General features: G+C 47.3%; 4 protein-coding genes across 4 annotated transcripts; 1 reads left to right on the top strand and 3 right to left on the bottom strand.

Moving 5' to 3' along the window:
• Positions 1-18,980: 18,980 nt before the first annotated feature.
• On the top strand, positions 18,981-23,841 carry LOC100146098 (probable V-type proton ATPase subunit d). Its single transcript, XM_044500998.1, has 10 exons — positions 18,981-19,367; positions 19,931-20,051; positions 20,174-20,281; positions 20,367-20,469; positions 20,562-20,642; positions 20,739-20,824; positions 20,926-20,985; positions 21,074-21,122; positions 22,367-22,501; positions 23,414-23,841. The coding sequence occupies exons 1-10, from the start codon at positions 19,187-19,189 to the stop codon at positions 23,543-23,545; spliced, it is 1,056 nt and encodes a 351-aa protein (XP_044356933.1). The 5' UTR covers positions 18,981-19,186; the 3' UTR covers positions 23,546-23,841.
• A 206-nt stretch (positions 23,842-24,047) lies between these two features.
• On the bottom strand, positions 24,048-25,108 carry LOC123078474 (21.9 kDa heat shock protein). The gene is made up of 2 exons (XM_044500999.1): positions 24,912-25,108; positions 24,048-24,792 (listed from the first exon to the last, which is right to left on the bottom strand). The coding sequence occupies exons 1-2, from the start codon at positions 25,012-25,014 to the stop codon at positions 24,176-24,178; spliced, it is 720 nt and encodes a 239-aa protein (XP_044356934.1). The 5' UTR covers positions 25,015-25,108; the 3' UTR covers positions 24,048-24,175.
• A 4,605-nt stretch (positions 25,109-29,713) lies between these two features.
• LOC123078475 (mitochondrial outer membrane protein porin 3) lies at positions 29,714-32,173 on the bottom strand. The gene is made up of 6 exons (XM_044501000.1): positions 31,952-32,173; positions 31,794-31,861; positions 31,086-31,196; positions 30,805-30,894; positions 30,498-30,706; positions 29,714-30,323 (listed from the first exon to the last, which is right to left on the bottom strand). The coding sequence occupies exons 1-6, from the start codon at positions 31,992-31,994 to the stop codon at positions 30,017-30,019; spliced, it is 828 nt and encodes a 275-aa protein (XP_044356935.1). The 5' UTR covers positions 31,995-32,173; the 3' UTR covers positions 29,714-30,016.
• An 8,339-nt stretch (positions 32,174-40,512) lies between these two features.
• LOC123076271 (uncharacterized) lies at positions 40,513-43,999 on the bottom strand. The gene is made up of 4 exons (XM_044498612.1): positions 43,773-43,999; positions 41,705-43,329; positions 41,402-41,616; positions 40,513-41,316 (listed from the first exon to the last, which is right to left on the bottom strand). The coding sequence occupies exons 1-4, from the start codon at positions 43,997-43,999 to the stop codon at positions 40,513-40,515; spliced, it is 2,871 nt and encodes a 956-aa protein (XP_044354547.1).
• Between the last annotated feature and the right edge of the window lie 27,458 nt (positions 44,000-71,457).

A 71,457-nucleotide genomic window follows, 5' to 3' on the forward strand; every position in this document is an offset into this window, starting at 1 on the left:
GAAAAGAGAAGGAAAACTTGATAAGATGAAAAGAAATTGAGGAGATGACACAACACTCCGGCTAAATGGATAAGCATGAAAAGAACACGATCTTCACAATTCGAGATGATAAGCGAAGAGAGCAACATCACCATGCCTCCGGAAGAAATAAGTAAAAGAAGATAGATCCTTGGAATAATGAATGGAGAAGAAAATTACAACTTCTGCCACAAATGAGCTTGGAAAGCACCCTTCCAAGAAGGTTATAACGGAGTTGTTGGAAAATCAACAACGAAAAGAACAAGCTTGTTGAGGGCTTATGGAACACATCTCAAAATTATGAGGTGACAACCCGCCACTAACGGAAACAGTTGATTGGATTGAGATCAACAAGGAGATGAAAACTTCTTCACCAAGATGAGAAGGAGAAAACTTGATCATTGATAAACACCACAAATAGCTACATTCCTTTGGGAAGGCTATAGGTGAAATATAACCCAATACAACTCCAACAAAAAGATTGATGTGTTGAAAGATCTCCTGAGCGAAGAGAAAAAATGGTGGGTTTAAATATCTCATTCCTTACAACTTGTGAATCATGAAACATGAAGGAAATTATCAAGAATGACATAACACCACCTCAAAAGATAAGAGATAAAGAATTGCACTTCGGAATGCAAGATGAAGAATACTTGAACTCCCCAAAACAAAACGTGTGTTGAACACCATGTTTATTTCAGAGTATAGCTAGGCGAATCATAACTTCAAGAGAAATCTTGAAGAACAATTGAAGAATGAAACGAATCCTTGATGAGCCACCATGTTGATCCTCCATGACGAACTCCGATAATAAAAGAATGATCAAACGAAAGGGAAAATTGAAAAGAACTCCGGGAGAAGCCTTGCAATGATTAGATGAAGCTTTGAAATGATATAATTGAAATAACTTGGAGCTCCGAAAAGAAAAAATGAACAAATGAGATCAAGAATTTTGATGAATCTCCGGAATAAGGAATTAATCACTTGGATGAAACAAGAATAAGAATTACATTATGCTTAGCCTTCACCAATTAAATTGATGACAAGCAATGGATTTGGCATACTAATTATTCTCGTAGAAAGGATTAAGATAGATATGGCGCAAACTTGGGAAGGTCTTCATCGAACCACCGGTAGGATTGGAAAGAACGAATGAATCTATATGATAATGAAGGAAGAGAACTCTTGAACGAACCACCATAAGAATTGGAAATGAAAGTAGCAAAGGCACAATTTACCGGGAAGAATTAGAAAAATGAATAAAGATACTTGACGGAATATAAATATATGAGAACGAAGAGATCACGAACTGACTAGGGAATACTTGAGCGGTGCACCGTAAGATTTGGAGAACGAGAGCTGAAAGCTGGAATGAATAATTATGACATGATGGCCTTTGGATGATCAAGAAACGAAAACAACTCATGAAATGCTCCGGATGGGTGAAAAGAATTCTCACAATCGAAAACAATTATGAGAGGACGGCATCAAGCTAGAACCATGAATCTTGAAGAGAATGGAGCAAGATTTAAGAGAAACTCTTCTTCGGTCTTCAAATGTTGAGAATGACGATGAGAAACACCACCATGAATTGTTGAGATACTCCGGGATGAAAATTAGAAAGATTGAACCAACAATGAAAAGAGTTTGAAAGATCTTGGAGAAAGACATTTGACTGATGATAATTCATTCTTACGTCAAACTTTGCAATGAATTTGAGAATAACTCCAGAAAAGAATTAGAAGAGTCAGGTAAGATCCTGGGAAAAAGACCTGTGGGTTAGGGCCCACTCAAAAGTTACACCGTTGAATGATTAAAAGAAAGATTGCGCCGGTTGAATTAAATGGCTTGAAATGTGATAACAACCTCGAAATAGCTTGAACGGATTGATAATGGAGACACAAATCTTCTGAGATATCTTCGGCACTCCAGAACAAATGAATGGCGAGAAGTGGATGATTAAGAGGTACACTGGCATGAGAAAGCATTTGAAACAAGGAAAGGAATGTGACCAACATTGAAGGCTTGAATTTAGTCCACCGAAGAAGAAAAAGAACGAAGAATAACAAACTTGAAGCTCCGTTAGTATCTTCCTGAGAATCACCGGATAAGAACATTGACGAAAAAGGATGGAGAGACTTCCCATCAATAAAAAGGATACTTGATTAAGAAATCTGAGTCAAAGGGTGGGAGGGCGGGAAAACAAGGGCAACTTGGGATGAATGAAACGGACATCATTGAGAAAACTTAGAATTGATCTTGCAGATGGGGAGAATGATGGGATCATCTTGAAGAGAAACGCACCGGTTGGAAACAGAATTAAGATGGCAATCTCGATGGTCAAGAATGATTAGTATCCACATAGGAATATGAGAACACCACTTAGAATAAGGTATGGAATCAACACTTGTCATTGAAGCAACTCGAATACCACAAAACAAAACAAAACAAAACAAAGGATTGGCTTGCAGAATAAGCCGGAACAAACATATGATAGAGATTTCGTCCGAAGTTTTCGTGGTGGGGCCCACATGGGCTCGGTCGTACAACACCATCATGTACAAGGCAGTGCACATGACATACGAAGCGTCCCCGAGTCGGCATAGCCAAGGACTCTTTAAGACACTACGAGACCACTGTAAAACCAACCATGGAAAGGCGGACCACTAGACGTCGAACCCCAATCTCATATCATGCATCTGTCGGAAAGATATCCTAGGAGCTACTTGAATTCCCACTTATAAACTCCCGAAACTTTCTGGTTATGCAATCTGGTGTTGGGGATACAGGGGACACAAAATATATCACCCAAACTAACAATACCTAGATCCAGCTGTATCCATCCTTCAACACATAACCAAGAAACCTTCGGAAATCATTTACCTCAACCTTCGAAAAGCATCCGTTATACGAGTTATGGCAATACTCCCGAACTCCCGCCCCAGTACTGGGTGGCGTCGAGGTGATCTCACCAACAACTGCATAAAAGAGATTTTCGATGTCGGCGAAACTCAGGTATTCCAGAACTGCAACGATAAAATTGTGACGACAACACCTCGGAGCTCAACTCCCCGGGACACTGCCACAACCCCTAAATGTCAGGAGGCACCAAGAACAATGTTCTCGTCACAAAACCATCGGAACGATTCCAAGATACCCGCGTGATCCTAAAAATTTTTAGTGAAATTTGAGGAGAGAAAAGTCAAAACTTCTACGTCAGGAGGCCTCACCAGAGCGACGAAGGGACTGAGGAGTAAAAAGAATCCTACTCTCTGATATATATAATCCTAAGACTCAAAACATTTTTGTTCTAGACTCAACAACGCCAGCGATTCGATCAAGCAGGGGGCTCCTAAGTCGGGGATGGCTCTGATTACCAACTTGTAACGCCCACGATGCGGCTATATCTCCCACGCGTCGAGGCACGACTTAGAGGCATAACCGCATTGTGGTTTGTCGCAAGAAGGGTCATCTTCACACAATCCCATGTAATGAACAAGAATGGGATAAAGAGTTGGCTTACAATCGCCACTTCACACAATACATAAATAAATCATACATCAGTCAGAGTACACACATAGACCGACTACGGTCAAAGCCAAAAGAAAAGAAGATAACCCAACTGCTAGATCCCCGATCGTCCTAACTGGGCTCCACTACTGATCAACATGAAAAGAAACATAGTAACGACCAAGGTCCTCATCGAACTCCCACTTGAGTTCGGTAGAATCGCCTGCACTGGTATCCTCGGCACCTGCAACTGTTTTGGAAGTATCTGTGAGTCACGAGGACTCAGCAATCTCACACCCGCGAGATCAAGACTATTTAAGCTTAAGGGTAGGAAAGGGGTAGTGAGGTGGAGCTGCAGCAAGCACTAGCATGTATGGTGGCTAACATACGCAAATAAGAGCGAGAAGAGGAGCAACGGAATGGTCATCAACTAGTAATGATCAAGAAATGATCCTGAACTCCTACTTACGTTCAAGCATAACACAAGAACCGTGTTCACTTCCCGGACTCCGCCGAAAAGAGACCATCACGGCTACACACGCGGTTGATGTATTTTAATTAAGTCGAGTGTCAAGTTCTCTACAACCGGATATTAACAAATTCCCATCTGCCACATAACCGCGGGCACGGCTCTCGAAAGTTTATACCCTGCAGGGGTGTCCCAACATAGCCCATTATAAGCTCTCACGGTCAACGAAGGATATTCCTTCTCCCAGGAAGACCCGATAAGTCTCGGAATCCCGGTTTACAAGACATCTCGACAATGGTAAAACAAGACCAGCAAGACCACCCGCTATGCCGACAAATCCCGATAGGAGCTGCACATATCTCGTTCTCAGGGCACACCGGATAAGCGAAGCGTACAGGTACCAACGTAACCCAAGTTGCCAAGGGGCGGTCCCGCACGGTGCTCTAGTTTGGACCAGCACTTAGAGGAACACTGGCCCGGGGGTTTAAATAAAGATGACCCTTGAGTCTGCAGAACCCAAGGGAAAAAGGCTTGGGTGACAAATGTTAAAACCAAGGTTGGGCCTTGCTGAAGGAGTTTTATTCAAGGCGAACTGTCAAGGGGGTCCCATAAATCACCCAACTGCGTAAGGAACGCAAAATCAAGGAACATAACACCGGTATGACGGAAACTAGGGCGGCAAGAGTGCAACAAAACACCAGGCATAAGGCCGAGTCTTCCACCCTTTACCAAGTATATAGATGCATTAATAATATAAGAGATATTGTGATATCCCAACATAACCATAAACCAACATGGAGCAATCTTCATCTTCACCTGCAACTAGCAACGCTATCAGAGGGGCTGAGCAAAAGCGGTAACATAGCCAAACAATGGTTTGCTAGGAAGGTGGGTTAGAGGCTTGACATGGCAATATGGGAGGCATGATATAACAAGTGGTAGGTGGCGCGGCATAGCAATAGAGCGAACAACTAGCAAGTAAATATAAAAGTGATTTCGAGGGTATGGTCATCTTGCCTGAGATCCCGCAAGGAAGAAGAACAAGTCCATGAAGAAGACAAACGGATGTAGTCGAACGAATCCTCACAACTCCGGAACGAAACCGAAGGTAACGAGAGAAGCAACCCGGAAAGAAACAAACAACATAGTAAACAACCATCACATAAACATGGCATGATACACAATCAAGTATGATGCATGTCCGGTTCAATGAGCATGGCATGGCAAAGTGCAACAAACAACACTACAAATTAAGTGGAGCTCAATATGCAACGAGTTGCATATTGACGAAGCACCACATCAATTATTTAGTTCTCTCTCGTTTATGTACCCAACAATATTAAATGTTATTAAACATGGCAAGAGGTGAAGCATAATTGAACTAACTATTTAGGCAAGTTTAAGTGAGGCCGGAAACAAGAAACAACAATTCCGGAAAATCCCCATATGCATATTTAGCAATTTAATGGAAACAACAAATATAAACATTTTAAATGTTGTTATCATGATGCAGATGACATTTACAAGTTTATGCAATTTATGAAAATGTTGACATGAGCATGTTTTGAAGCATGATAAGAGCATTTGTCGCCATGACGGAATGAAAGGGTGCCATGGCGACAATAACGGGAATGGTGCAACGACAACATTCCGATGATCCAGCAATTCGTGGAAATGCCGGTGCAAAAGAACAAGTGTTCGAAACATGCAAGAGTGACGGGGAGTGATCCCGGTAACCAGGCGTCCCACGAGTCGACGGCATGGCAAACAAGGAGGAACGATCAAGCAGCGATTCGAACATGGTGCAACCATGGGCATCTCATACAACACATCACATGCATTCGTTCATGGCGGTCACAACGGCGGTTATACCTTCGAAGCGTGCGTTTTGGGGCGGACGGGTTTGAAGTGGAAGTAGTTGTCCACGTTCCATAGATGTTCGGGTCGTCGATAGAGGTACTTGGTGAAATCCACGGGATCCGTAGTTGTACATGGTCTTCGCGTTGTAGTGTGACTTGGCGATTCCAAAACGTTCACCGGTAGTGGAACTGGGCGATCTCGACGGTCGTCGTGGTACTTGTCAGTCCGCGAAGTCGATCTCGGGGTCTTGGCGTATTCATCGTGGACAAAGTTGCGTCCAGCAACAACAGGATACGGAGGTGCAGAGGCAAGGAGGAGGCCAACGACAAGGCTCTCGGCAGCGAGGGCCAGCAGTCTGGCGACAGAGACGACAGGGACGGCGCGGAGCAGCGACCTGCTGCTGGTCACCGGCGTGGGCAAGACAAGGGGCGGCAGAGCTTGCCGGGGTAACGCGAAACAGAGGAGGCGGAGCTCCTGCAGGGTGTAGCCACGGCGAGGGGGGAGGTCGAGGCCGGTGGCGCTGCAGCATGACGGCATGGCGGCCGGACGTCACGGCGGACGAAGCAGGGAGGCAGAGGAGCGGGACTCCGGCGACGAGGTGCAGCGGCGGAGCTTCGAGCTCGGCCGGCAACGGCCATGGAGGACAGCGGCGGAGGCGACTGGCGAGCAGGAGGTGCGGGCGTCGGGGCCATGGGGATCGGACACGAGGAAGAGAGCGAGAGGAGGGAGAGATGGGGATCATGCGCGAGGAGGGTGTGGCGGCGGGCACGGGAACGAGAGGAAGAGATGGGGATCGGGAGAGAGTGTGGTGAGGGGCTAGGGTTAGAGCTGGTGGGGGCGCCGGCTGGGCTGCTGGGAGGAAGGATGGGCCGGCCTGGGCTGTCTCTCTCCTCTCTCCCTCTCCTACTTTCTTTAACAGAAAATAATTAGAGAGAAGAAAAGAAAGAGAGGGTTAGGGAAAGAAGTTGGACATGGGGATAATTTTCCCGGGCTCATAAAAATGTGCAGAATTTGACAAACATAGCCTGAGGATTTTTAGAGGAAGTAAAATCCACACGCGTTGGATTTAACTTGGCAAGTTTGAATTTCGAAACCCATTCAAATGAACTTCAAATGGGTTGAAATTATAGGAGATGACCCTACACAATAGATGTGATTTATGGGCAGATTTGGAACATTAATGGGTAGAGTAAAATTGCAACTCAATTTTACTAAAAGGCCCCAAAGGAAGAAAAGAAGTTGAGTAGGATAAAAGGAAATTTGAAGAACGGTGCATATGTGTTATGGGTGATTCCAAGCCAATGGAATGGTTTAATATAGCTCCCTAAATATTAGGAGGATATGTTTTAAAGAGAAACCACCATGTGAGTTCCCTCAATTTAAATGTACCAAAGATCCATACAATTTATTTATCTGAGTTTTTTAAAAATAGGTTGCATGATGACATGATGCAATGCAAGAGATGCAACAAACAAAACAAATCACACGACGAAACTCAGAGCATCTGGAAGTCTTCTGGAGCGTCGGTCTCGGGGCGTTACATATATTGACTCTTTCCAATGTTATGACAAATTGCAATTGCTTCAATGACTGGGATTATAGTTTGTTAGTTTTCAATGAAGTTTCTGGTTCATACTTTACATTGTGAATAGATTGTTACTTTAGCATAAGAAATCATATGACAATATATGTATATGTTGTTGTTATAAGAATGATCATGATGCCCTCATGTCCATATTTTATTTTATCGATACCTCTATCAATAAACATGTGGACATATTTTTCGTTATCGGCTTCCGCTTGAGGTCAAGCGAAGTCTAAGCTTGGGGGAGTTGATACGTCCATTTTGCATCATGCTTTATATCGATATTTATTGCATTATGGGCTGTTATTACACATTATGTCACAATACTTATGCCTTTTCTCTCTTATTTTACAAGGTTTACATGAAGAGGGAGAATGCCGACAGCTGGGATTCTGGGCTGGAAAAGGAGCAAATATTAGAGACCTATTCTGCACAACTCCAAAAGTCCTGAAATACCACAGAAGTCAGTTTTGGAATATATTAAAAATATTGGGCGAAGAAAGCACCAGAGGGGGGGCCACCCCCTGCCTCGTGGGCCCCCTGGCAGGCCTCCGGTGCCCATCTTTTGCTATATGAAGTCTTTCGCCCTGGAAAAAATCAGAAGGAAGTTTACGGGACGAAGCGCCGCCGTCTCGAGGCGGAACATGGCGAAACCAATCTAGGGCTCCGGCGGAGCTGTTCTACCGGGGAAACATCCCTCCAGGAGGGGGAAATCATCACCATCGATCCTCTCATCGGGAGGGGGTCAATCTCCATCAACATCTTCACCAGCACCATCTCCTCTCAAACCCTCATCTCTTGTATCCGATCTTTGTCTCAAAACCTCAGATTGGTACATGTGGGTTGCTAGTAGTGTTGATTACTCCTTGTATTGATGCTAGTTGGTTTATTTGGTGGAAGATCATATGTTCAGATCCTTTATGCATATTAATACCTCTCTGATTATGAACATGAATATGATTTGTGAGTAGTTACGCTTGTTCCTGAGGACATGGGAGAAGTCTTGCTATAAGTAGTCATGTGAATTTGGTATTCGTTCGATATTTTGATGAGATATATGTTGTCTTTCCTCTAGTGGTGTTATGTGAATGTCGACTACATGACACTTCACCATTGTTTGGGCCTAGGGGAAGGCATTGGGAAGTAATAAGTAGATGATGGGTTGCTAGAGTGACAGAAGCTTAAACCCTAGTTTATGCGTTGCTTCGTAAGGGGCTGATTTGGATCCATATGTTTCATGCTATGGTTAGGTTTACCTTAATACTTCTTTTGTAGTTGCGGATGCTTGCAAGAGGGGTTAATCATAAGTGGGATGCTTGTCCATGGAAGGGCAGTACCCAAGCACCAGTCCACCCACATATCAAATTATCAAAGTAACGAACGCGAATCATATGAGCATGATGAAAACTAGCTTGACGATAATTACCATGTGTCCTCGGGAGCGTTTTCCTTTATATAAGAGTTTGTCCAGGCTTGTCCTTTGCTACAAAAAGGATTGGGCCACCTTGCTGCACCTTGTTTACTTTTGTTACTTGTTACCCGTTACAAATTACTTTATCACAAAACTATCTGTTATGGATAATTTCAGTGCTTGCAGAGAATACCTTACTGAAAACCGCTTGTCATTTCCTTCTGCTCCTCGTTGGGTTTGACACTCTTACTTATCAAAAGGACTACGATAGATCCCCTATACTTGTGGGTCATCACCCACATCGTAGGGTAGGCACCCAGGGAACCCCGACGCAGGCTCATTCACAACTGTCCGTTCTCACGCGTCTGACCGGCGGTGTGGTTCCCAATGCTTCTTGATGGTAGTTCGAGCGTCCTCGGCACACCGATCGTTGATGACCTGGCATTGATCTTCGTGGCGATTCCGGTAGCCTGGCGGATCGGATGACGCCATAGACATGTCATCATGAGCGTTGACCCGCTGGCTCTATCGTACTTGTCGGGGAGGGGACTGCATCGTTGGTGCACCACCCCCTGTTTGTGAATCAGCCCCTCGTACTGGCTGTAACGCCCACAATGCGGCTATATCTCCCACGTGTCGAGGCACGACTTAGAGGCATAACCGCATTGTGGTTTTGTCGCATGAAGGGTCATCTTCACACAATCCCATGTAATGAACAAGAATGGGATAAAGAGTTGGCTTACAATCGCCACTTCACACAATACATAAATATAATTCATACATCATCCAAAATACACACATAGACCGACTACGGTCAAGATCCAAATGAAAATAAGATAACCCCAAATGCTAGATCCCCAATCGTCCCAACTGGGCTCCACTACTGATCATCAGGAAAAGACACATAGTAACGACCACGTTCCTCATCGAACTCCCACTTGAGATCGATCCCATCATCTGCACTGGCATCGTCGGCACCTGCAACTGTTTTGGTAGAATCTATGAGTCACGAGGACCCAGCAATCTCACACCCGCGAGATCAAGACTATTTAAGCTTATAGGAAAGGATGGTGTAATGAGGTGGAGCTGCAGCAGGCACTAAGCATATATGGTGGCTAACATACGCAAATGAGAGCGAGAAGAGAAGCAACGGAACGGTCGTCATCTAGAAATGACCAAGAAGTGATCCTGAACTCCTACTTACGTCATTCATAACTCAAACCGTGTTCACTTCCCGGACTCCGCCGAGAAGAGACCATCACGGCTACTCACACAGTTGATGTATTTTAACTGGGTCAAGTGACAAGTTCTCTACAACCGGACATTAACAAATTCCCATCTGCCTCATAACCGCGGGCATGGTTTTCGAATGATATTACCCTGCAGGGGTGTCCCAACTTAGCCCATCATAAGCTCTCACGGTCAGCGAAGGATAAACCTTCTCCCGGAAAGACCCGATTAGTCTCGGAATCCCGGTTTACAAGACATTTCGACAATGTTAAACAAGACCAGCAAAGCCACCCGAATGTGCCGACAAATCCCGATAGGAGCTGCACATATCTCGTTCTCAGGGCACAACGGATGAGCGAAACGTACAGGTACCAACATAACCCAAGTTGCCAAGGGACGGTCCCGCACGGTGCTCTAGTTTGGACCAGCACTCAGAGGAACACTGGCCCGGGGGTTAAAATAAGATGACCCTCGGGCTCGCGAAAACACGGGGGAAAGGCTTAGGTGGAAAATGGTAAAACCAAGGTTGGGCCTCGCTGGAGGAGTTTTATTCAAGGCGAACTGTCAAGGGGGTCCCATAAATCACCCAACCGCGTAAGGAACGCAAACTCAAGGAACATAATACCGGTATGACGGAAACTAGGGCAGCAAGAGTGGAACAAAACACCAGGCATAAGGCCGAGCCTTCCACCCTTTACCAAATATATAGATGCATTAATATAATAAGAGATATTGTGATATCCCAACATATCCATGTTCCGACATGGAACAATCTTCAACTTCACCTGCAACTAGCAACGCTATAAGAAGGGCTGAGCAAAAGCGGTAACTTAGCCAAACAACGGTTTGCTAGGAAAGGATGGTTAGAGGCTAACATGGCAATATGGGAGGCATGATATAGCAAGTGGTAGGTAGCGCAGCATGGCAATAGAACGAACAACTAGCAAAGCAAAGATAGAAGTGATTTCGAGGGGTGGTCATCTTGCCTGCAAGGTTCTCAGAGTTGTCGAAAGCTTGATCCTCGTAAGCGTACTCAACAGGTTCCTCGTTCACGAACTCGTCTCCCGGCTCTACCCAAGACAAGAACACAAGCAAAGGAACCACAATCAATCACGGGAAATGCACAAGCAACATGATGCAACACATGTATGATATGCGAGATATGATATGCGATGCATATGCGTGCTCCGGAAGGAAAATGATGAACAAGGCAGTAACTTGGCAAACCGAACATGCCACTGGAAAGATGAGATGATTTCGGTCAAAATCGATATAAAGATCATCGGAAACGGATGCACGGTTTGCAAATGGCAAGCAAAACAAGAATGACACGAATCTGCGATAAACAGCATGATAGCACTTAGAATGCAACAAGTAACAATGCTACAGCACTCCAACATAGCAACAAAGCATATGACAGTAATCTACAGGAGATTCTTGACAAAAGATGAACACTGAGCTATGGCTAGATCACAGCACAGCAGGTTCAAACAAGCATGGCAAAAGTGCAAAAGATAACAGGTTCACAGACTTGGTGAAATTACTGGACATGTCTGAAACAGCATCAGGTAGCAATGTTCAGAGCACAAAATCAACATGCTACAGGAACTTAACATAGCAAAACAAGGCATGGCAGTATTCTAATAAATGCATATGACAAAAGTCCCTTACTGAATTTAAGCCAAAAAGGACCATAAGATATGATGGCAACCATGTAAACATAGCAAGTTTCGTTAACAGGTTTCAGACTTAGCAGAAAACAGAGCATGGCAGAAACAATAATATGAAGGCATCTTGGTGAGCTTGATGCACTCACCACAAAGCAATGCATGACAAAACAAGCATACCTACAGCAAGATGGCATGTTTATGAAGCTAACCATGGCAAGAGAAAATACATAGCATGTATGAGACAACTAGAACAAGCTTGGCAAAATTGCATATCATGTTAAGAATCTGCCAGAAATATTTTATAGCAAAAGTAGAGCAAGATTGAGTCATGCTATGGAACTCCATAATTGCAAACAAGGGCAGGAATGGATCAACTACAACAATATCTACAAAACATCCTTACTGAACATCTCCAAAATATGCATGGATCTCTCTGTAGCATCAAGTTTACCTGGCAACAAAATAACAGCAGACAAAGACTTAGAGAAATCACTAAGTCCCTGAAATCAGAAACATTACTGAGCCTAGTTTGCATGATTGTTCTAGTCACCACAGAGATCACAAAAATACATGGCATACACCACTGGAAAGATGGCATGGCATACAACAAAACACATGTAGAGCTCATGCCCATAAGATGCACAGATTAAATGATACAAAAATAACAAATCCTCAAGTTCTGCTAAGTAACAGCAGACAACAGCAACTAGCACTCTTGCACCAGAGATTGGGGCATCAATATAGACTCTAATGAACATGGTGCAATGTAACAAAATTTAGAGCATCATGAGACGAACATTTCGATATATTACACACACGAAACGGAGCTATATGCAGAGAGTTATGCCATGATGAACAGGGGTATATAATGTGAAAATGCAAAAGACTTGGGGAAATTTCAGGATGCGGGGAAAAGTCAACCGTCGGTGCTCTCCAGATCCGATCGGGGCTCAGCTAGGGTTCGGCTCGCCGGAGCTCCTGTTCGCCGGAGATGGAGGAAGAGGAGGCGCCGGGGGAGACGCGGGATGGCGGCGGCGGCGGAGGGCGGCGATGTTGCCGCGGCGGCGGGAGGCGCCGGCGACGGCGTGGCGGCGCTGCGAAGAACGGCAAGGCGGCGGCGGCGGAGGTCGAGGACGGCGGTGGCCGGCGAGGCGACGGTGGCGTGGCACGGCGGCGGCGCGGAGGGAGGCGCGGGCGGCGTCGGCGCGCGGGCCGGGCGGGCCACGGCGGTGGGAGAGCCGGCGGGTGACGTGGCGCCGCAGGATTGGTCGGAGGGTGGCGGCGGGTTCGTCCGGCGGCGGTACGGACACGTCCGCCCGCGGAGAGGGGAAGGGAACTAGGGTTGGACTGCGAATGTAAATCGGGAGAGATGCAAATATATAGGTAGAGGGAGCTAGGAGAGTCCAAATGAGGTGCGGTTTTCGCCCACATGATCGTGATTGAACAACCTACAGCATGGAAGTGACTTAGAGGAGTTTTGGGCTGGTTTTGAGGGGGGGTTTTGCTGCACACACAAATGGACTTTGCGGATGCCCGGTTAACCGTTGGAGTACCAAACGACCTCCAAATGGAACAAAACTTGACCGGTGGCCTACCGGTGGTATACCAAAGCCACTTGACAAGCCTCGGTCCATTCCGAGAACGTTTGACACCCGCTCACGAAAGAAAACAAGAGGGGTGCGCCGGAGGAGATGGGAGCCCCGGATTGCAAAACGGACAACGGGGAAAATGCTCGGATGCATGAGAACGAACACGTATGCAAATGCAATGCACATGATGACATGATATGATATGCATGACATGAACAAAATGCAAAACGAAAGACAAAACCCGAGCACGGAGGGAATATCATAACACATAGCCGAAAATGGCAAGAGTTGGAGTTACAAATATGGAAAGTTACATCCGGAGTGTTACACTGGCGCTGTTGGCTGCCACCGGGAGGGCCACGCCGGCCGCGCCCCATTGTTGTTGGCGAAGCCGACGAGGCTTTGGATGGTGGCACACCACTCATCCATCTTCTCCGGAGCCGGAGGAAAATTCAGCAGTAGCTCCACCTGCGCCAGCGACGTGGGCACAAGGACTGAGAGGTGGATCGACTTCTGTGCGAGCAAGAAGGAGCTTCATCTCTATCTTGCTACCGCGGTCGATGCTCGCCAGCAGTTTGACGTGGCGGCAGGCCATGTGCACCATGGGATGGGTGCACATGCTCCTTGCCTGGGCACCGGCCAGCATCGGCGTCGCTGCGGGGAAGCGCTTCGTGTCCATCTTGCGATTGCCTCGCGTACGTCCTGCCGCTCTGTTAGTCTTGGATCCCGCGGCGTCGTCCTTCGACGTAATCACAACGACCTTGTGAGCCGCAGCGCCACCTTTCGACGTAGCAACGTGTGGATCTTGACTCCCGGCCGAGTGGCGACTCCTGTCACCAATACGGCATGGAGAGTGCTCGTAGCTTAGAGCCAGACGGTGCACCCACTGCCACACTCTTCTTGGGCGCCATGGATGAAGAAGATGGCGAAACTTGCACAAGCGATCCCCCTGCATGGCGCGCCAAAGATGTGAAGTAAATATGCCCTAGAGGCAATAATAAAGTTTTTATTTATATTTCCTTATATCATGATAATTATCATGCTAGAATTGTATTAACCGGAAAGTTAGTACATGTGTGAATACATAGACAAAACAGAGTGTCCCTAGTATGCCTCTACTTGACTAGCTCGTTAATCAAAGATGGTTATGTTTCTTGACCATAGACATGTGTTGTCATTTGATGAACGGGATCACATCATTAGAGAATGATGTGATGGACAAGACCCATCCGTTAGCTTAGCATTATGATCGTTGAGTTTTATTGCTATTACTTTCTTCATGACTTATACATGTTCCTCTGACTATGAGATTATGCAACTCCCGAATACCGGAGGAACAACTTGTGGGCTATCAAACGTCACAACGTAACTGGGTGATTATAAAGATGCTCTACAGGTGTCTCCGAATGTGTTTGTTGGGTTGGCATAGACCGAGATTAGAATTTGTCACTCCGTGTATCGGTGAGGTATCTCTAGGCCCTCTCGGTAATGCACATCACTATAAGCCTTGCCAGCAATGTGACTAATGAGTTAGTTGCGGGATGATGCATTACGGAACGAGTAAAGAGACTTGCCGGTAACGAGATTGAACTAGGTATGATGATACCGACGATCGAATCTGGGGCAAGTAACATACTAGTGACAAAGGGAACAACGTATGTTGTTATGCGATTTGACCGATAAAGATCTTCGTAGAATATGTAGGAACCAATATGAGCATCCAGGTTCCGCTATTGGTTATTGACCGGAGATGTGTCTCGGTCATGTCTACATAGTTCTCGAACCCGTAGGGTCCGCACGCTTAACGTTCGATGACGATTTGTATTATGAGTTATGTGATTTGATGTACCGAAGTTTGTTCGGAGTCCCGGATGAGATCATGGACATGATGAGGAGTCTCGAAATGGTCGAGAGGTAAAGATTTATATATTGGAAGGTTGCATTCGGATATCGGAATGGTTCCGAGTGATTCGGGCATTTTTCCGGAGTACCGGGAGGTTACCGGAACCCCCCGGGGAAAGATATGGGCCTTGTGGGCCATAGGAGGGAGGCTAACCAGCCCACAAGGGGCTAGTGCGCCCCCACATGGGAGGAGGCCGAATTGGACTTGGGAAGGGGGCGCCACCCCCTTTCCTTCTCCTACTCCCTCTCCTTCCACCCTTTTCCCCCTCCGGTAGAAGGAAAAAAGGGTGGGGCCGAATCCTACTAGGACTGGAGTCCTAGTAGGACTCCCCTCTCCCTGGCGCACCCCTTGTTGGCTGGCCTCCTCCTCCCCTCCTTTATATACAGGGGCAGGGGCACCCCAAAGGCACAACAGACAATCTCTTAGCCGTGTGCGGTGCCCCCCTCCACAGTTTTACACCTCGGTCATATCGTTGTAGTGCTTAGGCGAAGCCCTGCGCCGGTAACTTCATCATCACCGTCACCACACCGTCGTGCTGACGGAACTCTCCCTCGGCCTCAGCTAGATCTAGAGTTCGAGGGACGTCACCGAGCTGAACGTGCGCAGATTGCGGAGGTGCCGTGCGTTCGGTACTTGATCGGTTGGATGGCGAAGACGTTCAACTACATCAACCGCGTTACTAAACGCTTCCGCTTTTGGTCCACGAGGGTATGTGGACACACTCTTCCCGCTCGTTGCTATGCTTCTCCTAGATAGATCTTGTGTGATCGTAGGCAAATTTTTTGAAATACTACGTTCCCCAACAAGATGTCGGGGTACGACATCTATGGGACCAGCGTGGCCCCTTTGTAGTTTGGCTAGGGAGATAGACGAGCACGGAGAGCAAAAATCTAAGAGTTCACAAGCGAGGTCTTTCCCATGTTTGGGCCGCCGACTTGGGGCTCAAGTTACAAGCGCAGCTTGCCGGAAAGATGCATGCAAGGTGCAACTACTGTGTAAGAGTGAGCAAAGTGTCAACCCGTGCCCAGGTAGCCATGAGCCTCCTTTCATAGACAAAAAGGGTCACCACAGTGGCAACATGGTCATTACATCTTATGGAACAGTGGTCTTGATGCTATCCAACCTAATCCTACCAGACTAGGACAAGGACATTTAATGCACCGTGCGATGATAACGATCCTTTGGCAAAAGGCGTCTCTCCTTCTGTGGCGTCGGCCTGGACGAGCCTATCGTCTTGACACGTCCACTAGACGAGTGTCAATAAATTTGACCTACATGCGATGTGCCGACACGCGTCCTGATGATCCTCCCCAAGTCGCTTGCCCGCTCGACACCTAATCTTGGAAAGCCATCAGCTGGTCGATGAGGCGGAGCGGTTGAGAAGTGAGAAGGGGGAACTTCCCCGCAAGGAGCTTGTCGGGTCTTGGCTTGCTGGTGTGGAGCTTGCTGGCAACTTGAGTCTTGACCTTCAGTACTAACTTAGTACTTCTCGATGACCTGCCGGGAGGTCTTCTTCATGGTCTTGTATATTGGATCTTGAGTCTTGTATGCAGTAGTCCTCCAGCAAGCCTTGCCAGCGGGAAGGCTACAACTGCCTATGCACAAGTCAGGGTACTAAGGTACCCATATCTTAGTGCACCGACAAAAGTGCTTAATGATATTGCTCCAAAACCCTCAACTACTTCACCGCTTCACTCCTATCCAAAACCCTAAATATCCATCTCGGTCCCACCGTACTATTCCTATCCGAACCCACCAAGATGAACCATACACCGCCACATGCCAAACCCTAACGCTTCGGTACAACCAAAATGGATCTCGGTCTCACCGAGATGGCCTGACCAAGTTTCTGTAGTGAAGTTGCTTCATTTCGGAATCACTGAGCCCTAGCCATTGCACTTCGGTCCCACTGAGATGTTTTGTTCGGTCTCGGCGAAAAGCCTAATGGTCAAGTCTTTTATACTAGTCGGTCACCGAGATTTTAATGTCGGTGTCACCAAGTTGGGTCAAAGACTTGTAACAGTTGGATTTTTGTGCTGCCTATTTACACCCCTCCACCACCACTTACTCAGAGAGAGAGAGAGGCATCAGAACCAACCACTACGTGCACTACTCATTTTCTGAGAAGAGAACCAACTTCTCATGTGTTAAGATCAAGAGACTCCAATCCAACCATTTGAACCTTGATTTCTAGCCTTTTCCAAGTTGCTTTCCATTCATTCCTCTCATCCACCCAAGCCAAATCCATGAGAGAGTGTTTGAGTGTTGGGGATACTATCATTTGAAGCACACGAGCAAGGAGTTCATCATTAACAACACCATCTATTACCTTTTAAAAAGTGGTGTCTCCTAGATTGGTTAAGTGGCACTTAGGATCCTCCAAGAGATTGTAGAGTTGAACCAAGGAGTTTGCAAGGGCAAGGAGATCGCCTACTTCTTGCAGATCTACCGGAGTGAGCCTAGTCCTTCGTGGGCGTAAGCCATGATGGAATAGATAAGGTTGCTTCTTCGTGGACCCTTCATGGGTGGAGCCATCCATGGACTTGCGCAATCGTTACCCTCCGTGGGTTGAAGTCTCCATCAACGTGCATGTACGATAGCACCACCTATCGGAACTACGACAAAAATCATTGTGTCTTCATTGCGTTTGAAATCTCCAATCCCCCCTTTAAATTCATATGCAAAGTCTTTACTTTCTGCTGCACAACTCTTAGACTTGCATGTGTAGGGTGTACTTGACTTGGTAGAATTGCTAAAACTTGCCCACAACTAAAATTGAGAAAATGATACGTTTTTATTTGGTCAAGTAGTCTAAGTGATGCCCCGCTTCCAACAACCCCACAACCTGGATTTGCAACGCAACAGAGGGCGCAACGTCGTTGCCTCCGGCCGCCCCTTGTTGCAAAAATCGATGCGGACATGTCGGGCAAGAGGCAGACGACGACGGCTTGCAGCGAGTGGAGGAACAAAATCATGTGCGAGGTGGAGTCATGGAGGTAGGCGACGAAAGAAGGAGAAGGAAGAAGACGTTATGGATGAAACGGGGGGTTGTGAAGACACAAATAGGAAGGTTTGGATGTGGCCCCGATAGGACGTCGCGCGCGGTAGGCCGAAACTGTGGCCAGTCGACCATCAGGAATCGTTTACCATCAAGATGTGCCCTACTCAGACCCAAATCCGAATCGGTAGTGCATAAAAATAAGCGGTTTACTAAATTTTGTCTCATGTGTCTATAAAACCGTAGTAGTATAGATAGATGATATATAAAGGAAGGAAAGGGAGGATCCTACATGGCCACTGGTAAAGAGTTTGCTTCTAAGGCTGGTATCTTTGTTAGAGTTACTTTTGAAGAGAGTATCAATCAAATAGTGAAATTCATAACCATACCAAAACTTCCTCTATATTTGATGAGGGTCGCTATATATGGTTTACCAATCAGCATGACCCAGCTTGTATACCTCTAAATATTGACATTTGTTTTGAGAGATCTAAATATTGGACGAGGATCCTGTGCCGTGTGGCAGGGTGCCGTTCGTCACTGACTCGTGGGCCCCGACTGTATGTCAGAGGAGCTCCCTCCCTAAATATTCACATTGATCAACTAAAAAAAATATTCACATTTGATCAATAAAGTAGTGTTGGCAATCCTGAAAAAGAAAACACTAAATTTTGTCTCCTGGCTGGCCTTGTCTCGTGCGCACCAGCACCACAGGGCACCGCACAGGCGAGCGCGAGGCGACGTGCCTAGCCCGGATATCAGAAGCAAGCTGAGCCCGGCACGACCTTTGGCTTGTGAAGGCGAATTCTTTTCTGGCTGATAGATAAAAATCCCCACCACATCCGCAAGCGCGAACTCCCTCCCCGGATCTGCAACTAGCCGGCTTCCCTCCCGATCCGTCTCGCCGCGGCCGAGATCCTTCCTTCCTCCGGCGAGAGCCAAGATGTACTCGTGGGAGATGCTGTCGTTCAACATCCACGACGGGTTCCTGGAGGCGATCGTGCGGGGGAACCGCTCGGGCCTCCTCACCCAAGCCGATTACAACAACCTCTGCCAGTGCGAGACCCTCGACGACATCAAGATGCACCTCTCCGCCACCGAGTACGGTCCATACCTCCAGAACGGTATGCCGCGTGGATCTTTTCCTTCTCTCTTCTTTGGGTTGGATTGGGCTGCTTGGTCTGCGTTGATCGCGATCCCATCCATGCCAATTGAGATCTCGATTGGCCAATTGGAGATTTATTTTGTTAGTGATAATAGGGGAGACTGCACCGTGCTCGGCGAGTTGGGATTGTTTTGAGCTAGCCCTACCTTGTCCGAAATTTCTCTTGCTCTCTGGGAACCGTCGGGAGCAGGTTTGATGAGCAACGAAACGGGCGGTGTTAATCTACGCAGTGCCTGCAAGTTGGTTATACTGTATTTCCCACAGCCCACATGTCATGGCAACTCTGTAGCATCAGCCATCAAGATGAATTTTGCCGCAAGATCCCTTTCATCCTCATTCATCCACTCCCGCCTTACGGTTTCAGCCATCTGTGACGTGTTGCAAGCCGAATTCACCCAATTCATTACATCAGTTCCATTAATGTGCTCTTGTGCTATGATATACAGTATCCGCTGTGTATGTTTGTTCTATGCGTTTCTTCTGATACCTCTGTATTGTGATCGTATTTCTGATTAATTGCAGAACCTTCTCCCTTGCACACGACAACAATTGTGGAGAAGTGCACTCTCAAGCTGGTTGATGAATACAAACACATGTTGTGCCAGGCGAATGAACCTCTATCTACATTCCTACAGTACATAACGTAAATAATGAAGCACTGCTAGGATGCCATTTGTTTCTGCTTCGTTTGCACAAGCAAACAACATATCAAACCAGTGCAGGGAGGACTTCGGTTTGATCATAACGGGATAATGTTTTCTGCAGGTATGGACACATGATCGATAATGTTGTACTTATTGTTACTGGGACATTGCATGAAAGAGATGTTAACGAACTGTTGGAGAAATGCCATCCATTGGGCATGTTTGACAGGTATTGTTCTGGTTCCTTTCTCATTTCTGTTAAATGGAGATCTATCAAATACTGACTCTTCATTTTTTTTTCCTCCAATCAACAGCATTGCATCACTTGCGGTTGCTCAAAATATGCGTGAGCTTTACAGGCTGGTTCTAGTTGATACACCCTTAGCACCGTACTTCTCAGAGTGCATTACATCTGAGGTAAAAACTTTGCAACCATTGTGCTGTCCATTTTTGTTGAAATGGTTAAGTATACCTTGGTATGTCATGCGAGCTTCATGTTTATTGTGTAGGATCTGGATGACATGAATATTGAGATCATGAGGAACACACTCTACAAAGCGTATCTTGAGGATTTTTACAAATTTTGCGCGGTATGTACTAAAATATGGTGGCTTCTACAATTTTTCTGACTGAAAATGTTGTTTTGCCTAATTGTGTTTGGTTTCTAACTAACTTCTTCGCAACAGAAACTAGGTGGTGCGACGGCTGAGATTATGTGTAATCTCCTTTCATTTGAAGCCGACAGAAGAGCTGTAAACATTACAATAAACAGGTAAAAAACTAAACATTTCATCCTTATGTGTGACAGATCTCCATGTTTGCCATTACATTCACAGACATCTGACTGCTAATTTCCTTGTCATGTTTTTTCAGTATTGGTACTGAGCTGACTAGAGATGACCGCCGGAAGCTGTACTCCAACTTTGGTCTATTGTAGGTTTCCGTTGGAAGTAGCACTAGCATTACTTTTAGTTAAAATATGCCTATTTTGCATGTGGTTATAGTAATCTGATGTTTCCAGGTTTCCGTATGGTCATGAAGACTTGGCTGTCTGTGAAGATGTTGACCAGGTTTATCCCCTGTTCTGCTTTTAAGCTCAATGTTGGTCATTCTACTACATAAATATTTTCAGTTGTCTAAACACAGAGTTATAATGCCATGAACTGGTTCATTTTATTACCTAACTTTGTGCATATTGCTCAGTATTTCAGGCTTAAGTTCTGTTAATATGGTTATTTCATGATAAAATGTCTCTTTCAGATGTTTGTGATAGGGCCATTGATAATAATTAACTCCTCGTGAGGTCTTTTAAACATACCATGTGCCCTAGGCTGAACACTTCCTCCGTAAGAATGGAGAAGCTTCATACCTACCAGTCACCAGGGTCAAGGAATGGGGTTGCCTCTCCCGTGTGGCTTAAAAAAATGAGGGTAAAGAAAAAAAAAAGGGGGGGGGGGGGGGGGAGCTGTGGGTTAACACCTCGCTACGACAGTAGCAACAGTCTATTTTCTGTGTTGATAATTATTGCCAAAAACGTGTACCACTTTGTTGATGGTGCGGATGGCCAGGTAAGCCTCCATCAATTTGCCTGCAAGTTTCGTGTTCCTGAGCTTCCTTTAGGGCCAATTTATCCTGGGTTAGGGGACACATCATCGACCTGTGTGCCTGGCTTATCTGAGAAGAATGATATTCCATTGGAGATGCTTTTGTGGCATTTCATTTGATGGGCATAAGTCAAACTCGGCTTACTGGATGCTCTTTTATATCAGCTGCAGTATGAATGTTTTGTTTGGCCTACAGCAGTCATGGTCTCATTCTGTCATACGGCTCTTTTCTCGCACGAAGATTAACATCATGTGTTCTTTTTATTGAAAATTGCCCTATGTGGTATACTTATCCTGTAAGCATGTGCATCTATTTCTTTCTTTGTGTATCATCAGCATTTGGCAAGCTAGCATTTTAGCTAACAGTAACACACATTTATATATTGTCCTTTTTTTGGCGTCTTACCCTCTGGTCTCTCTTGTTAGGATGACTGTTTTCCTGTTCTGATTTATGCTCTCTAGGATGTATTGTGGTTTTGAGTGTGCTACTACATTTTGGAAGTTCTCACTTGAAAGTTAAATGTGTGTTTTGTTGTTGTGGAGATGATAATAAACAGAGCATAGGGAAATCTCAACAAGCATGTAGTATTTCAAGAGGGATTGCATCTAATTTATACTGGAATTCAGACCAGTGTCCTCTTCATAAAAGTGAGATCTGTGCCCACGCATGAATTGCTGACGTCAATACTTTTTTTGTGCTCATCCCGCAGGTGCGTGGTGTAATGGAAAAGTACCCCCCATACCAGTCTATTTTTGCCAAGATATCATATGGCGAAAGCCAGATGTTGGACAAGGCCTTTTATGAGGAGGAAGTAAAGAGGCTGTGCCTGTCATTTGAACAGCAGGTACAATTTTTTAGGTTTACCTTATATGTAGGTTTACACAAGTTACTTTATGTAAACTATCTGACAGGAATAACAACAGATGGTCAAAATGTAAGAGATCCGATATTGTACACTGGATGCATGCAAGTTCTCTAGGTCACTGGTTATACACTCAATAAAGATTAGCAGTAAAGCAGTAAACACCAACTATTGGTAGGCTGATTTAGTCAAAGCCTATAACACGCCCAGCCACATGAGAGAGGGATTGCAGCACCCGAGCTCCACTGCTCTCTATATCTAAACATTTTGAAATTTGTGTTTTTGAAGTTTCAAAAAAATATGAAATTTTTCCCAGGGATACGTATACATATTCCTAATATCTGTGGCAAGTTTCGGTAGAAATCTCATTTTGTTTTTGGCTATAAAAAAACAAATTTCTGACAGAATATAGGAGAAAAGGGATTTCTCTTTTTTATATTTCCCATAACACAAAGTATTTCTTTTTCAGATTTTTACCGGGCCTTAGGATTGTGTGTATGTATTCACGTATTTGATTTAAGATTTTTTTTAGCGACGGAAGTGTGTTTTTCAAAATTTTCAAATACCAGGAGCCATGGAGACCTGGAGCTGCAAGCAGTTTTCGCAGCCACATGCACTACTGATGCATACCAGCGTGGTGCATACATACATGCTTGTAAAATATGCGCTAACCAGCCACGACTTTGCACATGATTCTATAGATCCATCTTAAGTCATAACTCTATTTGAACAACTTGTGAGTGCCCGATAGTTCTAAAAAAATGCCATAAGTGCTAGTGCCTGTTGGTGAGTTTTATTGTCTCAGAAAACTTGTGAGCTTTGTGTGCCACTATTTCGGACCTCAACTCTAGAATTTAAGGTGGGAGCTCTGATATTCTCTTCTTGTTTGTGCAGTTCCACTATGCCGTTTTCTTCGCATACATGAGGCTACGAGAGCAGGAGATAAGGAACTTGATGTGGATCTCTGAATGCGTTGCTCAGAACCAGAAGAACAGGGTCCACGACAGCGTCGTGCCGATCTTTTAATCGCCCCCTATTACTGTGCATATGGTTGTACAAAAGGCCTGCTTTGATGATGGCACAATCGATTGCACACTTTACAAGCTCATGGTTTGTTATTACCCCTGTTCCTCTTTCTACGCGGCTGAAAAGCTAGACCTGGAGTAGTGTATCATTATTTGTTTTTGTAGTAAAAATAAAAGGCGCAGTTGTACGGTAAACTAAATAAATGATGTTTATTTTCGTAGTGGGTGGCACTATTTGTGCAGTTTGTTGGCAATGTAAAATGTACACCCAAGATATCAAATGGTTTGTTGGCAAAACAGACTCTTTTACTGCATTATCAAATGGAACTTGTGCAGCTTAGAAAAGACATGGAAATTGTTGGGCTTTGTTTACTATTGTGTATTTTCCCAAGCCTCCTAGCCTTGCACCTTATAAAAAAAAATAGATCATGAAAATGCAGGTCTACGAGTATGTGATAGTAAGTTTCATGTACTATAATTTAGTGATGTACGTACGCGTGATAGTATCATTAGAATTTATTCCTCACGTATATATCTCGGCAGCTAGGTCGTACATCCGCTCGTATTGTTAGGTGCACGCACACATCAGCACAACGGACGCTGCATTTACATTCAGTGATGATGATGATTTTCAGTTTCTGGAGAAGAGCCTATGGGAGACGAAGACGCCTAGCGTGAAGGCGGCGACGGCGGTGGCGGCGATCACCTCCTTGTTCTTACCTATGGTATCTGCCCACTTGAACCCCTCCTCCGCCGCCCGCTCCTTCCAGCAGCCTTTCTTCTCCCTCTGCGTCTCCGTCTCTGTCGCCGTCTCATACTCAAGCTTCTCCTTGTGGTCCTGACCATCATCTCCTTTCACCACCTTTTCTGTTGCCTTGGGCTCCTGTTTCCTGTCGTCCACTTTCGTGGCCGGGGGTTCCTTGGCCGTCTCCTCTCTGTGCCTCCCCAGCTGCAACCTTGCCCTCGCCGCCTCGATCAGCCGCTCCGCCTCCCGGATAACCTTGGATTTCTCATCCGTTGGTTTGTCGCCGACGTCCTTGGCCGGGGCGGAAGGCAGCTTGGGCACGGTGAGCGTGAGCAAGTTGGCGTCGTACCGGCCGGTGATTGCGTCGAGGTCGGATGTAGATGGCAGCTGAAACACCTTGTGCAGCCGCACGTTCCCAGCTCCGCCATCCGCCGTTTTGTGGCCGAGGATGTTGAGCCGGCCCGCGGGGTCCACGTGCACCCGGAAGTCCTCCTTCTTGAACCCTTGATCAACATAATGTCACACAACTCAGTAGGTACAACAGCAAAGCTTAATTCGGGTTCGGGGAGCACCATTTCATCCATCTCACTCAGCACGAGTCACGAACGGGCATCGCACGTACCTGGGAGGTTGAGGCGGAGGAGATAGCTGCCGTCGCCGTCGACCCACTCGTACACGGGGTCCAAGTCGGCCGCCACGGCTGACGATTCTTGCCCGCCCGCCATGTCGTTTCACTGGGTTTCCCGGGCCGGGCGATCAGACGGTACCTAGCTAGCTTCAGCCGCGTACTGATCGATCGGGCTGGAGGTGCCACCTAGAGTTACTGCCACGCGCCTCATATATAGCATCATGTACGCAGCTTGCCTCCTTGCGCTGGTAACGCTAAAACTATTCGAAGCTTTTCTTGAGGGGCTGGGCTGGCACAAGGAAAATTTATCGTGGGGGTCTAGCCAGGGGATCTCCATTTCCTCCTCCTAGACGTGTAACGTGTCTTGGGCTCACTATACTTTGGGCGTGCGCCAGGGTATCGTCTGTACTAAGAGCAACTTGAATGGCGCGCCCATTTTATCCGCCCATGTCCGTTTGAGTCTGCGCGACAAAAACGACGGCCCGACGCAGAAACCCATTTTTATTTTGCGTCCGCTTTGTGTCCGCGCGAAACCCATTTCCGTCCTAAATTTGAGTCACATTTGGGTCCGAGGCGGATACGAAGCGGACGTTTTCTCTGTCGCTCTCGTCCGTCTGCGTCCGGGCCTGGCCCGCTTGTCACCCACCCATCTCTCTCTCTTCGTATTTATATGAGCTGGCCCACTTCCCCACCGCTCGAGGCGCACTTTGCTCCGATGCGCCCCTGCTTCGCCCCGCTCGCCGCCGTGCTTGAGCGGCCGTGCTCCGCCCCGCTCCCCGCCCCTGCTCCGCCAGGCTCGCCGCTCTCAGGGTCCTCGCGTCGCTTCGTATCCCGGAGCAGGAGCTGGTCCGGTGGTGCTCTTCGAGCGGTGGTTGAAGGCCGCCGGTGGTGTCGGAGCCGCGAGCCTCCTCCTCCCCGCGCCGCGATGGCCGGTGCGCGCCCTCCCCCGTCCGCTACGACGCCTCTCCCCCCGCAGCATCCGCAGTCCGCACCCGCCGTAAATCTCGAGCTCCCGGCCGCCTCGCTCGCCGCCAATGCATTGCCACGGCGCGGCCACGCGAGTTGCGGGCGTGGCGGCGGGACGCAGGCGTGGGCAGGCGACGCGAGCTATGCGCAGGCGGGCTGCGGCAGGACGCGGGCGGCAGGCGACGCGAGCTACGCGCAGGCGGGCTGCGGCAGGACGCGAGCGGCAGGCGACGCGAGCTACGCGCAGGCGGGCTGCGGTGGCCGCGGCAGGAGCCGCAGGACGGGGGCGCGGCAGGAAGCGGGCGCGACGGCGGGCGTGGCAGACGCGGGCACGGCTGTCGCAGCGGGAAACGGGCGCGGCGGCCGCGGCCTGACGCGGGAGCGGGCGAGTGCGACCGCGGGACATGGGCGCGGGCGCGACGGCGGGAGGCCATGGCAAGACGCGGGCGCGATGCCGGGTGCGGCTGGAGCCCGGAGCTTGTGTCGACGAGCAGCTCAGGGCGGTGGCCCGTCAGGTGTTTGAAGAAATGCCTGGATGGACATGCCCAAAATGGGTCTGTTCCGTGTTGGGCACACCGGCTGACCCAATTAAAAAAGCGGACACGGATGTCCGCCCGGCCGACCCAAACGAACAAAATGCGGACAAAATCCGTGTCCGTTTGGATCACCCCATTAGAGTTGCTCTAACTCCATCTCACCTAAGCAACAAAAGAACTCGACATTTTTTAACTTTCTCTCCGCGTCTCATACCTCACACAAATAGTTTATCCCAAGTATTTTTTTTAAAAAGGGCAAAAGATTTCCCACGTATATTAATTAAGAGAGAATAGAGTTTGTGTTACAAACACCCCTTAACAATACACGGAAGAATCACTTTCCCGGCATAATGGACCCTAGTTTCTTAGCTCCGGCGGCGACCCAAAATGATGCCTCCCTTTTGATGTTGTCGAGAAGAACCGTAGGCGGATCGACCATGTTGCGAAATACACGGGCGTTTCGCTCGTTCCAGATCGTCCATGTAGTGAGCATGGTGAGCGAGGCCATGGCCTTCCGGTTGGGGACGGAAGCATCAGTTAACCCAAGCCACCAGTCTAAGGTGGAATGCCTCAGGGGCCAAGTAGAGGTGTCAATGTGAATGAGTTGCAGCCACGCCTTGACCAAGCCCCATAGGCGAATGGTGAAACGACATTTGAAGAAGAGATGGTCAACCGATTCATTCTCACGCATGCATAAGGGGCATGAGCCACAGTTAGGCCAACCGCGCTTGGCCAATCGATCCGCAGTCCAGACTCTATTTTGGATGGCCAGCCAAGCAAAGAACTTGACCTTGGGTGGAGCCCAGATTTTCCATACTGCATGCTCCAAGGGAGAGCGAATGAGGCCGAGAAACTGCGCTTTGTAGGCGGACTCCGCCGTGTAGAGGCCACTAGTAGAATGCTTCCAAACAATGTCGTCGTCAATATCCTCCTGTAGGTGAAAATCCCGGATGGTGGCCCAAAGCTCGAGAAATTGTCTGAAGTGCTCTATAGAAAAATCGGACGTCATCTTGATCTTTTTAACCCAAGCGCCATCCTTTAGTGCTTCCCGCACCTTCCAATTCTTCCTCGTTGACGCCGCATAGATGAGAGGGCCAAATCCATGGGTTTGCGGTTGTGCACCCACGGAGAGTCCCAAAAGGGGATGCGCGCGCCATTTCCCACGATAATAGTTGAGGAGGCATAGAAGAAGTTGTAGTCTGCGTTATCGCACAGGTTACCCATGCCGACCCACATCTTATTTGGCTCCTTCCACTCAAACCAAATCCAACGAAGCCTTAGTGCCCTAGCAAATTTCTCCGTGTTTAGCACTCCAAGACTCCCATTGGCAATTGGGCGGCAAATGGTGTCCCAGTTAACCTTGCATTTGGCCCCGGTGGTCTTGTCTGTTCCCTCCCAAAGGAACGCTCGCTCAAGCTTGTTGAGATTTTTGAGGGTGCTTGTGGGGACGACGAGCGTAGTGATGAAGTATATGGCTTGGGAGGGAAGCACCGACTTGACCAAGGCGGTGCGTCCCATAGACGTGATGTTTTGCCCGTCCCAAGGGACCAACTTTGCCGCCGCCTTATCCTCCAGGAACTGAAAGTCCACCTTCCTGAGCCGCCACACAGAGAGCGGGAGGCCTAAGTAATTCATGGGGAAGGATCCGCGCGCCGCCGGAAGGTTTTGAAGGATGTCCGACAGGTTGATGTGCCCACAACGGATTGGGGTGACCGAGCTCTTGTGAAAGTTGGTGGCTAGACCGGTGACATCGCCAAAAAGACAAAGGATGTTGGAGAGGTTGTCAATATCGTGCTTGATGGGTGCCATGAAGACCGCCGCGTCGTCCACATAAAGGGAGGTTCGTAAAAGAACCCCACGGCCACGGATTTTATGAAATAGCCCTCTAGTTGCCGCCATCTCTAGAATTCTTTGGAGTGGGTCGACCGCGACCACAAATAGCAAGGGGGATATAGGGTCCCCCTGCCGGAGACCCTGGCCATGGATGATGGGGCTGCCAGCGACGCCGTTAAGAAGAATCCGCGAGGATGAGGAGCAAAGTAGGGCGGTGATCCAATCTCGAAAAATGCTCGGGAACCCCCTACGGCGGAGGAGGTCAATGATATACTCCCACTTGACTGAATCAAATGCCTTCGAATGTCCAACTTGAAGAGAAGCGAAGGGGTTTTGCACTTGTGGAGCCTCCGCGCAAGATTCCTCACATACATGAAATTGTCATGGATGCTTCTTGTCTTGATGAAAGCACTCTGCGCGTTGGAGACAAGGTGGAGCATGTGGTGGCTAAGACGGATGGCGAGGACCTTTGCAATGATCTTGGGAATAGCATGAATCAGACTAATTGGACGGTAGTCGAAGATTTCTTCAGCTCCATCCTTCTTTGGGAGCAGTATAATGTTGGCGGAGTTGACCCAATGAAGGTTGGCCGTGCGGAGGTTACCGAAGCAAAAGATGGCCTTCATAATATCATGCCTGATGATGGCCCAACAACTCTTGAAGGAAAGCCCGGTGAAGCCATCCGGTCCGGGCGCCTTGTCACCAGGCATCTGGTTGATGGCCTCACGCACCTCCTCCTCGGAGAAAGGGTCCGCGAGGTTGCCCAAATCATCACGGGCCTAAATGTCCAACCCCTCCCAGTTGAAGTCTGTGGTCGCCGTGGATCCTTTTCCCATGGTCGAGGAGAAATAGTTGTGGACAATAGCCTCCTTTTGAGAGTGCTCAGTGACCCATCCACCGGTGTGCTTGATACGGTGTATGTGGTTCTTGCGTCTTCCGGCGGTGGAAAAATTTGGTGTTTGCATCCCCCTCTTTGAGGTTGGAAATCCTAGCACATTGCTTTTTTCTCGCCCTCTCAAGAATTGCGAAGGCAATAACTCTCCGCTTAAGCCTAGAGCGGAGCTCCAGCTCCTCAACAGAGAGGTGCCTCGAGTCTTGAGCCATGTCCAGGTGAAGAATTACTAGCAAGGCAGCATGATGCATGATCTTGGCCTTTCAGAATAGGCCCTTACTCCATCTCAAGAGTTTGGCTTGAAACTTGTGGTGCAATATCCGAAAGGGGTCGGTATGATGAGTGTGCTCATTCCATGCATTAGCAACCACATCGCTAAACCCCAGAAGAGAAGTCCAAAAATTCTCAAATTTGAATCGTTACCACATCCCAAGTATGACAGACTATTGTTCCAGGTTTTGTTATTTAGCTTCTTAATAAATCGTTACCACTATAGCACAACACGCAGCTCCTCAAACAATGTCAGTACTAAGCATGCATCCAAGAGGATTAATTACTCACACATCAAATGGATCAACTGGAACAAGGGCATCAAGGAATGAATTGAACACACTGTCTGTAACCGCCAATCTGTCACATTTGACAAGATTCACAGTAGGTCTTAACCACCAGAAATTATTGACAGGCGCTGATGATCAAATCAAAATAATGAGGTCGTCAAGGCTAACATTTGCCTAGGAAACAGATTATGTGGACAAAGGAGGAATTCAAGATCAAAATGAAAGCGCAAAGAGATGACCTGGGGCCATGTTATTCCAATCCAGCAGAACTTAACTTTTTTTTTTCAAAACATAGGGTCCCAGCTGTGCATCTCAAGGCTTTAGCACCAATGACAGACCAACTTTTGTGCTCTTCTCAATTGCCTTTGTGTCAACCTCGCCGGAGATGGTGACAAGTGACTTGGGTCGCCATTCATGCTGGACAAGGGCACTGGCCATGCCATAGTTGTTGAAGCGTGCCTTCACACTGGTGTGCGGGTCCAATGAGTGCTGCGATCCAAATATCAATGTGCTCTCGTTCCTTGGGAAGTTGTGGGACAGCTCTGCTCCAACAGCAGTGCTTGAATGTGACTTTACTAAGTGGTAGTAAGACGCAGTCAAGGTGTCACCGTGATTGTTCCTGGATGAGATTTGAAAGTTCATTACCAGAGCAAATGCTATTATAATAAAGCAATGAAGCACCGCACTTGACACCTTAGTATGGAATCAGATTGCTAATCAGCATTACCTATCAATCTTGAAAGAATTACATAGTAGTAATACATATGATAGCTGCACATATAGAGATACTTACAGGTGGAGTGAAGCAATAAGATCCGGATACGTGAGGCTTAAAGCAGCATTGTACTTGGTGAAATTGCTAGTTGCCGTGTCAAACGAAACGTCAACACCAACTGATAGTTCTTTGCTTCCGAATACACCAGAAAGGTTAACCATAGGGTTGGGGTTCAGCCCAACACTTGCATTGACACCGGCGAATCCATGGAGATACTGGAGTTCAAGCTGTCAAGGCAAAAAAATACAAATTAAATCTCCTATCGCAGTGATCACCATATTGCAGATTAGAAGTTTAAGCAAACGGAGTGGTAAGAAAATTATACCTTCCCTGACCTCTGGTCTGGAACAACCAAACTGAGAATTGATTTCAGCCCTGGAGTTGCAAACTCGTCAACTGTGAATGTTGTCAGAAGCTGGAAGACGTGAAATATTCATCAGCGAATAAAAAATCTCAAGAACTGTAACATTGCTGTGAATTAATATTATGAGGCATAAAAGAAAAGCCAAATATGTGAGAAATAATATCAAGGGAAAACAAGCAATCAGATGTTTATACATGATTCATGTGAGAGAAAAAGGGAGAGTCGGAGCAAAGGCGGCTTACATCTGACTCTGAGTTTGCTTTGATATCAACTGTCAAGTTCTTGTTCTTAAGCTGGGTCTGAAGCTCGCCAAAGATTGACTCGTTTTTCCTAGTTCCTGCAGCTGTGATTGCCTGTACGTAAACCAAAATCATTAATACGTAGTAGCGCACAAATACTAGACAGAGACACGGTTACCGAAACCATACAGGTAAACCAAAACCATCAATATGGAGTGCACAAATCATATCCAGAGACATGGTTACCTAAACCATATACTGATCATGAGTACATTTCCTCAAGAAATGCTTCGTGTCAAGGAATCAAAAGATGCACAATCCAGTCAAGGTGAAAGGGAAAAGGGTAAAGTTCTGGCAGCTCGTTGCGAAAGTGAAGAGACGGTCCCTAAACAAAGATTTAATATCCTTGTAACACATGAGGGTCCACAGTCTCCCTCCATGGCCAAAACTGAAAACTCTACATGCAGAACAGGCACACACGGAATGAGAACAGCTCGACACAGTGGCACGGCGGCGATCTGTGTCGGCAACGGCGGTACAGAGGCACAAAATAGAGATCGGCGGGCATCATTCTAACATGCATTTGTACCGTAAGTAGTCGATCAAGGTGGGGAATGCGTGGCGGACCGTAACTGGGACACTGCTACGGGACACAAATTTGCGAAATCGCTATGGAACAAGTGCGAGGGAGAGGATGGCACTGGTACTCACGACGCCCTCGGGGGTGCATGTGGTGAGGGTGAACTTCTGGTGCGTGCAGTAGTCCCTGTAGAGCAGATCTGCGTGCAAATCATCACATCACATCACAGCATCATCAAGATCGGCACCGGAGAGGCAATCAGAGGAGGGGAGAGAGGGACTGGCGGCACCTCTGGTCTTCTTGCCGATGTCGGTGTAGAGGCCCGGAGCCATGGCGGCCGGCGACGGAGACGACGACTTGGGTGGTGGTGGGGAGAAGAGAGCGGGAGAGAGATCGCGGGGAAGCGGCAGCGTCGGGCGGAGGCTGCGGCGACCAGTTAAAATGGAGTCGTGGCAGATCTTGCCCCTATCGTTTTCACTTTACAAAATGTTTGTTTTTCTGCGATTTTGGATGATTCGTGTGCTGGTGTCGAGTAAATTGCACAGAAGTACCACAATTGGGGCATTGGAAGCAGATTGATACCAAGATTGGTAATTTTTACGTGTCAGTACCAACTTTGAGGCGAGACGTTGCAAAAGAGGCTAAAAGTGATGTTTATACGTATTGACAGGGAAACTGACCGGTTGGGCCCGCCCGTCAGGCGCCACGCTGGCCAGTGCGCGCGTCGCCTGCGCTGACTCGGACGAGGCCGGCTCGGCCCGTTTATGTGCGACCGAGCCAGACCCCGACCCCGACCGCGCTCGCTTCTTCTTTCTTTCTTCCTGCCTCGCCGTCGCCTGCGCCCGCCACCGCCGGCCGCCACAGCACGCCGCCGCAGCCATGGTTCTGGAGGACGAGAGCAGCGACGACAACTCAAGCCTCCCGTACATGCACTCCGAAACCTCCACCGATGGGCTGAACCAGGTAAGTTACTCCATTAGAGCTAGGGTTAGGGTTAGGTTTAGGAAATTTGGGGATTTTTGTGTGTAGGTGGTCTTTGTTGTTAGGATTTCGTTTGATTTGATTTGTCATCGTCCTCTGCACATGATGGTAACTTGGATTTTGCTTGGGCAGGTGCCTTTCTCTCTTGAGGACCCGGATTACAAGGGTCTTGAGCTAGATCTGATAGTGTTGTGCGAGAAGCATGGGTCAGAGAGGCTTGTTGCGTTTGAAGGAACAATGACTGGGAGAAGGTTCTTAGCATGTGCAGAGCCGGTAATTTTCTTGCCTTGGTGATTAAGCACTGGATGTGTTCATTGAAAGTGGCAGAGTCTTGTTTGCCACCTGTGATTCAGTTATGTGCATGCTAAATTTGTTAGGAATGATCATTATTAAGTTCAGTGGAATGCATTTATTAGAAAATATATGCTCCTGTTGTGTGCACATGCTATTTATTTACACTTCTTTCCAAATGCAGTGTTGCTCAATATTAAGTTCAGTGGAGCCAGTTAGTAACAATTGCTTACTGCTGACAGTAGGTAGTCTCATTAGCTAGTTTGTTGCTGCAGGCTAGTGTAGTGTATTTAGGTGGGCAAAGTAGTTTTGGATGTTAACATATACCACTCCTCAACAGTAATAAACAGAGCCTGCGGATTTCATTATATTAATGGTCAATTCTTAGCAACTGCTGTTGCTTAGCACATGGCTGCTTAGCAACTTCTAAGTTGAATGGAGTGTTACTCTGGTGCCTGGTAAATATATGAGTTGATCATGCATTGTAGGATTACATTAATCTATTTTACAATGTGGTCCTGTTGCTTAGCAAATGGCTGTGCAAATCCAGTTAATGTCAGTGCCAACATTAGGTACTGCCATGAACTAACTATTGCTTAGTACTCTTAGTAGTTGTATTGTACTAAATTTTGCCCTTATAATTTTTCCAGGAAGGTCAGAATTGTGGGTTTGTTCAGTGGGTTGATGAGCAGTGGCCCCCAACAATGGAGAATGCATTGCTGAAGCTTTGGTCAATGGTTGAAGAGAGCAAGTCTGCTAGGGTGAATGATAATCTTCAAAGTGCTCTAACTATTCATCAGTTGATAGAAGAAAAGAACAAGCTGGATGCAGACTATGACAAGTTAGTGAAAGATGTGCATCAACTTGTGGACTTTCAGCAGGATAGGGTTGTGGATTTCAGTTATCTGCAGTCTGCTGTCACATATCAGCACCAATGCAGAGCTGAATTGGTGGCTGGTATGAATGCAGAAATGGCAAAGAAAGATGCAGCTGCACAGAAGCTTCAACAAAAGTATGAACTCCTGTGCAACCTGACAAGTGCTCAAGCAACTGTCATCCAAAACTTGAAGTTGAAGAATATGAAAGAGAAGGAATTGTTGAGTGAGGGTAGGATGAATTTGGAGTTGAAGAATGCAGAGTTCACAAAGTTTGAGGAGAAGCTCACCCAAGAGAAGCTAGAGTTGAAGCTCCAGGTTGCTGATCTGCTGAAACTCAAGGAAAACCATAATGAAGAGAAGCAGATGCAAGAGTTCAAGATTACTGAGCTCATCAAGGCAGAGGAGAAGCTGAAGGAGAAGATCAAGGGGATCCAGGCCATCTTGCAGAACTGAACAAGATGACTTGAGATTAGTGGGCATTGCAGACCTTTTGGGAATGATGGTTGTGCAATGACCTAGTAACTTAGAATTATGGTTGTGTAATGTATGGTTCTAGTACTAACTGTGAACTCTGGTTGTAACTCTAGTAGTTATGCTATTCATCCTTTTGTGAGAAAAGGATGGATTGTGCATTTGAACTCCACTATGTAATGTGATCAATGTGAACAATGGATATGTATTCTATAATGTGTTGAACTCCAGTGTTACTTATGTTATAGTGATGCTTAAATGCTTAAATGCATTTGCAAAAGTAATGCTTATGTTAGAGTGATGCCTTTAGGTGTTTTCGTCGACCCCGAGCCACCAAAACCCTAATTGATAGGTTTAGGTGTTTTCGTCCACCCCGAGCCACCCTAGACCCTAAATGATGCCTTTAGGTGGTTCCGTCGACCCCGAGCCACCCTAGACCCTAAATGATGCCTTTAGGTGGTTCCGTCGACCCCGAGCCACCCTAGACCCTAGATGATAGGTTTAGGTGGTTCCGTCGACCCCGAGCCACCAAAACCCTAGTTGATGCCTTTAGGTGGTTCCGTCGACCCCGAGCCACCCTAGACCCTAAATGATGCCTTTAGGTGGTTCCGTCGACCCCGAGCCACCCTAGAGCCTAGATGATAGGTTTAGGTGGTTCCGTCGACCCCGAGCCACCAAAACCCTAGTTGATGCCTTTAGGTGGTTCCGTCGACCCCGAGCCACCCTAGAGCCTAGATGATAGGTTTAGGTGGTTCCGTCGACCCTGAGCCACCAAAACCCTAGTTGATGCCTTTAGGTGGTTCCGTCGACCTCGAGCCACCCTAGACCCTAGTTGATGCCTTTAGGTGGTTCCGTCGACCCCGAGCCACCCTAGAGCCTAGATGATAGGTTTAGGTGGTTCCGTCGACCCCGAGCCACCAAAACCCTAGTTGATGCCTTTAGGTGGTTCCGTCGACCCCGAGCCACCCTAGACCCTAAATGATGCCTTTAGGTGCTTCCGTCGACCCCGAGCCACCCTAGAGCCTAGATGATAGGTTTAGGTGGTTCCGTCGACCCCGAGCCACCAAAACCCTAGTTGATGCCTTTAGGTGGTTCCGTCGACCCCGAGCCACCCTAGAGCCTAGATGATAGGTTTAGGTGGTTCCGTCGACCCCGAGCACCAAAACCCTAGTTGATGCCTTTAGGTGGTTCCGTCGACCCCGAGCCACCCTAGACCCTAAATGATGCCTTTAGGTGGTTCCGTCGACCCCGAGCCACCCTAGACCCTAAATGATGCCTTTAGGTGGTTCCGTCGACCCCGAGCCACCCTAGAGCCTAGATGATAGGTTTAGGTGGTTCCGTCGACCCCGAGCCACCAAAACCCTAGTTGATGCCTTTAGGTGGTTCCGTCGACCCCGAGCCATCCTAGAGCCTAGATGATAGGTTTAGGTGGTTCCGTCGACCCCGAGCCACCAAAACCCTAGTTGATGCCTTTAGGTGGTTCCGTCGACCCCGAGCCACCCTAGAGCCTAGATGATAGGTTTAGGTGGTTCCGTCGACCCCCGAGCCACCAAAACCCTAGTTGATGCCTTTAGGTGGTTCCGTCGACCCCGAGCCACCCTAGACCCTAGATGATAGGTTTAGGTGGTTCCGTCGACCCCGAGCCACCAAAACCCTAGTTGATGCCTTTAGGTGGTTCCGTCGACCCCGAGCCACCAAAACCCTAGTTGATGCCTTTAGGTGGTTCCGTCGACCCCGAGCCACCCTAGAGCCTAGATGATAGGTTTAGGTGGTTCCGTCGACCCCGAGCCACCAAAACCCTAGTTGATGCCTTTAGGTGGTTCCGTCGACCCCGAGCCACCCTAGACCCTAGATGATAGGTTTAGGTGGTTCCGTCGACCCCCGAGCCACCCTAGAGCCTAGATGATAGGTTTAGGTGGTTCCGTCGACCCCGAGCCACCAAAACCCTAGTTGATGCCTTTAGGTGGTTCCGTCGACCCCGAGCCACCCTAGACCCTAAATGATGCCTTTAGGTGGTTCCGTCGACCCCGAGCCACCCTAGACCCTAAATGATGCCTTTAGGTGGTTCCGTCGACCCCGAGCCACCCTAGAGCCTAGATGATAGGTTTAGGTGGTTCCGTCGACCCCGAGCCACCAAAACCCTAGTTGATGCCTTTAGGTGGTTCCGTCGACCCCGAGCCACCCTAGACCCTAGATGATAGGTTTAGGTGGTTCCGTCGACCCCGAGCCACCAAAACCCTAGTTGATGCCTTTAGGTGGTTCCGTCGACCCCGAGCCACCCTAGACCCTAAATGATGCCTTTAGGTGGTTCCGTCGACCCCGAGCCACCCTAGACCCTAAATGATGCCTTTAGGTGGTTCCGTCGACCCCGAGCCACCCTAGAGCCTAGATGATAGGTTTAGGTGGTTCCGTCGACCCCGAGCCACCAAAACCCTAGTTGATGCCTTTAGGTGGTTCCGTCGACCCCGAGCCACCCTAGAGCCTAGATGATAGGTTTAGGTGGTTCCGTCGACCCCGAGCCACCAAAACCCTAGTTGATGCCTTTAGGTGGTTCCGTCGACCCCGAGCCACCCTAGACCCTAGTTGATGCCTTTAGGTGGTTCCGTCGACCCCGAGCCACCCTAGAGCCTAGATGATAGGTTTAGGTGGTTCCGTCGACCCCGAGCCACCAAAACCCTAGTTGATGCCTTTAGGTGGTTCCGTCGACCCCGAGCCACCCTAGAGCCTAGGTGATAGGTTTAGGTGGTTCCGTCGACCCCGAGCCACCAAAACCCTAGTTGATTCCTTTAGGTGGTTCCGTCGACCCCGAGCCACCCTAGACCCTAGTTGATGCCTTTAGGTGGTTCCGTCGACCCCGAGCCACCCTAGAGCCTAGATGATAGGTTTAGGTGGTTCCGTCGACCCCGAGCCACCAAAACCCTAGTTGATGCCTTTAGGTGGTTCCGTCGACCCCGAGCCACCCTAGACCCTAAATGATGCCTTTAGGTGGTTCCGTCGACCCCGAGCCACCCTAGAGCCTAGACGATAGGTTTAGGTGGTTCCGTCGACCCCGAGCCACCAAAACCCTAGTTGATGCCTTTAGGTGGTTCCGTCGACCCCGAGCCACCCTAGAGCCTAGATGATAGGTTTAGGTGGTTCCGTCGACCCCGAGCCACCCTAGACCCTAAATGATGCCTTTAGGTGGTTCCGTCGACCCCGAGCCACCCTAGACCCTAGATGATAGGTTTAGGTGGTTCCGTCGACCCCGAGCCACCAAAACCCTAGTTGATGCCTTTAGGTGGTTCCGTCGACCCCGAGCCACCCTAGAGCCTAGATGATAGGTTTAGGTGGTTCCGTCGACCCCGAGCCACCAAAACCCTAGTTGATGCCTTTAGGTGGTTCCGTCGACCCCGAGCCACCCTAGACCCTAGATGATAGGTTTAGGTGGTTCCGTCGACCCCGAGCCACCCTAGAGCCTAGATGATAGGTTTAGGTGGTTCCGTCGACCCCGAGCCACCAAAACCCTAGTTGATGCCTTTAGGTGGTTCCGTCGACCCCGAGCCACCCTAGAGCCTAGATGATAGGTTTAGGTGGTTCCGCCGACCCCGAGCCACCAAAACCCTAGTTGATGCCTTTTGGTGGTTCCGTCGACCCCGAGCCACCCTAGAGCCTAGGTGATAGGTTTAGGTGGTTCCGTCGACCCCGAGCCACCAAAACCCTAGTTGATTCCTTTAGGTGGTTCCGTCGACCCCGAGCCACCCTAGACCCTAGTTGATGCCTTTAGGTGGTTCCGTCGACCCCGAGCCACCCTAGGGCCTAGATGATAGGTTTAGGTGGTTCCGTCGACCCCGAGCCACCAAAACCCTAGTTGATGCCTTTAGGTGGTTCCGTCGACCCCGAGCCACCCTAGACCCTAAATGATGCCTTTAGGTGGTTCCGTCGACCCCGAGCCACCCTAGAGCCTAGACGATAGGTTTAGGTGGTTCCGTCGACCCCGAGCCACCAAAACCCTAGTTGATGCCTTTAGGTGGTTCCGTCGACCCCGAGCCACCCTAGAGCCTAGATGATAGGTTTAGGTGGTTCCGTCGACCCCGAGCCACCCTAGATCCTTGATGATAGGTTTAGGTGGTTCCGTCGACCCCGAGCCACCAAAACCCTAGTTGATGCCTTTAGGTGGTTCCGTCGACCCCGAGCCACCCTAGACCCTAAATGATGCCTTTAGGTGGTTCCGTCGACCCCGAGCCACCCTAGACCCTAAATGATGCCTTTAGGTGGTTCCGTCGACCCCGAGCCACCCTAGAGCCTAGATGATAGGTTTAGGTGGTTCCGTCGACCCCGAGCCACCAAAACCCTAGTTGATGCCTTTAGGTGGTTCCGTCGACCCCGAGCCACCCTAGACCCTAGATGATAGGTTTAGGTGGTTCCGTCGACCCCGAGCCACCAAAACCCTAGTTGATGCCTTTAGGTGGTTCCGTCGACCCCGAGCCACACTAGACCCTAAATGATGCCTTTAGGTGGTTCCGTCGACCCCGAGCCACCCTAGACCCTAAATGATGCCTTTAGGTGGTTCCGTCGACCCCGAGCCACCCTAGAGCCTAGATGATAGGTTTAGGTGGTTCCGTCGACCCCGAGCCACCAAAACCCTAGTTGATGCCTTTAGGTGGTTCCGTCGACCCCGAGCCACCCTAGAGCCTAGATGATAGGTTTAGGTGGTTCCGTCGACCCCGAGCCACCAAAACCCTAGTTGATGCCTTTAGGTGGTTCCGTCGACCCCGAGCCACCCTAGACCCTAGATGATAGGTTTAGGTGGTTCCGTCGACCCCGAGCCACCCTAGAGCCTAGATGATAGGTTTAGGTGGTTCCGTCGACCCCGAGCCACCAAAACCCTAGTTGATGCCTTTAGGTGGTTCCGTCGACCCCGAGCCACCCTAGAGCCTAGATGATAGTCTTAGGTGGTTCCGTCGACCCCGAGCCACCAAAACCCTAGTTGATGCCTTTAGGTGGTTCCGTCGACCCCGAGCCACCCTAGACCCTAGATGATAGGTTTAGGTGGTTCCGTCGACCCCGAGCCACCCTAGAGCCTAGATGATAGGTTTAGGTGGTTCCGTCGACCCCGAGCCACCAAAACCCTAGTTGATGCCTTTAGGTGGTTCCGTCGACCCCGAGCCACCCTAGAGCCTAGATGATAGGTTTAGGTGGTTCCGTCGACCCCGAGCCACCAAAACCCTAGTTGATGCCTTTAGGTGGTTCCGTCGACCCCGAGCCACCAAAACCCAAAGTGCTTCTGTTTTAGCCTAGACCTTAACAACATATCGAACAATGTATACAACAATATATCCAGCAACAGAGTAACTCTATCCAATAGTATGCACCATTGTCATGAACATATCAATCATAAAAAGATATAAAAAGAACCATCCACATGAACATAGTCCATTCCATCCACATGAACAAAAGCCAGCTCCAGAAATGGCATTAACTAATAAATAAATCCATCCATCCACATGAACAAAAGCCATATATGGCATTGATTCTTAAAGTACACCAGCAAAGTACAATAAGAGCACCAGCAAAGTACACCGAGAGCACCAGCAAGATCACATTGTACCATAGGATGCAAGAACACACATGAAGTATCTAGTTTTGAACATTACATGGCACATGTGCCATTTAGTGGTTACCACTTGCATAGAAGTAGGCTCTCCATCCTCTGTTTCTACCACCAGAAGGTGGAGTAGCAGTAGATGTAGAGGGAGCAGTAGATGTGGAGGGACCAGATTGCCTTGGGGCAGAGAATGTACCTCTCCCTCTCCCAGCACCTCTCCCAGCACCTGGTGCAGCACCTCTACCAGCACCTCTAGCAGCACCAGTCCCAGCAGCTGCAGCTGCAGCCCCTCTCCCAGCTCCTCTCCCAGCTCCTCTCCCAGCTCCTGTTCCAGCTGTTGGTGTTGTTGTAGGAGTTGGATGAGAAGTTGTTGATGCTTGTGTAGTAGCACCAGCACCAGCATTGGAATTCCTTGCAAGAGGCTTGCATAAACAAAGAAGGAAAATGAGTTAGTACTTAAAAAAATAGAATGTACAAGAAGGAAAACCTGTTACTACTTATTAGAGGATTACCACATGTTTGTTCTTCCTCAAAGCCAGCTCAGGTTTCAACTGCTTGTTGCAGCTTGTGTACCTATGTCCTTGCAGTCCACAATTGCCACATGTTATAGTCCCCATTCTTGATGTCTCCTTAGGCTTTGGGACTTCAAATTTCCCCTTGATCCTCTTCTCTTTCTTTCTTAAATGCAGGTGGGTCAATGTCTGGACCAGGTGTCCTTGTCCAGTCATGCTCACCAGGAACTGGATAGATCATTGGTTCATAAGCTGCCAGATAAATTTCTTTCTTGAAGAACTTGCTGACATAATCCTCTGGTTTTCTTTTGGCCTTGTTTATTGCTGAGATGGCATGGTTACATGGGATGCCACTTAGGTCCCATTTTCTGCACCCACATGTGTGCTGGTGCAAGTTAACAGCATGGGTTTGCTGCCCGCTTGTAACTTGCCACAAGTCCACACCAGCTTGAATTGGTTTGCAGTATTTGGCCCTCTCCTTCTCAACCTCTAGCTTCTCACTATAATGGGGTGTTATGTCCCATCTAGCTTTCTTTCCACTCTCCCTATTCCTATGCCACCTCACCATCTGCTTATCCTTTATTCCATCACACATTGTCCTAATTGGTTTCTTCCTAACATCTAGGACATACTTGTTGAACACCTCAGATAAATTGTTAACTACAAGGTCAGTCTTGCAGTTTGTGTCAAATGCATGCCTTGCCCATGTTTTCTTGGGTATTTGACAAAGCCACTCCCAAGCTTGCTCACACTCAGCTCTAAGGTCATTCATTGCAATGTTAAATTTGTGTTCACTATATGCATAGGCAGCATTATCCATACACTTTTTCAGATCTTCCCCCCTAAACCCAGCATTTTGGAAGTTTGCATAGATATGCCTAAGGCAGAACCTTTGGTTGCACTTAGGAAAGACAGCATTCACTGCATTTAGTAGGCCCTGGGACACACAATTAAACTAGCTAAGCTACTATCTAGCAAAAAACAACCATATAGGAACAATGACATAAGATGCAAGCACATACCTTTTGTCTATCTGACATTATTGTATATGGACCAAACCTTCCCACTTCTCCTCCTAGGCAGATTTTAAGTTGGTGTAGAAACCAACACCAGTTAGGTGTGTCCTCTTGCCCAACAATACCAAATGCTAGTGGGTATATATTGTTGTTGCCATCTCTACCAGTGGCAGCAAGTAGTTGAGCACCAGTAGTTAACTTAATGAAGCACCCATCAACACCTGAGCAAGCAAATTCAGTATTAAAAACATTCAAATGCATTTCTAGATGAAACAATATGTAACTAATGCACAAGGTGAACAAACTAACCAATGAATGGTCTGCACCCCTTGAGAAACCCCTCCCTTGCTCCATTGATGCAATAGAACATAGCATGGAATCTTGGACCTGGATGGGGGATTTTTTCAGTGGGTGTTGGAGTTACAGTAGTGACTACTACTCTACTCCCAGGGTTTGTATCCATCACTGTCTGAGCATAGTCTTTCAACCTAGGGTATTGCTTCTTGTGGTCTCCTAGCACAGCATCAATAGCTAGGTTCTTTGCCCTATATGCCATTGACTTGGGCACATCCACACCATACTTCTCCATGCAGGCATCAATCAAAGTCTGAATGCCAGTTGTTAGATCAGATCTGAACAGTGACTCATACTTCTGTGCAAGCCACTTGGCACTTACCCTTGTTGTCTCTGTACTAATAGGGCAAGTGTGCTTAATTCTCATCTTCTTAATTACAAAAGTAGTTTCACCTTTTATAACTGCTGCCACCATAAAGAAGTTGCAATGTTTTTGGTTGCATTCTACAATTATTCTTTGATCTGAGTTCCTATGATATTTGAAGTTTCTGCCTTGAGTGATGTGTAAGTTCAACAAAGCCTCTCTGAATTGATGTTGATCCTTGAAACACATCTGTAGACATAATTGCTCATGTGGTGCCTCCATTTTCTCATTGTACCATTTTCTAGGAGGCCTCTGCTTTGCCCTGCTCTTCCTTTTCTTTGGCAGCACAAATGCCAATGGCTCATAACCATCATCATCAGCCTCCTTCAACAATCCTTTCTGTTCTTCATCAGATGAAGGTTGGAAATCAGGTTCCTCCTCTTGAACTACACTTGAATGTGTCCTTGTTGTAGGCCCTTTCCTAACTAGAAGCTTCTGTTTCTTCTTCTTCTTCTCTTCATGTACAATTACAGTTTCTTCATCCTGTGAAACAACCTTGTCATCTTCATCCATTTCAAAAGGTTCCTCAACCTCTGTGTCACCAGAGTAATGCACCATTTCTTCCTCCTCAGATTCTTCATCATCTGTTTCTTCCTCTTCTACTTCATCATACTCTCTCTGTTTCTTTCCCTCATCCATCTCTATGTCATCAGCATCACCCATATAAAAAGGGTTTACATCACTGTCATCTTCACCTTCACAATCAGAACCACCACTGCCATCATATCCCTCTTCTTCTTCTATTTCCAAAACAGCTTTCAGTTTTCCTTTTACATTCTTGCTCTCTTGTGTGCAAACACCAGTACCATGAGCTACTAAACTGCAGCTGCTACTCTGACTTTCAAAGGCAACTCCTTCTTCATCAACAGCATAGATGGGTGGCTCACTGAGATCATATAACACAACAGTGGATAATTCTTGCCTCTGAAACTTGCTGCAAGGAGGTGGACATGCCCTCACTAGCAAATTTAAAACCTTACACTCCTCAACCTGCCTCTTTACTAGTTGCAACTCAGCATTACTCTCTACCATCTCCAATCTTTTCTCCCCTAAATCTGGATTCTCAATGTGAAACAGCAGATCATATTCACTAAATCCTTGGGTTTCCATCACTGCAATCATATTCAGGTATGTTACATCTGAACTGCAGAGCTTCAGCTCTAACATTTCTGAAGCATCAAAAAAGAACCTAACATCCAAAATGTCATCATACAAACTGCAAAATGAAATAACAGACAAAATTGGTTAATAAACAATTTTACTTAACATACTGTCTAACATATAAACAAAGATTTGTTTCAGTTAACATATAAACAAGTTAACATATAAACAGAGTTTTGTTTAGGTTAACATATACACAAGTTAACATATAAACAGAGCTTACTGCACTAGTTAGGCCTAGCAATTAACATATAAACAGCAGTTAACATATACCACTCTGCTCTAGTTAGGCCTAGCAATTGCACTCTGCTCTAGTTAGGCAGTAGTTAGGCACTAGTTAGGCCTAGCAACTGCATTACTGTTGAGGAGTGTATTTACCACTCTGCTCTAGTTAGGCCTAGCAATTAGAGTGCTAAACATGCAGGCAGTACACTCTAACCCTAATCCCCAATTTCAGTGAGCAAGAATGGATCAAGAATGGAACAATGGAGCACTTACAGAACACCACCGAAGCCATGAGTCCAGTGATGGGCGGTGCTAGGGTTGTCCACCCAAATTCGCGCCATCCGCAGCCTCTGCTCCATCGACAACGCCGGCTCCGCAAAATCTTCCTCCGCGCTACTGTACTCTGAGCTGGAGTAGCCGCCACTGCCATCGAAGCGGGGGAGGTCGCCGCCGCTCGCATCGCCCAGGCCATCGCCGCCTGCCGGAGTCGCCGAGGCCATCGTCGCCTAGGGCACAGCAGCCGCGGGGGAGAGGAGGGCACAGCGTTCGCGGGGGAGAGGAAGGCACAGCGGCCGCGGGGGAGAGGAGGGCACAGCGGCCGCGGGGGAGAGGAGGGCACAACGGCCGCGGGGGAGAGGAGGGCACAGCAGCCGCGGGGGAGAGGACGGAGGTGACAGCGCCTGAGCTGTTCGATCGATGGCTACGGCGGCGTGGTGCGCCGGCGGCGGGGCGGGCGGGGAGGCAGCCGCTGGCGAGGTGCGAGGAAAAGGACAGGGCAGAGCGGGGTCGGGGTCGGTCGCACCAACGGGCTCGGTCGCACCAACGGGCCGAGCCGGCCTCGTCCGAGTCAGCGCGCAGCCAGCGCAGGCGACGCGCGCACTGGCCAGCGTGGCGCCTGACGGGCGGGCCCAACCGGCCAGTTTCCCTGTCAATACGTATAAACATCACTTTTAGCCTCTTTTGCAACGTCTCGCCTCAAAGTTGGTACTGACACGTAAAAATTACCAATCTTGGTATCAATCTGCTTCCAATGCCCCAATTGTGGTACTTATGTGCAATTTACTCGCTGGTGTCGCGTCGCGTGGGCGGGACCGAGCAAAGCTGTCGTTGGACCGTGCGTCCGCGTCCGGAACGTGGAGGGATCTCTCTCGATCATCTCTTTTTTCTTTGTCATGCTTCAAAATCTCTCTCTTCTTACTTTTTTTTAAAACAACTTGAAACTTTATTAATTAGAAATAATTGTTACATCGTCTATCAAGAGAGTTACAAGATCTTCCATGGGCTCCTTTATCCAATCTCTAGTCATGAACCTTTTACTAATCTAGCAAGCTCATGAGCTAATTTATTCGCTTCTCTGTTACAATGTTTAAAACTAGTTTGAGGAAAATCACAGGCCATAGAAAAACAATCCTCAAAAATTGCAGCAGTCGGTCCCGCAGACTGTCCTCCGTTCTTCATTGTGTCGATGACCTCCATATTATCAGAATTGATGATTAGACGATTGCAGCCCGTCTTTTGTGCCAACAGTAACTGAGTGCTACTGCCTCTGCTGTCAGGGCATCCGCACAGTACTGAATCCTCCAGTTACCACCTACTACGAAGTTTCCTTTGTCATTTCTGATAACAGCACCCGCTGTGCCTCTTAGCTGATCATGATCAAAAGAAGCATCCACATTCAATTTAACGAAACCCCTAGGAGGTCTGCACCATCCTTCATTCTTTCTCTTTGCTTTAGGAGAGTGGGCATTTACATAGTTCGATGTTATAGCCCGAATCCCCATCGAGGTTTGGGACGCCTCTTGAGACTTACCCTCATGGACTAGTTTCCGTCTATTCCATCATAAATACCAAGCAGCTATAGCAATAAGTTCCCCTGCATTCTGGGAGCCCAAGATGGGTAGTTCATGACCAGGCATAAGGAGTAGGAATTCAAGGACTGCCTCTCCTGCACGATCAACGACGCAGGCTTTTTTTACCACTTCATACAACCCCAAATGTTCCCACACTTCTTTTGTCTTCTCGCACAGAAATAATATATGTTTCGTGTCCTCTGGCCCGTCCAAACATGTTGGGCATATTAGCTGAGTTTTTATATGTCTGTTGGCCAATGTAACACGACACGGCAGAGTCCAGTGAAGCGTCCGCCAAATAATTTTTTTAACCTTCGCCGGACAAGCTAATTTCCAGATCTTACCCCAAATAGGATTGACCTTGCTTCTACCCATGCCATTCGAGTATTCCAACTTCCTCCCATGTTGCTTATTCCATTCCTCCACATAAGTTGACCGTACAGTGAATAAACCGTTTGTTGTATAGCTCCACGCAATAAAGTCTGACATATTATGCATAGGGATTGGGATCGCTAGGACTCTAGGGGCATCAATTGGCCATAGAGTTTGTCTCACCAAATCTTCATCCCAGCCATTAGTGACTGGGTTAATAAGATCAGAAACTTTCGTCAATAGATTCCCCCTTCTAGGTGTAATAATTTTCCTGTCTGCACAATTTGGGATCCATGCATCTCTCCATATGTCAATATTTCTCCTGTTCCCACTCTCCATATATAGCCATTCTTGAGAGAGTCCACTCCCGCCATAATGCTTTGCCAAGTAAAGTGTAACGCACACGATGCGGCTATATCTCCCACGTGTCGAGGCACGACTTAGAGGCATAACTGCATTGTGGTTCTGTCGCAAGAAGGGTCATCTTCACACAATCCCATGTAATGAACAAGAATGGGATAAAGAGTTGGCTTACAATCGCCACTTCACACAATACATAAATAAATCATACATCAATCAGAGTACACACATAGACCGACTACGGGCAAATCCAGATAAAAAGAAGATAACCCCAAATGCTAGATCCCCGATCGTCCCCAACTGGGCACCACTACTGATCAACATGAAAAGAAACATAGTAATGACCAGGGTCTTCATCGAACTTCCACTTGAGCTCGGTTGCATCACCTGCACTGGTATCGTCGGCACCTGCAACTGTTTTGGAAGTATCTGTGAGTCACGAGGACTCAGCAATCTCACACCCGCGAGATCAAGACTATTTAAGCTTATAGGAAGGATGGGGTGATGAGGTGGAGTTGCAGCAAGCACTAAGCATATATGGTGGCTAACATACGCAAATAGGAGCGAGAAAAGAAGCAACGGAACGGTCGTGAAGCTAGAAGTGATCAAGAAGTGATCCTGAAACTACTTACGCACAACCATAACACAAGAACCGTGTTCACTTCCCGGACTCCGCCGAGAAGAGACCATCACGGCTACACACGCAGTTGATGTATTTTTAATTAATTCAAGTGTCAAGTTCTCTATAACCGGACATTAACAAACTCCCATCTGCCACATAACCGCGGGCACGGCTTTCGAAAGATAATACCCTGCAGGGGTGTCCCAACTTAGCCCATTATAAGCTCTCACGGTCAACGAAGGATATTCCTTCTCCCAGGAAGACCCGATCAGTCTCGGAATCCCAGTTTACAAGACATTTCGACAATGGTAAAACAAGACCAGCAAAGCCGCCCGATGTGTCGACAATCCCGATAGGAGTCGCACGTACCTCGTTCTCAGGACACACCGGATGAACACTACGTACAACTAAAACCAGCCCTCAAGTTTCCCCGAGGTGGCGCTGCAAGTGGCTCTAGTTTGGACCAACACTCCGAGGAGCACTGGCCCGGGGGGGTAAAATAAGATGACCCTTGAGTCTGCAGAACCCAAGGGAAAAAGGCTTAGGTAGGCAAATGGTAAAACCAAGGCTGGGCCTTGCTGGAGGAGTTTTATTCAAAGCGAACTGTCAAGGGGGTCCCATAAATCACCCAACCGTGTAAGGAACGGAAAATCAAGGAACATAACACCGGTATGACGGAAACTAGGGCGGCAAGAGTGGAACAAAACACCAGGCATAAGGCCGAGCCTTCCACCCTTTACCAAGTATATAGATGCATTAATTAAATAAGAGATATTGTGATATCCCAACAAAACATAATCCAACATGGAGCAATCTTCATCTCCACCTGCAACTAGCAACGCTATAAGAGGGGCTGAGCAAACGCGGTAACATAGCCAAACAACGGTTTGCTGGGAAGGGTGACAAAGGTTAGAGGTTCGTGGCAATTTGGGAGGCTTGATAAGCAAGTGGTAGGTAACGCGGCATAGCAATAGAACGGACAACTAGCAAGCAAAGATAGAAGTGATTTCGAGGGTATGGTCATCTTGCCTAAAATCCTCACAACTCCGGAACGAAACCGAAGCTAACGAGAGAAGCAACCCGGAAAGAAACAAACAACATAGTAAACAACCATCACATAAACATGGCATGATGCACAAACAAGTATGATGCATGTCCGGTTTAAATATGCATGGCATGGCAAAGTGCACAAACAATACTACAAATTAAGTGAAGCTCAATATGCAACAAGTTGCATATTGAAGAAACACCACATCAATTATTTAGTTTTCTCTCGTTTATGTACCCAACAATATTAAATGTTGTTAAACATGGCAAGGGGTGAAGCATATTAAACTAACTATTTAGGCAAGTTTAAATGAGGCCGGAACAACAAACAACAATTCTGGAAAATCCTCATGTGCATATTTTAGATTTGGTACTGTTCTGCCTAAAACATATTTTTAATGTTGTTAAACAGTAAAACAAAGTGCACCATTTTTCTACCCCATTTACATATAAAGTTTATTAAATTCGAAGCTACGGTTATTTAGTTATGAAATAAATCATTTTAACATGGCATTTATACAAGATTAAACAAACAGCATTTTAACCATGGATGAAAGTTGCATATTATGAAACTAGATGAAATTCTGAGCATTTTACATATATAAATTATTTACATATGATGCATGGTTTATTAGTTATTAGATGCAAGAACACTAGGGGTTTTTCTGTAAACTGCACTCTCTGGAATAAATAGCTAAAACGTCCAGAACGAAAAAAAACGATGCGGGCCGAATCTGGAGCACTGCTGGGCTGAATCTGGAACAGAGCAGCGGCTGGGAGGCTCACCATGGGCTCTTGGCCCGGTCGGCTTGGAGAGGGAGGCTGGAAGGGGGGCGCTGGGCCTGCTTGCTGGTGGCCCACGCGGCCGCTGAAGCTGGGCCAGGGGCGCTGGCTACGGTCAATGCGGCAGGGGCAAGCGGCGTCCTCTGCACAACAGGGAGCAGAGCCGCGGCGGCACGGCTGCTCGCCGGAGACGATGGCAGGGAGGCAGAGACGACGGATCTGGACGGAGGGGGCCGGATGCAGATGAAGAAGCTCCAGGCAGAGAAGGTTCCATGGGGCGGCGGCATCCTTGTTCGTCCCTAAGAGAGAGAGAGTGATTGAGAGAGAGAAAAACAGAGGAGGACCGGAGGACAGAGAGGAAGGGTCGGCGACTTGCGGGGCTCCGACGGCGCGGTCAACGGGCAGGAGAGGCGGGGTCGAGGTGCTTGTCCTCCTCTGCACTGCTTCGATGCAGAGAAACATGAGGCAGAGGCGAGGCGGGCATGGCGCGGCGGAGCTTGGGCCCTGGGATGCTGGCGAGGTGGCCATCCGGGAACAACGCGGGGAAAAGGGGACACAGGGCTGGAGCAGGGGCACCGGCAGCTTCATCCCGTCGGGTGCATCGGCGACCTGGTGGCGTTGCTGCTTGCCGGCGTCGCGCCGGGCGCACGGGACAGGCGCGGGGAGGACGGGGCTCCGCTGGGATGAGGGAGGAGGCGCACGACTGCTAGTGGCGTTAGTGCTCCTGCGGGCGTTCATGGCGACGGGCAGAGGAGCTCGGGCTCCTGCAGGATTTGGGCGGCGGTGGTGATTGGACAGGTGGGAAAAACGAGGAGAAGGTGGAGGCTGTGGTTGTATGGATCGGGAGGGGATCCCGATGTGGAGAGGACAAGGGGAGTGGCGGCGCGATGGATGGAGTGGATGGATGGGACAGGAGGCCTAAAAACTAGGGTTGCCCGCTATATATACCGAGTGGATTTGAATAGGGGTCGTTCGGGTCCCTCCGATCATAATCGGACGGCCCGAAATAAATAGATTAGGGAGACCGAAAGAGAAACCAAAAATGTTATATAGACTCTTGGAGATGATCCGGACCCATCGGTAGCGATAGTCCGGGTCGGGTTCGGGGGCAAGTTTTGGACGCGCGCGAGGGGTGGTCTGAGGGGGTCGACAAAGACAAAGTGTCTAACAAAAGGCCCCGGAGAAGACAAGAGAGAAAACGAGGAGCAACGTTGCAAGTGTGGTTGGTCTCGAAACGGTCAACGAAAGCAAGGGGGGACGCGGCAACTACGAGCGGATGCAAGTTTTTAAAAACAATGACGGCAACGAGTGCTGATGCAATGCGGATGATGCCATGATGAAATGCAACCAACAAAAATAAAACACACGGCGAACATGAAATATATGGAAGTCTTCAGAAGCGTCGGTGTCGGGGCGTTACAACACTCCACCACTACAAGAGGATCTCGTCCCGAGATCTAGGATGGCACCGGAGAGAAGCAGAAAAGAAAAAGAAGAGGTAAATCTAAGTTGCTTCTTGTACAAACAAGTGAAACCACGAACCTTGGAAGTTGAACAATTTCGAGAAAATAATACAACGAAGATGAACAAAGTTGAAAACACTCCGCTAGAAAAGTGAAACAAGGAACATTATGAGAACCTTGTAGGTTGAAAGACAAACAAAAATGGTTATGATGGACAAGAAGTACATGCAAGCACTCTGGTTGCAACAAGATGTACAAGGAACGATAAGGAAAAATTACGACAACACTCCGGTTGAAAATGGAATGGATAGAATATGAACTTGGCAAAATGAAAGCACTTGGATGAGACTCCGGTTAAAAGAGGAATGGTAGACACAACACTCCGGTTAAATGGATTAGCAAGGAAAAGAACACGATCTCCAAAATGAGATGATGGGCGAATATAACAACATCCCAAAGCCTCTGGAATGAAAGGATAGAAGCTAGATTGTTGTAAATAAAGAAGGGAGAAACAACTGACAGTTTCTATCACACTTGAATTTGAAAAGCATCCTTACAAAGAAGAGTTGAACGGAGTTGTTGGAAAACCAACAACGAAAAGAATAAGCTTGTAGTGGGCTTATGGAAATATTTCAACATTATGAGGTGACAAACGGCCACTAAAGGAAGCCATTGGTTTGAGTGAGAGCACCAAGGCAATGAAAAACTTCTTTCACCAAGAGGATAGGAGAACACTTGGATCATTGATAAGCACCATAATAGCAACATTCCTTAGGAAAGGCTTTAGGTGAAACATGACACAAGATAAAAGAAAGAGAAGTTGACAACACAAGGTGAAGCCTTGCAATGATTTGGGTGGAGCTTTGAAATGATATCACCGAGAAAACTTGGAACTCCGGAAAGAAAATGAACAAATGAGATCAAGAATTTTGATGAATCTCCGGAATAAGGAATTAATCACTTGGATGAAACAAGAACAAGAATTATGTTATGCGTATCCTTCACCAATTTAGATTGATGACAACCACCGGATTTGGCATACTACTTATTCTCATAGAAAGGATTGAGAGAGATATAGCGTAAGCTTGAGAAGGTCTTCAACGAACCACCAGTAGGATTGAAACAACGATTAAATTGATATGATAACGAAGGAAGAGAAATCTTGAAGAACCACCGCGAGAATTGAAAACAATTGAAGAAAATAGGACGAAACACCGTAAGAATTAAAGAACACGCGAAAATACTTGAGGGAATTTAGATACATGAGAACGAATAGATCACGAGCTGACTAGAGGATACTTGAACGATGCACCGGGAGAATATGGAGATGAACGAAGAGACATCAATTTAGAATAGTTGGAGAACGAAGCTGAAAACTTAGAACGAAAAAAATCTTCTGAAATGATGGCCTTGGATGATCAAGAAATGAAAACAACTGTGAAATGCTCCGGATGGGTAAGAAAAGAGTTGCGCGATTGGAAACAATTTGAGAGGATGGCAACAAGTTAGAACCATGAATCTTCAAGAGAACGGACCAAGATTCAAGAGAAATTCTTCTTCGTTCTTCAAATGTTGAGAATGATGACGAGAAACACCACCATGAATTTTTAGGCACTCCGGAATGAAAATTAGAAAGGTTGAACCAACGATGAAAAGAATTTGAAAGATCTTGGAGAAAGACATATGACTGATGATAACCCATTCTTACGTCAAACTTTGAAAATAATTTTTAGAAGCTCCGGGAAAATTAGAAGAGTCAGGTAAGATCCTGGGAAAAGACCTGTGGGTTAGGGCCCACTCAAGAGAAACAACGTTGAACAATTTAAAAGAGAGATTGCGCCGGTTGAATTAAATGGCTTGAATGAGATAACAACCTCGAAATAGCTTGAACAGATCTTGAATGAAAACACGAATCTCCTGAGATATCTTCAACACTTCGGAACACATGGAAAGCGAAAGGTGAATGATTAAGAGGTGCACCGGCATGAGAAAAACATTTGAAACAAGGAAAGGAATGTGACCAACATTGAAGGCTTGAATTTAGTCCACCGGAGAAGAAAAAAGAGCGAAGAATGATAAATTTGAAGCTCCGTTAGTATCGTCCTGAGAATCACCGGATATGAACATTGACGGAAAAGAATGGAGAGACTTCGCATCAATAAAATGATACTTGATTAAGAAATCTGAATCCTTGAATAAAAGGGTGGGAGGGCGGGAAAAACAAAGACAACTTGGGACGGATGAAGCAAACACCGTTGCAAAGAACTGAGAATTGATCTAGCGAATGTTGAAATGATCGGATCCACTTGAAAAAGACCACGTCGGTTGGAAAGAATTGGCATGACAATCTCGATGATCAAGAAGGATTGGTATTCACATAGAAGTATGAGAACACCACTTAGGAAGGGTATGGAATCAACACTTGACTTCGAAGCAACTCGAATACCACAAATTAAAACAAAACAAAGGATTTGGCTTGCAGAATAAGCCGGAACAAACATATGATAGAGATTTCGTCCGAAGTTTTCGTGGTGGGACCCACACGGGCTCGATCGTACAACACCATCATGTACAAGGCAGTGCACATGGCATACGAAGCGTCCCCGAGTCGGCATAGCCAAGGACTCTTTAAGACACTACGAGACCACTGTAAAACCAACCATGGAAAGCCGGACCACTAGACGTCGAACCCCAATCTCATATCATGCATCTGTCGGAAAGATATCCTAGGAGCTACTTGAATTCCCACTTATAAACTCCCGAAACTTTCTGGTTTTTCCATCTGTTGTTGGGGATACAGGGGACGCAATATATCTCACCCAAACTAAAATACCTAGATCCAGCTGTATCCATCCTTCAACACATAACCAAGAAAACTCCGGAAATCATTTACCTCAACCTTCGAAAAGCATCCGTTATACGAGTTATGTCAATACTCCCGAACTCCCGCCCCAGTACTGGGTGGCGTCGAGGTGATCTCACCAACAACTGCATAAAAGAGATTTTCGATGTCGGCGAAACTCAGGTATTCCAGAACTGCAACGATAAAATTGTGACGACAACACCTCGGAGCTCAACTCCCCGGGACACTGCCACAACCCCTAAATGTCAGGAGGCACCAAGAACAATGTTCTTGTCACAAAACCATCGGAACGATTCCAAGATACCCGCATGATCCTAATTTTTTTTAGTGAAATTTGAGGAGAGGAAAGGCAAAACATCTACGTCAGGAGACCTCACCAGAGCGATGAAGGGACTGTGGAGTAAAAAGAATCCTACTCTCCGATATATATAATCCTAAGACTCAAAACAATTTTTGTTCTAGACTCAACAACATCAGCGATTCGATCAAGCAGGGGGCTCCTAAGTCGGGGATGGCTCTGATTACCAACTTGTAACGCACACGATGCGGCTATATCTCCCACGTGTCAAGGCACGACTTAGAGGCATAACCGCATTGTGGTTTTGTCGCAAGAAGGGTCATCTTCACACAATCCCATGTAATGAACAAGAATGGGATAAAGAGTTGGCTTACAATCGCCACTTCACACAATACATAAATAAATCATACATCAATCAGAGTACACACATAGACCGACTACGGTCAAATCCAGATAAAAAGAAGATAACCCCAAATGGTAGATCCCCGATCGTCCCCAACTGGGCACCACTACTGATCAACATGAAAAGAAACATAGTAACGACCAGGGTCTTCATCGAACTTCCACCTGAGCTCGGTTGCATCACCTGCACTGGTATCGTCGGCACCTGCAACTGTTTTGGAAGTATCTGTGAGTCACGAGGACTCAGCAATCTCACACCCGCGAGATCAAGACTATTTAAGCTTATTGGAAGGATGGGGTGATGAGGTGGAGCTGCAGCAAGCACTAAGCATATATGGTGGCTAACATACGCAAATAAGAGCGAGAAAAGAAGCAACGGAACGGTCGTGAAGCTAGAAGTGATCCTGAAACTACTTATGCACAACCATAACACAAGAACCGTGTTCACTTCCCGGACTCCGCCGAGAAGAGACCATCACGGCTACACACGCGGTTGATGTATTTTTAATTAATTCAAGTGTCAAGTTCTCTATAACCGGACATTAACAAACTCCCATCTGCCACATAACCGCGGGCACGGCTTTCGAAAGATAATACCCTGCAGGGGTGTCCCAACTTAGCCCATTATAAGCTCTCGCGGTCAACAAAGGATATTCCTTCTCCCAGGAAGACCCGATCAGTCTCGGAATCCCAGTTTACAAGACATTTCGACAATGGTAAAACAAGACCAGCAAAGCCGCCCGATGTGTCGACAATCCCGATAGGAGTCGCACGTACCTCGTTCTCAGGACACACCGGATGAACACTACGTACAACTAAAACCAGCCCTCAAGTTTCCCCGAGGTGGCGCTGCAAGTGGCTCTAGTTTGGACCAACACTCCGAGGAGCACTGGCCCGGGGGGGGGGGGTAAAATAAGATGACCCTTGAGTCTGCTGAACCCAAGGGAAAAAGGCTTAGGTAGGCAAATGGTAAAACCAAGGTTGGGCCTTGCTGGAGGAGTTTTATTCAAAGCGAACTGTCAAGGGGGTCCCATAAATCACCCAACCGTGTAAGGAACGCAAAATCAAGGAACATAACACCGGTATGACGGAAACTAGGGCGGCAAGAGTGGAACAAAACACCAGGCATAAGGCCGAGCCTTCCACCCTTTACCAAGTATATAGATGCATTAATTAAATAAGAGATATTGTGATATCCCAACAAAACATAATCCAACATGGAGCAATCTTCATCTCCACCTGCAACTAGCAACGCTATAAGAGGGGCTGAGCAAACGCGGTAACATAGCCAAACAACGGTTTGCTGGGAAGGGTGACAAAGGTTAGAGGTTCGTGGCAATTTGGGAGGCTTGATAAGCAAGTGGTAGGTAACGCGGCATAGCAATAGAATGGACAACTAGCAAGCAAAGATAGAAGTGATTTCGAGGGTATGGTCATCTTGCGTGAAATCCCGCTAGGAAGAAGAACGGGTCGATGAAGAAGACAAACGGACGTAGTCGAACGAATCCTCACAACTCCGGAATGAAACCGAAGCTAACGAGAGAAGCAACCCGGAAAGAAACAAACAACATAGTAAACAACCATCACACTAACATGGCATGATGCACAAACAAGTATGATGCATGTCCGGTTTAAATATGCATGGCATGGCAAAGTGCACAAACAATACTACAAATTAAGTGAAGCTCAATATGCAACAAGTTGCATATTGAAGAAACACCACATCAATTATTTAGTTTTCTCTCGTTTATGTACCCAACAATATTAAGTGTTGTTAAACATGGCAAGGGGTGAAGCATAAGTAAACTAACTATTTAGGCAAGTTTAAATGAGGCCGGAACAACAAACAACAATTCCGGAAAATCCTCATGTGCATATTTTAGATTTGGTACTGTTCTGCCTAAAACATATTTTTAATGTTGTTAAACAGTAAAACAAAGTGCACCATGTTAATCTATGCATTTTTCTACCCCATTTACATATAAAGTTTATTAAATTCGGAGCTACGGTTATTTAGTTATGAAATAAATCATTTTAACATGGCATTTATACAAGATTAAACAAACAGCATTTTAAACATTTTAAACATGGATGAAAGTTGCATATTATGAAACTAGATGAAATTCTGAGCATTTTACATATATAAATTATTTACATATGATGCATGGTTTATTAGTTATTAGATGCAAGAACACTAGGGTTTTTTTTTGTAAAACTGCACTCTCTGGAATAAATAGCTAAAACGTCCAGAACAAAAAAAACGATGCGGGCCGAATCTGGAGCACTGCTGGGCTGAATCTGGAACAGGGCAGCGGCTGGGAGGCTCACCATGGGCTCTTGGCCCGGTCGGCTTGGAGAGGGAGGCTGGAAGGGGGGCGCTGGGCCTGCTTGCTGGTGGCCCACGCGGCCGCTGAAGCTGGGCCAGGGGCGCTGGCTACGGTCAACGTGGCAGGGACAAGCGGCGTCCTCTGCACGACAGGGAGCAGAGCCGCGGCGACACGGCTGCTCGCCGGAGACGATGGCAGGGAGGCGGAGACGGCGGATCTGGACGGAGGGGGCCGGATGCAGATGAAGAAGCTCCAGGCAGAGAAGGTTCCATGGGGCGGCGCCATCCTTGTTCGTCCCTAAGAGAGAGAGAGAGCGATTGAGAGAGAGAAAAATAGAGGAGGACCGAAGGACAGAGAGGAAGGGTCGGCGACCTGCGGGGCTCCGGCGGCGCGGTCAACGGGCAGGAGAGGCGGGGTCGAGGTGCTTGTCCTTCTCTGCACTACTTCGATGCAGAAAAACAGGAGGCAGAGGTGAGACGGGCATGGCGTGGCGGAGCTCGGGCCCTGGGATGCTGGCGAGGTGGCCATCCGGGAACAACGCGGGGAAAAGGGGACGCAGGGCTGGAGCAGGGGCACCGGCAGCTTCATCCCGTCGGGTGCATCGGCGACTTGGTGGCGTTGCTGCTTGCCGGCGTCGCGCCGGGCGCACGGGACAGGCGCGGGGAGGACGGGGCTCCGCTGGGATGAGGGAGGAGGCGCACGGCTGCTGGTGGCGTTGGTGCTCCTGCGGGCGTTCATGGCGACGGGCAGAGGAGCTCGGGCTCCTGCAGGATTTGGGCGGCGGTGGTGATTGGACAGGAGGGGAAAACGAGGAGAAGGTGGAGGTTGTGGTTGGATGGATCGGGAGGGGATCCCGATGTGGAGAGGACAAGGGGGGTGGCGGCGCGATGGATGGAATGGATGGATGGGACAGGAGGCCTAAAAACTAGGGTTGCCCGCTATATATACCGAGTGGATTTGAATAGGGGTCGTTCGGGTCCCTCCGATCATAATCGGACGGCCCGAAATAAATAGATTAGGGAGACCGAAAGAGAAACTGAAAATGTTTTTGTAACGCCCACGATGCGGCTATATCTCCCACGTGTCGAGGCACGACTTAGAGGCATAACCGCATCGTGGTTTGTCACAAGAAGGGTCATCTTCACACAATCCCATGTAATGAACAAGAATGGGATAAAGAGTTGGCTTACAATCGCCACTTCACACAATACATAAATAAAATCATACATCATTCAAGATACACACATAGGTCCGACTACGGAACCAAAATAAAAGAAGACAACCCAACTGCTAGATCCCCGATCGTCCCAACTGGGCACCACTACTGATCAATATGAAAAGAAACAACACATCGAACAAGATCTTCATCGAGCTCCCACTTGAGCTCAGTTGCGTCACCTGCACTGGTCTCATCGGCACCTACAACTATTTGGAAGTATCTGTGAGTCACGAGGACTCAGCAATCTCACACCCGCGAGATCAAGACTATTCAGGCTTAAGGGTAGGAAAGGGGAAGGTGGTGAGGTTGCAGCAGCGACTAAGCATATATGGTGGCTAACATACGCAAATAAGAGCGAGAAGAGGAGCAACGGAACGGTCGTCAACTAGTAATGATCAAGAAGTGATCTTGAACTCCTACTTACGTCAAACATAACCCAGAAACCGTGTTCACTTCCCGGACTCCGCCGAGAAGAGACCATCACGGCTACACACGCGGTTGATGCTTTTTAATTAAGTCGAGTGTCAAGTTCTCTACAACCGGATATTAACAAATTCCCATCTGCCACATAACCGTGGGCACGGCTTTCGAAAGATAATACCCTGCAGGGGTGTCCCAACTTAGCCCATTATAAGCTCTCACGGTCAACGAAGGATAAACCTTCTCCCAGGAAGACCCGATCAGTCTCGGAATCCCAGTTTACAAGACATTTCGACAATGGTAAAACAAGACCAGCAAAGCCGCCCGGATGTGCCGACAAATCCCGATAGGAGCTGCACATATCTCGTTCTCAGGGCACACCGGATGAGCAAGACGTCGGGTTGGCATAGACCCTGGTTGCCCAGGGGGCGCCGGACATCGCTCGGTTTGGACCAGCACTCGAAGGAGAACTGGCCCGGGGGTAAATAAAGATGACCCTTGAGTCTGCAGAACCCAAGGGAAAAAGGCTTAGGTAGGCAAATGGTAAAACCAAGGTTGGGCCTTGCTGGAGGAGTTTTATTCAAGGCGAACTGTCAAGGGGGTCCCATAAATCACCCAACCGCGTAAGGAACGCAAAATCAAGGAACATAACACCGGTATGACGGAAACTAGGGCGGCAAGAGTGGAACAAAACACCAGACATAAGGCCGAGCCTTCCACCCATTACCAAGTATATAGATGCATTAATTAAATAAGAGGTATTGTGATACCCCAACAAAGTTCATAATATCCATGTTCCAACAAGGAACAAACTCCATCTTCACCTGCAACTAACAACGCTATAAGAGGGGCTGAGCAAACGCGGTAACATAGCCAAACAACGGTTTGCTAGGAAGGGTGAGAAATGTTAGAGGTTCATGGCAATTTGGGAGGCTTGAAAAGCAAGTGGTAGGTAGCGTGGCATAGCAATAGAGCGAACAGCTAGCAAGCAAAGATAGAAGTGATTTCGAGGGTATGGTCATCTTGCCTGAGATCCCGCAAGGAAGAAGAACGAGTCCACGAAGTAGACAAGCGGACGTAGTTGAATGAATCCTCACAACTCCGGAACGAAACCGAAGCTAACGAGAGAAGCAAACCGGAAAGAAGCAAACAACATAGTAAACAACCACCACATAAACATGGCATGAAGCACAATCAAGTATGATGCATGTCCGGTTTAATGAGGCATGGCATGGCAAAGCGCACAAACAAAACTACAAGTTAAGTGGAGCTCAATATGCAACGAGTTGCATATTGACGAAACACCACATTTAATTATTTAGTTCTCTCTCGTTTATGGACCCAACAATGTTAAATGTTATTAACCATGGCAAGAGGTGAAGCATATGGAAACTACCTATTTTAGGCAATTTAAATGAGGCCGGAACAACAAACAACAATTCCGGAAAACCTCATATGCATATTTTGAATTTGGTACTGTTCTGCCATAAACGCAATTTTAATGTTGTTAAACAGCAAAATGAAGTGCACCATGTTAAACTAGGCATTTTTCTACCCCATTTACATATAAAGTTTATTAAAATCCGAGTTACGGTTATCTAGTTATGAAATAAATCATTTTAACATATTATCCGAGCAAATTTAATCAAACAACATTTTAAACAATTTTAACATGGGTGAAAGTGGCATATTATTAAACTACACAAAATTCTAAGCATTTTACATATTTAGTTTGTTTTAATCCGATGCACGGTTCGTGAGTTATTATATGCATGAAGTTCAAGGGTTTTTCTGCAAATCTGTAAATCCTGGGAAAATAGTTAAAATCGTAGAACCTAAAAAAACCTATGCGGGCCGAATCTGCTGCATGTTGGGCCAACAGAGAGGAGCTGTGGGGAGCTTACCCATGGGCCAAGGCCCAGTCTGTGGAGGAGGAGGCCGCTAAGCCTGGCGCAGGTGTGACCCAGCCGACGCTCGCGGTCAACGGGCGGGCGAGCGAGCAGCAGAGGAGGCCGAGGCGCCATGGCAGGGGAACGACGACAGCGGGACTGGAACGAGCACGAGGACGACGCCCACGAGCTCCACGCCACGGCGAAGGGCGGAACTGGACGGACTCGAGGGCAGGGAGGCGGCTTGGCGACGCGGGACTTGGCGAGGCGGAGGGCGCGGGAACACCGGTTCCATCCGGGAACGAGGCGGGGCGAGCTGGGCGGCCCTGGGAGTTGGTGGAGCGGCGGGGACCCGAGCCAATCCGGCCGGAGTCGAGGCGAAGGTGCGGCGGGGTTTGAGCCGGAGCATCCATGGCGGCCGTTGGCGACGGGAACCTGCGGGAGCTCTGTTTCAACGAGACAGAGAGAGAGAGAGTGAGTGAAACACGAGAGAGAGAGATGGTGAAGAAAGGGAAGGAGAGCAGGAGAGAGTGCGAGGGAGTCTGTCCTGGTCCTGGTCGGTGCTGCTTCCGATCCATCCTGGATCGAGGCACGGGAGGAGGGAACGAGGCGCAGATGGCATCGGGCTCCAGATCGATGCGAGGAAGGGCGGCCTTGGAGGAAGAAGGTTGCGAGGAGGCGAGGGCATCTCCTCGAGGAGAAAGAAGAAGCAGGGCGCGGCGGTGGTCCTGGAGGTCGCCGTCGAGCCGACTGGCCGCGCGAGAAGACGAGGCCGAGCGCTCCTGCTTGGGCCTTGGGAAGAGAGGGGGTGGCGGCTGCTGCACAAAGGCTCGGCGAGGGGTGGATCGGGAAGGAGGCTGGTTGGGTCGATGTGGAAATCGAGGAGGATTTTTGAGAGGGTGGCGGCGGCTGATCCGGGGAGGGGAAGGGTGTAGGTGGCGGCGGTAGGGGGGACAAATGTCCTAGGATTTAGGGTTTGGTCTAAAAATGGACACGGAGGTCTATATATATAACAAGTGAATTTTTGATAGGGGCATTTGGTCCCTCCGATTAAAATCGGACGATCGAGAAAAATAAGTTAGGAGAGTCCAACAAAGAAAACGGTGATGTTTTGTAAATGTTAGGGGATGATCCGGGCCCAACGGTCACAACGGTCCGGGTCGGGTTCGGGGAAGTTTTCGGACGCACGCCAGAGGGGGTGGTGGTTGTGCAGAGAGGGACAAACGGTCAGACAAGAGAGAATCGAAAAAAACCGGTTAGACTCAGAACGGTCAACGAACGCAACAGAGAGAAGCGAGGAGCGGCAACTACGAGCGGATGCAAGTTTTAAAAACAACGACGGCAACGAGGTGCCGACGCAATGCGGATGATGCGATGATGAATGCAACAAACAAATAAATACACACAACGATAACGAAAAAGATGGAAGGCGTCTGGAGCATCGGTCTCGGGGCGTTACAACACTCCACCACTACGAGAGGATCTCGTCCCGAGATCTAGGATGGCACCGGAGAAAAACGGAAGAGGAAGAGAAAAGGTAAAGCTAAGTTGCTTCTTTGAAAAACGAGTGAAACCAAAGAACTTTGAGAGGTCGCAAAGCTTGAAGAAATGACACGACAGAGGTGAACAAAATTGAGAAGACTTCGGTAGAAAAGAGAGACAAGGAACACCATGAGAACCTTGAGGTTAAGTGACACAATAGATATTTAAACCACTCCGGTTAAAACAAGATAGAGAGGGAATAAGAATGATATAATTTAGGCAGCACTCCGACTGTAAATGGAAGGAATTGAACATGATCTTGACAAGATGAGAGGATACTCGATGAAATTACCAACACATTGCCTCCGGTACTAATGAAAGAATGACACAAGGGGTAAGAAAGATTTCAGACAGCACTCCGGTTGAGGAAGGAGACAAAACTTGATAAGATGAGAGAACTCGAATGAAAACACGACACTCCGGCTAAACGGATAAGAAAGGAAAAATTACATGATCTTGACAAAACAAGATGATTGGTCGAAGAGAGCAACATCACAAAGCCTCCGGAAACAATGCATGGTAGTTAGATAGTTGGAGTGAATAGAACGAAGAATGAAACCAACATCTCCTACCATAAATTAATTTTAAAGAGCCTCCTTACGAAGTAGGATTGAACGGAGTTGTTGGAAAACCAACAACGAAAAGAACAAGCTTGTTGTGGGCTTATGGAACACATCTCAAAATTATGAGGTGACAACCCGCCACTACCAGAAACAATTGCTTGCTTGAGATCAACGAAGAGATGAAAACTTCTCTCGCCGAGAGGATAGGAGAAAACTTGGATCATTGATAAACACCACAAATAGCTACATTCCTTAGGGAAGGCTATAGGTGAAATATAACCCAATACAACTCCACCAAAAAGATTGATTGGACGAAAAGATCTCTTGAACGAAGAGAAAATGATGGATTTAATTATCTCATTCCTGACAACTTGTGAATCATGCAACATGAAGGAAATAGTCAAGAATGACATAACACCACCTCAAAAGATAAGAGAGAAAGAATTGCACTTCGGAATGCAAGATGGAGAATGCTTGAACTCCTCAAAACAAACATGTGTTGAGCACCATGTTTATTTTTGAGTATAGCTTGGCGGATCATAACTTCAAGAGAAATCTTGAAGAACAATTGAAAAATGAAAAGAATCCTTGACGAACCACCATGTAGAGCCTCCATGAAGAACTCCGGTAATAAAAGAATGATCAAACGAAAGGGAAAGTTGAAAAGAACTCCGGGAGAAGCCTTGCAATGATTTAGATGGAGCTTTGAAATGATATAATTGAAATAACTTGAAGCTCCGGAAAGAAAAGATGAACAACTGAGATCAAGCATTTGATATCATGAACGAACTCCGGAAGAAGGAATTAATCACTTGGAGGAAATAAGAATAAGAATTACATTATGCTTAGCCTTCACCAATTTAGATTAATGACAAGCAATGGATTTGTCATACTACTTATTCTCGTAGAAAGGATTAAGAGAGATATAACACAAACTTGAGAAGGTCTTCATCGAACCACCGGTGGATTTGGAAACAACGAATGAATTGATATGATAACGAGGGAAGAGAAATCTTGAACGAAACCACCGTAAGAATTGAAAATGAATGAAGAAAAGAGAACGAATCACCGTAAGAATTAAAGAGCGCGCGAAAATACTCGAGTGAATTTGATACATGAGAACGAATAGATCACGAGCTGACTAGAGGATACTTGAACGATGCACCGGGAGAATATGGAGATGAACGAAGAGACATCAATTTAGAATAATTGGAGAACGAAGCTGAAAACTTAGAACGAAGAAATCTTCTGAAATGATGGCCTTTGGATGATCAAGAAATGAAAACAACTCTGAAATGCTCTGGATGGGTATGAAAAGAATTGCGCGATTGGAAACAATTTGAGAGGATGGCAACAAGTTAGAACCATGAATCTTCAAGAGAACGGACCAAGATTTAGGAGAAATTCTTCTTCGGTCTTCAAATGTTGAGAATGACGATGAGAAACACCATCAAGAATTATTGAGGCACTCCGGAACCGTGAAGAATAGAAAGGTTGAATCAACAATGAAAAGAATTTGAAAGATCTTGGAGAAAGACATTTGACTGATGATAATTCATTCTTACGTCAAACTTTGCAATGAATTTGAGAATAACTCCGGAAAAATTAGATGAGTCAGGTAAGATCCTGGAAAAAGACCTGAGGGGTAGGGCCCACTCAAAAGAAACACCGTTGAATGATTAAAAGAAAGATTGCGCCGGTTGAATTAAATAGCTTGAATGAGATAACAACCTCAAAATAGTTAGAATTGATGCAGAGTGGAAACACGAATCTTCCGAGATATTTTCAGCACTCCGGAACAATTGAATAGCAAGCGGGGAATGATTAAGAGATATACCGACATGAGAAAGCATTTGAAACAAGGAAAGGAATGACCAACATTGAAGGCTTGAATTTAGTCCACCGGAGAAGAAAAAGAATGAAGAATGAAAAACTTGAAGAATATCTTCATGAGAACCACCGGGTAAGAACATTGATTGAAAAGAATGAAGGGACTTCACGTGAATAAAATGGATACTTGGTTAAGTCATCTGAGTCCTTGAAGAAAGAGGGTGGGAGGGCGGGAAAACAAAGGCAACTTGGGGCAGATGAAACAAACAACGTTGAGAAAACTTATTATTGATCTTCCGAATGGGGAGAATGATGGGATCATCTCGAAGAGAAACGCACCGGTTGGAAATAGAATTAAGATGGCAACTCGATGATCAAGAAGGATTAGTATCCACATAGAATATGAGAACACCGCTTAGGAAAAGGTATGGATCAACATTTGACTTCGAAGCAACTCGAATACCACAAATAAAACAAAACAAAGGATTGGCTTGCGGAATAAGCCGGAACAAACATATGATAGAGATTTCGTCCGAAGTTTTCGTGGTGGGGCCCACACGGGCTCGATCGTACAGCACCATCATGTACAAGGCAGTGCACATGACATACGAAGCGTCCCCGAGTCGGCATAGCCAAGGACTCTTTAAGACACTACGAGACCACTGTAAAACCAACCGTGGAAAGGCGGACCACTAGACGTCGAACCCCAATCTCATATCATGCATCTGTCGGAAAGATATCCTAAGAGCTACTTGAATTCCCACTTATAAACTCCCGAAACTTTCTGGTTATGCAATCTGGTGTTGGGGATACAGGGGACACAAAATATATCACCCAAACTAACAATACCTAGATCCAGCTGTATCCATCCGTCAACACATAACCAAGAAACCTTCGGAAATCGTTTACCTCAACCTTCGAAAAGCATCCGTTATACGAGTTATGGCAATACTCCCGAACTCCCGCCCCAGTACTGGGTGGCGTCGAGGTGATCTCACCAACAACTGCATAAAAGAGATTTTCGATGTCGGCGAAACTCAGGTATTCCAGAACTGCAACGATAAAATTGTGACGACAACACCTCGGAGCTCAACTCCCCGGGACACTGCCACAACCCCTAAATGTCAGGAGGCACCAAGAACAATGTTCTCGTCACAAAACCATCGGAACGATTCCAAGATACCCGCGTGATCCTAAAATTTTTTTAGTGAAATTTGAGGAGAGAAAAGTCAAAACTTCTACGTCAGGAGGCCTCACCAGAGCGACGAAGGGACTGAGGAATAAAAAGAATCCTACTCTCCGATATATATAATCCTAAGACTCAAAACATTTTTGTTCTAGACTCAACAACGTCAGCGATTCGATCAAGCAGGGGGCTCCTAAGTCGGGGATGGCTCTGATTACCAACTTGTAACGCCCACGATGCGGCTATATCTCCCACGTGTCGAGGCACGACTTAGAGGCATAACCGCATTGTGGTTTGTCGCAAGAAGGGTCATCTTCACACAATCCCATGTAATGAACAAGAATGGGATAAAGAGTTGGCTTACAATCGCCACTTCACACAATACATAAATAAAATCATACATCATTCAAGATACACACATAGGTCCGACTACGGAACCAAAATAAAAGAAGACAACCCAACTGCTAGATCCCCGATCGTCCCAACTGGGCTCCACTACTGATCAACATGAAAAGAAACAACACAACGAACAAGATCTTCATCGAGCTCCCACTTGAGCTCAGTTGCGTCACCTGCACTGGTATCATCGGCACCTGCAACTGTTTGGAAGTATCTGTGAGTCACGAGGACTCAGCAATCTCACACCCGCGAGATCAAGACTATTTAAGCTTATAGGAAGGAAGGGTAATGAGGTGGAGCTGCAGCAAGCACTAAGCATATATGGTGGCTAACATACGCAAATAAGAGCGAGAAGAGAAGCAACGGAACGGTCGTCAACTAGCAATGATCAAGAAGTGATCCTGAACTCCTACTTACGTCAAACATAACCCAGAAACCGTGTTCACTTCCCGGACTCCGCCGAGAAGAGACCATCACGGCTACACACGCGGTTGATGCGTTTTAATTAAGGTCAAGTGTCAAGTTCTCTACAACCGGATATTAACAAATTCCCATCTGCCACATAACCGCGGGCACGGCTTTCGAAAGATAATACCCTGCAGGGGTGTCCCAACTTAGCCCATTATAAGCTCTCACGGTCAACGAAGGATAAACCTTCTCCCAGGAAGACCCGATCAGTCTCGGAATCCCGGTTTACAAGACATTTCGACAATGGTAAAACAAGACCAGCAAAGCCGCCCGATGTGCCGACAAATCCCGATAGGAGCTGCACATATCTCGTTCTCAGGGCACACCGGATGAGCAAGACGTCGGGTTGGCATAGACCCTGGTTGCCCAGGGGGCGCCGGACATCGCTCGGTTTGGACCAGCACTCGAAGGAGAACTGGCCCGGGGGTAAATAAAGATGACCCTTGAGTCTGCAGAACCCAAGGGAAAAAGGCTTAGGTAGGCAAATGGTAAAACCAAGGTTGGGCCTTGCTGGAGGAGTTTTATTCAAGGCGAACTGTCAAGGGGGTCCCATAAATCACCCAACCGCGTAAGGAACGCAAAATCAAGGAACATAACACCGGTATGACGGAAACTAGGGCGGCAAGAGTGGAACAAAACACCAGGCATAAGGCCGAGCCTTCCACCCTTTACCAAGTATATAGATGCATTAATTAAATAAGAGATATTGTGATATCCCAACAGAGTCATAAATCCATGTTCCAACAAGGAACAAACTCCATCTTCACCTGCAACTAACAACTCTATAAGAGGGGCTGAGCAAACGCGGTAACATAGCCAAACAACGGTTTGCTAGGAAGGGTGACAAATGTTAGAGGTTCATGGCAATTTGGGAGGCTTGAAAAGCAAGTGGTAGGTAGCGTGGCATAGCAATAGAGCGAACAGCTAGCAAGCAAAGATAGAAGTGATTTCGAGGGTATGGTCATCTTGCCTGAGATCCTGCAAGGAAGAAGAACGAGTCCACGAAGTAGACAAGCGGACGTAGTTGAACGAATCCTCACAACTCCGGAACGAAACCGAAGCTAACGAGAGAAGCAAACCGGAAAGAAGCAAACAACATAGTAAACCACCACCACATAAACATGGCATGAAGCACAATCAAGTATGATGCATGTCCGGTTTAATGAGGCATGGCATGGCAAAGCGCACAAACAAAACTACAAGTTAAGTGGAGCTCAATATGCAACGAGTTGCATATTGACGAAACACCACATTTAATTATTTAGTTCTCTCTCGTTTATGGACCCAACAATGTTAAATGTTATTAACCATGGCAAGAGGTGAAGCATATGGAAACTACCTATTTTAGGCAATTTAAATGAGGCCGGAACAACAAACAACAATTCCGGAAAACCTCATATGCATATTTTGAATTTGGTACTGTTCTGCCATAAACGCAATTTTAATGTTGTTAAACAGCAACATGAAGTGCACCATGTTAAACTAGGCATTTTTCTACCCCATTTACATATAAATTTTATTAAAATCCGAGTTACGGTTATCTAGTTATGAAATAAATCATTTTAACATATTATCCGAGCAAATTTAATCAAACAACATTTTAAACAATTTTAACATGGGTGAAAGTGGCATATTATTAAACTACACAAAATTCTAAGCATTTTACATATTTAGTTTGTTTTAATCCGATGCACGGTTCGTGAGTTATTATATGCATGAAGTTCAAGGGTTTTTCTGCAAATCTGTAAATCCTGGGAAAATAGTTAAAATCGCAGAACCTAAAAAATACCTATGCGGGCCGAATCTGCTGCATGTTGGGCCAACAGAGATGAGCTGTGGGGAGCTCACCCATGGGCCAAGGCCCAGTCTGTGGAGGAGGAGGCCGCTGGGCCTGGCGCAGGTGTGACCCAGCCGACGCTCGTGGTCAACGGGCGGGCGAGCGAGCAGCAGAGGAGGCCGAGGCGCCATGGCAGGGGAACGGCAGCAGCGGGACTGGAACGAGCACGAGGACGACGCCCACGAGCTCCACGCCACGGCGGAGGGCGGAACTGGACGGACTCGAGGGCAGGGAGGCGGCTTGGCGACGCGGGACTTGGCGAGGCGGAGGGCGCGGGAACACCGGTTCCATCCGGGAACGAGGCGGGGCGAGCTGGGCGGCCCTGGGAGTTGGTGGAGCGGCGGGGACCCGAGCCGATCCGGCCGGAGTTGAGGCGAAGGTGCGGCGGGGTTGAGCCGGAGCATCCATGGCGGCCGTTGGCGACGGGAACCTGCGGGAGCTCTGTTTCAACGAGACAGAGAGAGAGAGAGTGAAACACGGGAGAGAGATGGTGAAGAAAGGGAAGGAGAGCAGGAGAGAGGGCGAGGGAGTCTGTCCTGGTCCTGGTCTGTGCTGCTTCCGATCCATCCTGGATCGAGGCACGGGAGGAGGGAACGAGGCGCAGAGGGCATCGGGCTCCAGATCGATGCGAGGAAGGGCGGCCTTGGAGGAAGAAGGTTGCGAGGAGGCGAGGGCATCTCCTCGAGGAGAAAGAAGAAGCAGGGCGCGGCGGTGGTCCTGGAGGTCGCCGTTGAGCCGGCTGGCCGCGCGAGAAGACGAGGCCGAGCGCTCCTGCTCGGGCCTTGGGAAGAGAGGGGGTGGCGGCTGCTGCACAAAGGCTCGGCGAGGGGTGGATCGGGAAGGAGGCTGGTTGGGTCGATGTGGAAATCGAGGAGGATTTTTGAGAGGGTGGCGGCGGCTGATCCGGGGAGGGGAAGGGTGTAGGTGGCGGCGGTAGGGGGCACAAATGTCCTAGGATTTAGGGTTTGGTCTAAAAATGGACACGGAGGTCTATATATATAACAAGTGAATTTTTGATAGGGGCATTTGGTCCCTCCGATTAAAATCGGACGATCGAGAAAAATAAGTTAGGAGAGTCCAACAAAGAAAACGGTGATGTTTTGTAAATGTTAGGGGATGATCCGGGCCCAACGGTCACAACGGTCCGGGTCGGGTTCGGGGAAGTTTTCGGACGCACGCCAGAGGGGGTGGTTGTTGTGCAGAGAGGGACAAACGGTCAGACAAGAGAGAATCGAAAAAAACCGGTTAGACTCAGAACGGTCAACGAACGCAACAGAGAGAAGCGAGGAGTGGCAACTACGAGCGGATGCAAGTTTTAAAAACAACGACGACAACGAGGTGCCGACGCAATGCGGATGATGCGATGATGAATGCAACAAACAAATAAATACACACAACGATAACGAAAAAGATGGAAGGCGTCTGGAGCATCGGTCTCGGGGCATTACAGTTTTATAGACTCTTGGAGATGATCCGGACCCATCGGTAGCGATAGTCCGGGTCGGGTTCGGGGGCAAGTTTCGGACGCGCGCGAGGGGTGGTCTGAGAGGGGTCGACAAAGACAAAGTGTCTGACAAAAGGCCCCGGAGAAGATAAGAGAGAAAACGAGGAGCAACGTTGCAAGTGTGGTTGGTCTCGAAACGGTCAACGAAAGCAAGGGGGATGCGGCAACTACGAGTTGATGCAAGTTTTAAAAACAATGACGGCAACGAGTGCCGATGCAATGCGGATGATGCCATGATGAAATGCAACCAACAAAAATAAAACACACGGCGAACACGAAATATATGAAAGTCTTCTGAAGCGTCGGTCTCGGGGCGTTACATAAAGGAAGAGCCCTTCTTTAATACTGCGTTCATCAAATCACCTTCGGGAAAATACTTGGCTCTTAGGATTGTTGCACATAATGATTCAGGATTATCCACGAGACGCCATGCTTGCTTCGCAAATAAAGCCAGATTAAAGCAGTGTATATCACGGAAACCCATTCCTCCTTGTTCTTTTGGAACACATCTTCCACCATGCCATCCAGTGCATCCTTTTCTGATTGTCCTCGTCACCCCACCAAAATTGCGACATCGCGTCTATGATTCCTTTGCAAATCTTTTTAGGAATTTTAAAGACGGACATTGCATATGTTGGGATTGGTTGAACAACAGACTTAAGCAAAATTTCCTTTCCACCCGCCGATAACAACTTTTCTTTCCATCCACTAATCTTCATAATAATACGAGCAATCAAGAACTGAAAACAATCACTTTTGTCCATGCCCACATTGGCAGGTAATCCCAAATATTTATCATTAAGTACCTCAGTCATAATATTTAGAATTGTACAGATTTGCGCTTTGTCCTCCACTTTTGTATTGGGACTAAAAAATATGCTGGATTTTTCGACACTCACCATCTGCCCCGAGACGGCACAATAAGAGTCCAGAACCGCTCTAAGGGCCTCCACATTCATTGCATTTGCTTGCATGAGGATCAATGAATCATCCGCAAATAATAGATTGGATACTGAGGGAGCTTCCCTACTAACCTTTATGCCAGAGATATTTCCTCTCTCCTCCGCATTTGCTAAAAGGGCAGTCAGGCCCTCCATACATAACAGGAATAAGTAGGGTGAGAGGGGATCCCCCTGCCTTAGCCCTCTAGTGGGTTTGAAGCTATCAGTCTCCTCTGCATTAACCCGAATCATGTACTCCACCGAGGATACACATTGCATGATCAAATTCACCTAGTTTTCCTTGAAGCCCAGCTTCACCAAAATTGCTTTTAAAAAAGACCATTCCACTCGGTCATAAGCTTTGTGCACGTCCAACTTGATTGCACACAGACCCTCCCTCCCCGTTCTTTTCTATTTTATTGTGTGGAAACACTCGTATGCTACCAAAATAATATATGTGATTAGTCTCCCAGGGACAAAAACACTCTGAGTTGGGCTGATAATGTCTGACAAAATTAATTTCAGACGCGTTGCAATCATTTTTGAAATAACCTTATACACCACATTGCATAAACTAATAGGTCTAAAGTGAGTAACCTTTTCTGGGGAGTTAACCTTTGGGATCATGACAATTGCAGTATCATTTCATCCTGCCGGTATTGAACATGTATTCACCGCCTGTAGTACTTCTTTTGTCAGGTCCTCTCCCAACATAGACCAAAATCTCTTATAAAAAATGGCGTGAAGACCATCTGGACCTGGCGCTTTTAAATCACCAATGTCAAATAAGGCTTTCTTAACTTCCTCTTCCGTACACGGGGCCATGAGGGCCCTATTCATTTCATCTGTTACTTTTCTTTTAACAAGAGAGAGAACTCCTGGGTCTGGTTGCAAGACTTCGGACATGAAGAGTTTTGAAAAATACCCTTTAATATAATCCTTCATTTCCGTACCTTGCACCCAGACTCCGTCATCCCTAAGCAATTTTTAATCTGGTTCCGTTTCTTTCTAGCCGTTGCCGCGTTATGAAAGAAAGAAGTGTTGCGATCCCATGCAATAACCAATTTGCACAACCACGCTGTACCCAATGAATCTCCTCTTGTTCCAGCAAATTTTCAATGAGAACCAAAATCTCCTTCTGTCGTGCTTGGGAATCCACATTCATAGGGCCTCTCCGTAGCTTTTCCAACTCTTTTTTTAGCTTTTTTATTCTCTGTTTTGGGCCTCTCAAAACCTCACGATCCCAAATGTGCAGAGATCTGACTGGAGCGCACGAGTACGATCAGCGAGTTTTGGCCCAATACCCATCATCTTTGCCTTTTCCCATGCTGTACGAACAATTTCGCCGACCGTCTCCTCCTTGAGCCATCTAGCTTCAAATTGTTTTACTCGTCCCCTTGGGGCATTAAAAATATTTCCATCAAAATATTCCATCTCCAGTACGAGTGGACGATGATCAGAATGAACATGTTCCTCATTAATTAACGCAGCCCGAGGGAATTTGTTCGCCCATTCCACATTGCACACCGCACGGTCAAGCCTCTCTCTAGTATCGCCTTCCCTCCAAGTGAAAGGGTCACCAATACAACCCATATCCTCGAGGCCACACTCTCCTAGACAATTACGGAAGTCTCTCATCATAGCATTTGGTCTTGCAATTCCGCCCTCTTTTTCTGACGACAGTAAAATTTCATTAAAATCCCCTAAGATCACCCAGGGGTGATGACCCAGATTATGTAAATTCCTAATATTATCCCACGATAACTTACGATC

This window comes from Triticum aestivum, chromosome 3D (assembly GCF_018294505.1).
Source record: "Triticum aestivum cultivar Chinese Spring chromosome 3D, IWGSC CS RefSeq v2.1, whole genome shotgun sequence".
Taxonomy (NCBI): domain Eukaryota; kingdom Viridiplantae; phylum Streptophyta; class Magnoliopsida; order Poales; family Poaceae; genus Triticum; species Triticum aestivum.

Coding starts and splice junctions, on each gene's coding strand:
- LOC100146098 (XM_044500998.1), top strand. CDS start 19,187: ATGTACTCGTGGGAGATGCTGTCGTTCAACATCCACGACGGGTTCCTG. Junction 20,282..20,366: donor CCATTGGGCATGTTTGACAG/GTATTGTTCTGG, acceptor TCCAATCAACAG/CATTGCATCACTTGCGGTTG. Junction 20,825..20,925: donor GTAAACATTACAATAAACAG/GTAAAAAACTAA, acceptor ATGTTTTTTCAG/TATTGGTACTGAGCTGACTA.
- LOC123078474 (XM_044500999.1), bottom strand. CDS start 25,014: ATGGCGGGCGGGCAAGAATCGTCAGCCGTGGCGGCCGACTTGGACCCC. Junction 24,793..24,911: donor CCTCCGCCTCAACCTCCCAG/GTACGTGCGATG, acceptor ATGTTGATCAAG/GGTTCAAGAAGGAGGACTTC.
- LOC123078475 (XM_044501000.1), bottom strand. CDS start 31,994: ATGGCTCCGGGCCTCTACACCGACATCGGCAAGAAGACCAGAG. Junction 30,895..31,085: donor AAGCAAACTCAGAGTCAGAT/GTAAGCCGCCTT, acceptor CACGTCTTCCAG/CTTCTGACAACATTCACAGT. Junction 30,324..30,497: donor CTTATTGCTTCACTCCACCT/GTAAGTATCTCT, acceptor AATCTCATCCAG/GAACAATCACGGTGACACCT.
- LOC123076271 (XM_044498612.1), bottom strand. CDS start 43,999: ATGGCCTCGGCGACTCCGGCAGGCGGCGATGGCCTGGGCGATGCGAGC. Junction 43,330..43,772: donor CATGGCTTCGGTGGTGTTCT/GTAAGTGCTCCA, acceptor TTCATTTTGCAG/TTTGTATGATGACATTTTGG. Junction 41,317..41,401: donor TAATGTCAGATAGACAAAAG/GTATGTGCTTGC, acceptor TGTGTGTCCCAG/GGCCTACTAAATGCAGTGAA.